The following is a 58,782-nucleotide window of genomic DNA, read 5'->3' on the forward strand; positions in this document are numbered from 1 at the left end:
ATGTTTTAATAGTATAATTACCAGTACATCATGTTTTTAATAGTATAGTACATTTACCATGTTTTTAATAGTATAGTACAATTGCCGTAATGTTTTAATAGTATAATTACCGTGCACTATGAAACTTTAATAGTATAGTACAATTTTATATGTTGAATAGTATAGTACCATAACCTCTGTTTAATGAGTATAGTACAGTACATCTATGTTTTAATAGTATAGTATTTTGTTTTCTGTTTAATAGTATAATTACCGTTACCATGTTTTTAATAATGCTAATAGTACAGTACACACTATGTTTTTAATAGTATAGTACGATACATATGTTGAATCAAATATAGTACATAACACTATATCAAGTATAATTTGATACATCATCTTTATGTATAGTACAATTACATGTTTTAATAGTATAGTACAGTACACCATGTTTTTATAGTATAATTAATTTTTAATAGTATAGTACAGTACACTATGTTTTAATAGTATAGTACAATACCTTATGTTAGATAATTATAGTGCCATAACACTATGTTTTATTATAGTACAGTACACCATATTTGTAATAATTAGTACAATTGCAATTACATCATGTTTAATAGTATAATTGCAATTACCATGTTTTAATAGTATAGTACAGCACATGTGTTTTTAATAGTATAGTAGAAGGTACTTCTATGTTTTATTAATTATAATTACCTGGCATGTCATGTTTTTTAATAGTACTAGTACAGTACACCCATGTTTTTAATAGTACAATTACAGTACACCATATTTTAATAGTATAGTACAGTACACCATGTTTATGGTACAAGTGCAATTACCATGTTTTAATAGTATAGTACAGTACATATATGTTTTATGGTATAGTACAGTACCATGTTTTAATAGTATAGTACAGTACACCATGTTTTTAATAGTATAGTACAGTACACAATGTTTTAATAGTATAGTACAGTACTTCCATGTTTTAATAGCATTATAGTACAGTACACCATGTTTTTAATAATGCATAGTACAGTACACCATGTTGTAATAGTGTATAGTACATTTTGAGTACATCATGTTTTGAATAGTATAGTACAGTACACATATTTTAATAGTATAGTACAATTACTTCACCATGTTTTAATAGTATAGTACAGTACACCATGTTTTAATAGTATAGTATCAACTGCACATTGTTTTAATAGTATATTACAGTACACCATGTTTTAATAGTATAGTACAGTACACCATGTTTTAATAGTATAGTACAATTTTTTATTAAACTTTTAATAGTATAGTATACAGTACACCATCATTTTAATAGTTTAGTACAATTTTTACCATGTTTTATGTGAAGTATAGTATTTTGCAGTATATCATGTTTCAACAAGTATAATAGTACAGTACACCATGTTTTAATAGTACAATATACAGTACATTATAAACATAGTATAGTACAGTGCCATGTTTTAAATAAAGGTATAAAATTTTTTCATTGCCCATGTTTCAATATAATTACAGTACACCATCTATAATAGTATAGTACAATTACACTATATTTTTAATAGTATAGTACAGTACATGTTATAATGGTATAGTACAGTACTAATGTTTTAATAATTATAGTACAGTAACACCATGTTTTTAATGGTATATTTTGATACACCATGTTTTTAATAGTATGTACAGTACACCACGCTGTTTTAATAAACTATTATTGTAAAAAGTACACCATGTTTTATTAATTATAATAATTTACTATATTTTATTAGCATAGTACAGTGCACATATTTTAATAGTATAGTACAGTACACTATGTTTTTAATAGTATAGTACAGTACACCATGTTTTAATAGTATAGTACCAGTACCTATTGTTTAATAGTATAGTGCAGTACATCTATATTTAATAATTGTTACACAGTACATCATGTTTTAATAGTATGGTGCAATTACTGTGTTTTGTGGTATAGTACATTTACCTATGTTTTAACGATATATTACTGATACCTAATGTTATAATGAGTACAGTACAATTACACAATGTCATTTAATAGTATAATTACAGTATGCCATGTTTTATTAATAGTACAGTACAGTGCACCATGTTTTAATAGTATAGTACACCATCTATTATTAAGAGTATAGTACAGTACACCATGTTTTTAATAGTGATATGAGTACAGTACACCATGTTTTATGGTATAGTACAGTACACCATCATTTAATAGTATAGTACAGTACATATGTTTTTAATAGTATAGTACAGTACACCCGTGTTTTGATAATATAGTACAGTACACCATGTTTAATAGTATGTTTTATTTTACACAATGTTTTATGGCCTCCTAAAGGCCGCAGTACACATGTTTTTAATGGTATAATTATAGTACACCATGTTTTAATAGTATAGTACAGTACACCATGTTTTAATAGTATAATACAGTACACAATGTTTTAATAGTATAGTACAGTATACCATGTTTTGATAGTATAGTACAATTACACATGTTTTAATAGTAGCCAGTGCAGTTCACAATGTTTTTATTAATTTTGATGCATTTACATGTATTTTTAATAGTATAGTACAGTAATTCATCATTTTAATAGTATAATTACAGTACACTATGTTTTAATAGTAGTACAGTACACAAAATGTTTTATAGTATAGTACAGTACACACGTGTTTAATAATATAGTACAGTACACCACATTTTTAATAGTATAATTTTGTTACACAATGTTTTTAATAGTATAGTACAGTACACCATGTTTTTAATAGTATAGTACAGTACCATATTTTTAATAGTATAGTACAAAAGTACTTCATGTTTTTAACCAAAGTATAGTGCAATTACACCATGTTTTAATAATCAGTAGTAATTCATGTTTAATAGTATAATTACAGTACACTGTATTTAATAGTATAGTACAATTACGTGTTTTAATAGTATAGTACAATTTTACGTGTTTTTAATAGTATAATTACAGTACACCACATTTTAATAGTATAATTTACACAATGTTTTAATAGTATAGTACAGTACACCATGTTTTAAATAGTATAGTACAGTACACCATGTTTAATAGTATAGTACAGTACACCGTGTTTAATAATAGTACAGTACACACCACATTTTAATAGTATGGTACAGTACACAATGTTTTAATAGTATAAAGTACAGTACACCATGTTTTTAATAGTATAGTACAGTACACCATGTTTTTAATAGTATAATTACAGTATCATGTTTTAATAGTATAGTACAGTACACCATGTTTAATAGTATAGTACAGTACACCATGTTTTTAATAGTATAGTACAGTACACCATGTTTTAATGGTATAGTACAGTACACCATGTTTTAATAGTATAGTACAGTACACCGCTTCTTTATCAAAGGTATAGTACAGTGCTCCATGTTTAATAGTATAATTGCAGTACACCACATTTTTTAATAGTGCTGTATAATACATTACACCATGTTTTCCCAATAGTATAATTACAGAGTACACCATGTTTTGATAGTATTATGGTGCAGTACACCACATTTTTGATAGTATAGTACAGTACACTATGTTTTGATAGTATAGCTACAGTACATGCTTTGATAGTATAATTACATTTTAATGTTTTTAATAAAACTAGTTCAATTACATCATGTTTTAATAGTATAGTACAGTACACCATGCATTTTAATAGTATAGTACAGTACACCATGTTTTTAATAGTATAGTACAGTACACTATGTTTAATAGTATAGTACAGTACACAATGTTTTAATAGTATAGTGCAATTATACATGTTTTGATAGTATAGTACATTTTTATGTTTTAATAGTATGGTACAGTACAATGTTTTATTAGTACGAAGTACAGTACACCATGTTTTAATAGTATAGTACAGTACACCGTGTTTAATGGTATAGTACAAGTACACCACATTTTTAATAGTATGGTGCAGTACACAATGTTTTAATAGTATAGTACAATTACACCATATTTTATGTACAGTACACCATGTTTTAGTATAGTACAGTACCATGTTTTAGTATAGTACACCATCTTTTGATAGTATGTACAGTACACCATGTTTTAATAGTATAGTACAGTACACCATGTTTTTAATAGTATAATTGCAATTACTCCCATGTTTTTAATAGTATAGTACAGTACATTTTAATAGTACTGTATAGTACAGTACCTGCATGTTTAATAGTATAGTACAGTACACATGTTTTGATAGTATAATTGCAATTACACATTTTGGTAGCCTCGTGCAATTACACCATGTTTTAATAGTATATAATTACAGTACACCATGTTTTAATAGTATAATTACAGTACACCATGTTTTAATAGTATAGTACAATTACTCCATGTTTTAATAGTATAATTACAGTACACACATTTTAATAATTACTGTATAGTACAGTACACCATGTTTTAATAGTATAGTACAGTACACCATGTTTTTGATGGCTATAGTACAGTACACCACATTTTGATAGTATAGTACAGTACACCATGTTTTAATAGTATAATTACAGTACACCATTTTAATAGTATAGTACACCATCTTTTGATAGTATCAAGTACAGTACACCATGTTTTTAATAGTATATTTGTTACCATGTTTTCCATCAAATATATTACAGTACACCATGTTTTAATAAGTATAGTACAGTACACCATGTTTTAATAGTATAGTACCCAGTACTCCATATTTTAATAGTATAGTACAGTACTACATTTATTTTAATAGTACTGTATAGTACAGTACACCATATTTCATAGTATAGTACATTACACCATGTTTTGATAGTATAGTACAGTACACCATTGTTTTTTGATAGTATAATTTTTAATTTTATGTTTTTAATAGTATAGTACAGTACATCATGTTTTAATAATTATAGTACAGTACACCATCTTTTAATAGTATAGTACAGTACACCATGTTTTAATAGTACCAATTACACTATGTTTTAATAGTATGGTACAGTACACATGTTTTCGATAGTATAGTACCAGACACCATGTTTTTAATAAGTACAGTGGTACATCATGTTTTTAATAGTATAGTACAGTACACTATGTTTTAATAGTATAGTACAGTACTCCATGTTTTTAATAGTATAGTACAGTACACCATGTTTTAATAGTATAGTACAGTACACCATGTTTTAATAGTACAGTACACATGTTTTGATAGTATAGTACCGAACACCATGTTTTTAATAGTACAGTACAGTACATCATGTTTTAATAGTACTAGTACAATTTTTACCATGTTTTTAATAGTATAGTACAGTACACTATGTTTAATAGTACAGTACATGTTTTTAATAGTATAGTGCAATTTTATCATGTTTTAATAGTATAGTGCAATTACACCATGTTTTATGGTATAGTACATTACACCATGTTTTAATAGTATAGTACAATTTTACCATGTTTTAATAGTATAGTAATTACCATGTTTTAATAGTATAGTACAGTACACCATGTTTTAATAGTATAATTGCAATTACCATGTTTTAATAGTATAGTACAGTACACCATGTTTTTTAATAGTATAGTACAGTACACCATGTTTTAATAGTATAGTACAGTACACCATGTTTTTAATAGTATAGTACAGTACACCATGTTTTAATAGTATAGTACAGTACATCATGTTTTAATAGTATAATGCAGTACACTATATTTTATAGTATAATTTTACTATGTTTAATAGTATAGTACAGTACATCATGTTTTAATAGTATAGTACAGTACACCATGTTTTAATAGTATAGTACAGTACACCATGTTTTAATAGTATAGTACAGTACACCATGTTTTAATAGTATAGTACAGTACACCATGTTTTAATAGTATAGTACAGTACACTATGTTTTAATAGTATAGTACAGTACATCATGTTTTAATAGTATAGTACAGTACATCATGTTTTAATAGTATAGTACAGTACATCATGTTTTAATAGTATAGTACAGTACACCATGTTTTAATAGTATAGTACAGTACACCATGTTTTAATAGTATAGTACAGTACACTATGTTTTAATAGTATAGTACAGTACACTTATGTTGAATAGTATAGTACCATAACACTCTGTTTAATAGTATAGTACAGTACATCATGTTTTAATAGTATAGTACAGTACACCATGTTTTAATAGTATAGTACAGTACACCATGTTTTAATAGTATAGTACAGTACACCATGTTTTAATAGTATAGTACAGTACACTATGTTTTAATAGTATAGTACAGTACACTTATGTTGAATAGTATAGTACCATAACACTATGTTTAATAGTATAGTACAGTACACCATGTTGTAATAGTGTAGTACAGTACAGTACATCATGTTTTAATAGTATAGTACAGTACACCATGTTTTAATAGTATAGTACAGCACATCATGTTTTAATAGTATAGTACAGTACTTCATGTTTTATTAGTATAGTACAGCACATCATGTTTTAATAGTATAGTACAGTACACCATGTTTTAATAGTATAGTACAGTACACCATATTTTAATAGTATAGTACAGTACACCATGTTTTAATAGTACAGTACAGTACACCATGTTTTAATAGTATAGTACAGTACATCATGTTTTAATAGTATAGTACAGTACACCATGTTTTAATAGTATAGTACAGTACACCATGTTTTAATAGTATAGTACAGTACACAATGTTTTAATAGTATAGTACAGTACTTCATGTTTTAATAGTATAGTACAGTACACCATGTTTTAATAGTATAGTACAGTACACCATGTTGTAATAGTGTAGTACAGTACAGTACATCATGTTTGAATAGTATAGTACAGTACACCATGTTTTAATAGTATAGTACAGTACTTCATGTTTTAATAGTATAGTACAGTACACCATGTTTTAATAGTATAGTATCAGCACACATTGTTTTAATAGTATAGTACAGTACACCATGTTTTAATAGTATAGTACAGTACACCATGTTTTAATAGTATAGTACAGTACACAATGTTTTAATAGTATAGTATACAGTACACCATGTTTTAATAGTTTAGTACAGTACACCATGTTTTAATAGTATAGTACAGTACATCATGTTTTAATAGTATAGTACAGTACACCATGTTTTAATAGTATAATACAGTACATTATGTTTTAATAGTATAGTACAGTACTTCATGTTTTAATGGTATAGTACAGTACTTCATGTTTTAATAGTATAGTACAGTACACCATGTTATAATAGTATAGTACAGTACACTATGTTTTAATAGTATAGTACAGTACACCATGTTATAATGGTATAGTACAGTACTTCATGTTTTAATAGTATAGTACAGTAACACCATGTTTTAATGGTATAGTACAGTACACCATGTTTTAATAGTATAGTACAGTACACCATGTTTTAATAGTATTGTAAAGTACACCATGTTTTATTAGTATAGTACACTATGTTTTAATAGCATAGTACAGTACACCATGTTTTAATAGTATAGTACAGTACACTATGTTTTAATAGTATAGTACAGTACACCATGTTTTAATAGTATAGTACAGTACACTATGTTTAATAGTATAGTACAGTACATCATGTTTTAATAGTATAGTACAGTACATCATGTTTTAATAGTATAGTACAGTACACAATGTTTTAATAGTATAGTACATTACACCATGTTTTAACAGTATAGTACAGTACACAATGTTATATTAGTACAGTACAGTACACAATGTTTTAATAGTATAGTACAGTATGCCATGTTTTAATAGTACAGTACAGTGCACCATGTTTTAATAGTATAGTACACCATCTATTGATAGTATAGTACAGTACACCATGTTTTAATAGTATAGTACAGTACACCATGTTTTAATAGTATAGTACAGTACACCATGTTTAATAGTATAGTACAGTACACCATGTTTTAATAGTATAGTACAGTACACCGTGTTTTGATAGTATAGTACAGTACACCATGTTTTAATAGTACAGTACTATGTTTTGATAGTACTTAGTACAAGACTTGCCCATGTTTTAGCCCAGTACAATTTATTTTATCTCATGTTTTTTAATAGTATAAATTTTAATTTTTAATATTTATAAGTATAGTACAGTACATCCATGTTTTTAATAGTATGATACAATTACCTATGTTTTTGACAAAGTATATTACAAATTTTACACATTTAATAAAGTATATTCTAGTACTCCATGTTTTAATAATTATATAATTACAATTACACCATGTTTTTAATAGTATATTTTTAGTACATATGTTTTATAATTATAGTACTAATTTTTTATGGCATTTTAAATAATATAGTGGGACACCATACTTTATAGTATAGTACAATTACCATGTTTTTAATAAATGTAAGTACAATTTCACATTTTAATGGTATAGTACAAGTACTTCATGTTTTAATAATTACCAGTGCAAAATTACACCCATCATTTTTTAATAGTATATTTTGAAATTTTCATTTTAATAATTATAGTACAGTACACATTTTAATAGTATAGTACCAGTACACCATGTTTTTAATAATTCAGTACAGTACACCCATGTTTTAATAGTATAGTACAGTACACCATGTATGGTATATTTGCGTATGTTTCATGTTTTAATAGTACAGTACAGTACACCATGTTTTAATAGTATAGTACAGTACACCAATAACAATAGTGCAATACTTTAATAGTATAATTGCAGTACTCCATGTTTTAATAGTATAGTACAGTACACATATTTTAATATTATATTTCAATTTTCACATGTTTTAATAAATCTATTTTAATTTTACCATGTTTTCAATATAATTAGTGCCCATGTTTTAATAATTTTGGTGCAGGCGTGCACCATGTTTTAATAGTATAGTACGAAATTACACATTTTAATATAATATAGTACATTACACATTTAATAGTATAGTACAGTATATGTTTTACTAATAGTATAATTACCATTTGCACCATGTTTTTAATAGTATAATGCAATTTTACATATTTTAATAAATGTATTACATTTCCACATGTTTTTAATGATATACATTACCGATACACCATGTTTTATCGTATGATACAGTACCATCTGTTTTAATAATTTTATGTTTTAATAATTTAGTACAGTACTTCCTTATTTAATAGTGAGTGCAATTGCCATGTTTAATGGTATAGTGCAATTTACCACATTTTAATAGTACCAATTTGATATTTTAATGTTTAATAATTATGGTACCAGTACACCACATTTGGCAGGATGAGTACAACAGTGCTTCATGTTTTAATGTATTATAGTACAGTACCACATTTAATAAAGTATAATTACAGTACTTCATGTTATCAGTATAATTACAGTACACCATGTTTTAATGGCTGAAATTTGGTATTTACCATTTTAATAGTACTGTATAATACAAGGCACACATGTTTTAATAGTATAATTGCATTTTATGTTTGATAGTATAGTACAGTACACACATTTGATAGTATAATTGAGCCACTATGTTTTTCAGTATATTCACAGTACACCAATGTACACGATAGTACAGTACAGTACACAATGTTTTGTCGTACTTAGTTCGTTACATCATGTTTTATTAATTGTGCAGTACCATGTTTTTAATAATTATAGTACGCAGTACCATGTTTAATGGTATAGTACATTTTATATCGAACTAATAGTGCAAAATTGCAATGTTTTTAATAAATTAATATAGTATAAATTTTGGGTACTATATTTTTAAATAGTATTAATTTTAGTAATTTAATAAAATTAGTGCAGTGCATCATTTTTTAATAGTATAGTACAGTATAAATGTTTAATAGTATAGTACAGTACTACCCACATTTACTAAATAATTATTTTGATACGTGTTTTTTAATAGTATAAATTACAATTACTATATTTGTAAGTATATTTTCAATAATTATAGTACAGTACACCATGTTTTTAATGTGTATATATCTTTGGTATAGTACAGTACACCATGTTTTAATAAGTATAGTGCAATTTTTATGTTTTCAATAGTATAAGTACAGTGCTCCATGTTTAATAATTGTAGTACAAATTTTACCACATTTTAATAGTGCTATATGGTTTATTATACCATGTTTTAATAAGTATAGTACATTACACCATGTTTTTGATGGTATAATTACAGTGCTTTTATTTGATAGTATATAATTACATTTTACCATGTTTTAATAGTATAATTTTACCATGTTTGTCAATCCATATTCACAGTACATAATAACATCTAGTATATTTTCAAGTATCCATAATAATTATGATACAATTACATTTAATATAATTTTCATATAGTGCAATTACCACCATCATTTTAATAGTATAGTACAGTACCATGTTTTTGATAGTATATTACAGTACACCACATTTTGATAGTATAGTGCATTACACCATGTTTTATCAGTATATTGCAATTACATATGTTTTTAATAGTATAGTACACCATCTTTTTGGTAGTATAATTTAAATACACATGTTTCAACAGTAGTACAGTACACATGTTTTAATAGTATATTACCGTACACATATTTTAATAGTATAATTTTAAGTACGCATGTTTTAATAAGTATGTAGTACAGTACTCCATGTTTTCATGTGTAGTACAGTACACCACATTTTCATTTTAACATATTTTAAATTCACCATCTTTTCGTAGTATAATTGCAGGCACACACCATCTCTTTGATAAGTACAATTTTTTATGTTGTTTTGATAAATAGTACAGTACAATATTTTATCAATATACAGTACATCTGTTTTAATAATCATAAGTGAAATTTACCATCTTTTCAATAGTATAGTACAAATTTATATTTTTTATTAGTACACTATGTTTTTTATTAGTATAGTACAATCCTACCATGTTTCAATGGTAGTACAAAACTACCATGTTTTAATAGTACAGTACAGTACATCATGTTTTTAATAGTATAGTACAGTACACTATGTTTTTTAATAATGTAGTACAAGTACTCCATGTTTTGTAGTATAGTACAGTACACCATGTTTAATATAATATAATTAAGTACATGTTTTAATAATTACAGTACACCATGTTTGATAGTATAGTACAGAACACCATGTTTTAATAGTACAGTACCAATACATCATCTGTTTTAATAGTATAATTTTAAATTTTCCATGTTTTAATAATTACTAGTACACTATGTTTTTGTGCAACACACATGTTTTTGTGTATAGTATTACATCATGTTTAATAGTATAGTACAGTACACCATGTTTAATATAGTAGTACAGTACACCATGTTTTTAATAATCTTAGTACAGTACATCTTTTATCATTATGGTACCAGTACACCATGTTTTTAATAATTACCAGTACACCCATGTTTAATAGTATAATTACAGTACATAATTTGTGGTATGGTACATTTTCTATGTTTTAATAGTAGTACAGTACATGTTTTAATAGTATGGTACAGTACCATGTTTAATAATATTTTTAATTATATTTTCAGTACATATGTTTAATAGTGTAGTACAGTAATGTTTTTAATAATAGTACAATTACATATAATTTTAAATAGTATAGTACAGTACTATACTAATAGTACAGTACACCATGTTTTTGATAGTATAGTACAGGACACATATTTTAATAGTACGTGCAGTACATCATGTTTTAATAGTATAGTACAATTTTACCATATATATAATTATATTCAAATTATGTATTTTTAATAGTATAGTACCAGTACACCATGTTTAATAATTGTTGAAATTTTTATTTATATAATATCAGTACAGTACTCATGTTTTTATCGTATAGTACAGTACACCATGTTTAATGAAGTGGTACAATAGTATAGTACAGGTACTATGTTTAATGGTATAGTACAATTACCATGTTTTAATAGTATAATTACAGTACACCGCTTAAATTTTAATAGCTCATTTTATTTTCCACATTTTAAATAAGTATAATGCAGTACTTCACATGTTTTTAATAATTACAGTACAGTACACCATGTTTTAATAGTATAGTACAATTACACCATGTTTTAATAGTATAATTACAGTACACCACATTTTAATAGTATAATGCAATTACCACCATGTTTTAATAGTACAGTACAGTACACCATGTTTTAATAGTATGATACAATTTTTATCATTTTAATAGTATAGTACAGTACACCACATTTTAATAGTATAGTACAGTACTCCATGTTTTAATAGTATGAGTACAGTACACTATGCTAATAGTATAGTACAGTACACCATGTTTTAATAGTATAGTACAGTACACACCACATTTTAATAGTATAATTACAGGTACTCCATGTTTCTAATAGTATAGTACAGTACACCATGTTTTAATAGTATAGTACAGTACACCCATGTTTAATAGTATAGTACAATGCATATGTTTTTAATAGTATAGTACAGTACACCATGACATAGTATAGTACAGTACACATGTTTTAATAGTATAGTACAGTACACCATATTTTAATAGTATAGTACAGTACTTCATGTTTTAATAGTACAGTACAGTACACCATGTTTTAATAGTATAGTACAGTACCCACATTTTAATAGTATAGTACAGTACTTCTGTTTTTAATAGTATAGTACAGGTACCATTTTACAATAGTATAGTACAGTACTTCTTCATGTTTTAATAGTATAGTACAGTACCACATTTTGTAATAGTATAGTACAATTACTTCATGTTTTAATAGTATAAGTACAGTACACCATGTTTTTTAATAGTATAATTACCCATTTTTATTTTTAATAATGCTAGTACAGTACACCATGTTTTTAATAGTATATTGGTACACCACATTTTAACAATCTATTTTAATTACTTCATGTTTAATAATAGTACAGTACAGTACACCATGTTTAATAGTATAATGCAATTTTACCACATTTAATAGTATAATTACAGTACTCCATGTTTTTAATAGTATAGTACAGTACACATTTAATAGTATAGTACAGTACTTCTATATTTTAATAGTACAGTACAGTACACCATGTTTTTAATAGTATAATACATTTTACCATGTTTAATATAAATTTATTATATTTAGTACAATTTTGTTTTTAATAGTATAGTACAGTACACCACCATTTTAATAGTATAAATGCAGTACTATGTTTTTATATTTGATACAGTACCATGTTTTAATAGTATAGTACAGTACATCATGTTTTAATAGTATAGTACAGTACACCATCTTTTAATAGTATAGTACAGTACACCATGTTTTAATAGTACAGTACACTATGTTTTAATAGTATAGTACAGTACACCATGTTTTGATAGTATAGTACAGAACACCATGTTTTAATAGTACAGTACAGTACATCATGTTTTAATAGTATAGTACAGTACACTATGTTTTAATAGTATAGTACAGTACTCCATGTTTTAATAGTATAGTACAGTACACCATGTTTTAATAGTATAGTACAGTACACCATGTTTTAATAGTACAGTACACCATGTACAGTAATAGTATAGTACATGTTTTAATAGTATAGTACAGTACACCATGTTTTAATAGTATAGTACAGTACACTATGTTTTAATAGTACAGTACACCATGTTTTAATAGTATAGTACAGTACACATGTTTTAATAGTATAGTACAGTACACCATGTTTTAATAGTATAGTACAGTACACCATGTTTTAATAGTATAGTACAGTACACCATGTTTTAATAGTATAGTACAGTACACTATGTTTTAATAGTATAGTACAGTACACCATGTTTTAATAGTATAGTACAGTACACCATGTTTTGATAGTATAGTACAGTACACTATGTTTTAATAGTATAGTACAGTACACCATGTTTTAATAGTATAGTACAGTACACCATGTTTTAATAGTATAGTACATTACACTATGTTTTAATAGTATAGTACTCCACATTCTATTAGTACAGTTCAGTACATCACATTTTAATAGTACTGTATAGTACAATACAGTACAGTTTGTTTTACTGGCATTGATGACTTCAGCTATGGTACAGTGTAACTTCATTCACTCTTTATCCTTGCTGTAATTTTTTTGTCGAATAATTTCTTTACTGTCTTTTGTCTTGTCTTCCAGAAAGAATGGCTGAAGAAAAGATAACAATCTGTGGAGACCAAAGTGAACTGGGAGTTAAGAAAGAGGTGAAGATAACTCCTTGTGGAGACCAAAGTGAACTAAGAGTTAAGGAAGAGGTGAAAATAATTTCAATTGAGGAGAAAGGATCTAGAAAAAAGAGGCGGCAAAATCGCAAGAGAAGAAAGAAGGTAACTGAGGGTGAGGCAGACACTCGTAAAACAGAGGAAGGTATCACCCCAGAACCTCCTACACTGGCAAGTAATACACAGAAATCTGACTCACCCGAAGAAAATCGAGCTCGTAAGAGAAAGAGAACACGTAGAAAAAATCGGAACAAGAAAACACAAGAAGTTATCGAGGGTGAACTGACTGGTGACAAGGAGACAACATGTTGTCCCTCATTACATGCTGAGACACAAATGAATTCTGTAAAGAGTGAACTGAATTCTGAGAAGGAGACATCACTGTGTCCTTCACTACATGATGAGACACAACCGAATTCTGTAAAGTCTAGCACAACAGCGAGCAGAAAAAGGGCAAACAGACGTAAGAAAAACAAATGGAAGACTGCTGAAGCAGACCGGGTGGCTCAGCTGCAGAGTTCAGATTTGATTAATGCCGTTGACATCAAGGTAGAAGTTGCCAAGAGTGGTGAAGGATGTTTGAATGTGACCAATGTGGAGGAGAGGAAGGCACAAGAGAATGGTGAGGTGCAGAGGAGGAGAAAGAGACCTCGTAATAGAAGAAAAGCAACTGTCTCTGAGGATCATGGCAAGTTCCTTCAACCATGTGGGACTGTGGCTAATACTTTACTTACTGGCGAGAATGGCCAGCCTGCAGTGGTAAGTGGCCAACCTGCAGTGGTAAGTGGCCAACTTGCAGTGGTAAGTGGCCAACCTGCAGTGGTAAGTGGCCAACCTGCAGTGGTAAGTGGCCAACTTGCAGTGGTAAGTGGCCAACCTGCAGTGGTAAGTGGCCAGGCTACAGTGACAAATAAAAAGAAAAGAAGAAATCGGAAAAGGAAAAGAAGCCAGAGTGTGCCTGGAGACTCAACCATGAATACAAGTCTTACCAAGAAGTTGACTCTGGTAGTGAAAGAAGACAAAGTGAGAGAAGACGGTGAGTCTGTGCCACACCAAAACACAGAGACAGAGAGCTCAACAAACCAGAAGAAGAAGAAGAAAAGGCAAAGGAATAAAAGGAGAAAACAACAAGATAAAGATGAAGACAAAAATGAAATAAAAATTGGTATTGATCTGATTGATGATTCACATGAGAGTGGAGTTGAAATCATTAATGGAACTGATAACACGAACAACAGGAAAAGAAACTTGGCTGTGGATGCTGAGAACCTGGACAACAAGAAAATGAAACTGGGAGACATTGAAGAAATGGGAACTAATTCTGTAGTTTTGTCTTCAGTCCAGCCTCAGCAGCAGGGAAATAAAGAGCCAGGAAAGAAGAAAAGAAGAAGGAAAAGGAAGAAAAAGCATATTGAGAGTGTGGGAGGAAGTTGTCAGGATTTATCTAGCATAATGGCAGTCACTGATGAGAACAAAGATGGTGTATCAAGTTCTCCAGGTGATGGTGAATCTCAGTCAGTTAGCAAACAGTCTAACAGTCCACCTTATAAGAAATTGACAAAAGAAAAAACTGTTTTGAAAAGTTGGAGCAGCGATGTATCAGTGTGTGTATGTGCAGAAATAAACCCCTTATATAATGAGGAGAGCACCAGAGAGAAGATAAACAAACATTGGAGTGACGGTGAAGGACATCTGTGTAAAGGTAAGCATCTCACAATATTTCTGTATGTAAACTTAAAACATCATAATGCTGTTACCGTACAAAATGGTACTCTTGGAATGTATGTAGCAGTGATTGGTGAGTGAGGAAGGCGGGCGGGCAAATCTAGAAGTAAAAGTCTTTTGGGAAGTTCTCAAAAAGGTTTGTTAGCCAGAAATCATAACAGAGTCTAGGGAAAGATATTTTGGACTCAGGTTGTAAAGGCCTGGCCTGTAGGATATAAATCCCTTGCCAGCCTATTCAGAATCTTATAAAAGGAAAGTCAAGAACCATGGGTTTCCAAGGGGTAATAAACAACCGTTAGAGATTGACATCTCTTTACTACGAAAATAATCACAATAATTTAACTGACACCACTCACACAAATATTAAATAAACAACACTGGAGTCAAACAATTACTTGAAACAAAACAATCAATACAACAAAGTACTGTACAGGTATTTCCTATGGCTGCAGATGAATACTCCTACCCAGCAAGGTGGAATGTTTTGGTAACGCGGTGATCTGCTCTCAGGGGGAAGGTCCAGGGCAGCTTCCTCACTTGGAGCCGGCATTGGTGGGCGATGTCTTGCCACACAGGAGAGACGCCAGGGCACGGACGGTGGATAGGGCGTGGAGGAAGTGGCGATGACGTAGCAGCCGCGGTAGTAACTGGAGTAGGTGTCCGGAGATTGACAGCCGAATCGTGAAGGACTGGGGAATCAGCCCACGAGCCTCAGATGAGTACACAACCAGAGTTGGAATCGAACAGCGGGGTGCGAGTACAGCTGAGGTGACGACTGGGTAGTGTCTGGTGTGCGACGAGGCAGCAGCGACCTTCTCACCTCTGTCTAGCCCCCTAGTGGGGCCACGAACAAGCAAACGAGCGGCGGACAACCATCCTGCTCGTTACAGCCCTTACACAGGTGATCTATGTCAGATTCCAGGAAATAGGTGACTTGATAACGAATATCTTGTTTGTTTTTTTATCTCGCACAACCACATACAGCTCAGAGCAGCTAATGAACTACAACAATCCTGACTGCTGTGAGAAATTTCCTCATGGATGGGTAGGGAGGTGCTGGTGAAGAATGTTTCTGAAAAACAGTTTCTGGTCACTAAGTCAACCAGCTGTGTTGAAACAGAAATTGTACATGATAATCAGACCTTTCTTGCCTCAGCTGCCTCACTTCTCTTGTCTCAGCACTGTGTTGAACATTCATATTGTTGCCTCACTGTTGTGTTGTGTAGTGTTGTGTTATGATGTGTAGTGTTGTGTTGTGTTGTGTTTTACTTTTATCCTCTTCACCACTGATTGGCTCTTTAGCCGCTCGGGTGATCGGTCACGTCTCTGTTACACACTGTTGGCAAGTACTGGACATGCACCGGTTCCTGAATGTACCTGAACCTGCTCTGGTCTTGAAAGAGCACACACTCGGTACTGTCACAACACTTTCTGGCAGATTGTTCCAAGAGTTCACAATTCTCACTCCGATAAAGTTTGCCCTCACAGTTTTCTGGACCTGCGGTTTCTTCAATCTTGAGCTGTGATCCTTTGTGGGGTGAGCGTCCGTCAGCTCCAAGTAAGGACACTTGACTGAGTAGTGCCCCTTGAGATGCTTATACACCTCAATTAGGTCGCCCCTTGCCTGTCTGTAGTATAAGCTAGGCAAGTTCAGGCGCTCCAATCTTTCAGGGTAGTTGAGGTGCCGAAGTGCAGGCACCAGTCTGGTGGCCCTCCTCTGAACATTTTCAACCAATTGACAGTCCCTAGCATATCTCGGGGACCAGACGGGGTGACAGTACTCCAGATGGGGAAGCACTTCACTCTTGAAGATCGTTACAAGGGTTGGACCGTCTAGATAGCTGAACGACCTTCTTATAAGACCTAATAATTTCTTTGCCTGACTTACCTTCTTCTCGCAATGGCCTGAGAACTTCAGCTCATTGTCAACATACATACCTAGGTCCTCACATTCATTCTCAAATAGTGCAGTTTCTTCATCCCGTTGGGACATATGATACGCCTCTTCGACCATTCTTGGAGCTCACGGAGATCCTTCTGCAGCTCTTCACAGTCCTCTTGGTTCTTGATTTCCCGAAATATCTTGGTGTCATTCGCAAAAATTTGTATGGTGGAGTGTACAACGTCAGGCATATCATTTATGAAACGAACAATCAATAGCGGAACCAATACACTGCCCTGTGTGGTACCCCGCTTGTGACAGATACAGATGATGATTTTGTGCCATTAATCACCACACACACACACACACACTGCTTGGGGTCATGCAGAAAGTCTTCTATCCACGCTAGGACATTTTCCCAAATTCCGTACCCTTCCAGCTTGATTTTCAGCCTTTCATGGGGTACACTGTTCAAAGCCTTGGCAAAATATAGGTACAGTCTCTCCTCGACTTACGACATATTCGACTTACGACAACCCGGACATACGACATACCTGTATTCGACTTACGATATCCCGGACATACGACGGCCATGGTCGTATAAAATATTTTTCACATTACGTATTTTCGAGTCCTGACGTTTGGTAGTAATGTGACGCCGTGCGATAGCTTGGGCGGGGCCGCCTCACTGTGTACAGCATTTACGTCGTAGCCCGATCAGTTGGTGTTTGGCCGTCGTTGTTGTTAGTGATCAGGCTGTGTACTGACTAAATTTTCGTTTGTAATTCCCTTTAAAATGACTGGCAAGCATAAAAGTGAGAGTTCTCGTGGTGCTGAAAAGAAAAAGAGACAGTCAATTACTTTGGAGATGAAAATGAAAATAATAATGCAATATGAAAATGGAAAAACGGTAGCAACCATTTCATGCGACCTTGGCTTCTCTCACCTGACGATATCAACAATTTTGAAGGACAAGGAACGAATTCGTGAGGTAGTGAAAGGATCAGCACCTATAAAGGGAACAATAATATAAAAAAAAAGACAAGGTCCTCTTCATGAGATGGAGAAATTACTTGTGATGTGGATGGAAGATCAAATGCAAAAGCGTGTACGGTACCCTTAAGCCTTCTAACCATACACGCTAAAGCAAAAAGCCTTTTTGAAAGCCTGAAAGAGTAGGCAGGAGATGAGTGCGACCAAACCTTCACAGCAAGTCATGGGTGGTTCCAAAGGTTTAAGAACGTTACACTTTGCACAGTGTAAAGGTGAGTGGAGAGGCAGCAAGTGCTGATGTGGGTGCTGCTGAAGCTTTTAAGGAGGAGCTAGATCGTGTCATCGTGGAGGAAAATTATTTGCCTGAGCAAATATTTAATGTGAATGAAACTGGCTTATTCTGGAAGCACATGCCAGAACGGACATACATCCACGAAGAGGCGAAAACCATGCTGGGATTCAAGGCACTCAAGGACCGAATCACACTTCTATTGGGGGGGAATGTAGCTGGTTTCAAGGTAAAACCCTTCATGATTTACCATTCAGAGAACCCAAGGGCTTTTAAAAATGTCAGCAAGCACACACTGCCAGTGTTTTATCGCAGTAATAAGAAAGCACGGATGACCCTAGCACTGTTTGAGGATTGGTTCCTGAGTTGTTTCATTCCACGAGCCAAGGAGTATTGTCTGCAACAAAGGGTTGCCTTCAAGATTTTATTAATTTTAGATAATGCTCCGGGACACCCACCACACCTGGACCACCTGCACCCTGATGTTAAGGTAGTCTACCGTCCACCTAACACTACCTCTATCATCCAACCCATGGATCAAGGTGCTATTGCTGCTTTTAAAGTGTATTATTTACGTACGACCTTCGCTCAGGCTGTTGCTGCTACTGAAGGTGAGAAAACGCTCAGAGAGTTTTGGAAGGACTACTACAACATTTTGCAATGTACAAAGAACATAGCTGCAGCATGGGATGAGGCTACAGGTCAGTGCATGAATGGAATATGGAAGAAGGTCCTGAAAAGATATGTTAACAGTTTCAAAGGATTTAATGAAGATGAAACAATTTCTGAGATTAGTAACAAGATAGTGGAGTTGGGTAAACATCTGGAGTTAGAAATTGATAATAAAGATGTTGAGCAGTTGGTTGAAAGTGTAGCAGAAGAGCTAAGTAACGAGGATCTTATTGAACTGGATGCTCAGAAAATTGCAGAGGAAGAAGAGAAACAAAATGTAAAGGAAGAACCTGCACCCCCAAAAAGTTTTCAGTGAAACAAGTGGCAAAGGCCTTTGCTACTATTAATAAGGGGATGCAAATGTTTGAAGAAATTGATCAAAATGTTGAGTGTTTTGCAAAGGTTGACAGACTGATCCAAGATGCACTAGCTTGCTACAGGGAGATTTACAATGAAAATAAAAGGCAAACTGTCCTGTCTAAATTGGACATATATTTTAAGAAGTCCCCCACTGCTGTCTCCTCACGCCCCGCCACTGCTGCCTCTTCACTCTCTAAAGATGATCCAATACCTTCAACAAGCAAGTATGTTAGCCTGTCTGAAGAAAGCGAATTTGATGACCCACCCAGCCCTGTCTCTCTTTTCCCTGTGCTTCATCCAATTAATGTAGTCTACATGCTTTATTAAAAAAATTATTGAGGCCACTTTTGCATTCAGCCGACTACATTAAAGGTAAGTGCACAGTAACACTTTATTCATTTTTCATTATTGATTACTTTTACTGTACTGTATTTCATTTTAGAATTTCTATGTATTATTTTCGCCTTTTCGACTTACGACCAAATCAACTTACGACCTGGTTGTAGGGACGGAACCCTGTCGTAAGTCAAGGAGAGACTGTATATATTCTCGATATTACCACCCTGTTCCAGAATATGGGTCCAAATATCCAATACCTTGAGCAATTGTGTTAAGCAGGAGCGCCCCGACATAAAACTGTTTCGGCAATCCTTTACAAGATTGTTTCGTAATAGATGTTCCATCGCGGCATCTCCGATAATACTCTCAAGTACTTTACTTATTATGTTGGTCAGGCTCACCGATCTATAGTTGTTCGTGGAGTGACGATCACCCTTCTTCAAGATAGGACTCGCATAAGCCATTTTCTAATCACTGGAGACCTTTTGTTCATCCAGGCATGTACAGAACAGGATCTTCAGGGGCCCGGCAAGCTCGTTGCACAACTCTCTTAGCACTCTATGATGCACCATGTCAGGGCTGGGACTCTTATGGACCTTTAGCCTGGACAGTTTATTTCTAATACCCTCTTCTGTGAACACAATGTGGGTCAGTGCTGTGTCTAACTGTCTGTCCTCAAACGCAGGAAGGTTAATCGCATCCTCTCTTGTGAACACCAAGGAAAAGAAGCTGTTCAATGCCTCAGCTTTATCCTGGTCAGAATCTGCGTAACTACCATCTTCAAGCCTCTGGTCTGATACTCCTACTCGCGTTTTTAATTTCGACTTTGCATAGCGGTAAAACGCCTTTGGGTTTGACTTGACCTCAGTTGCAACCAGCCTCTGGAACTCCTTTTCAGCCCTTCTACACTCTGCCTTTGCTTGGTTTCTGGCTCTTGCATACATCCTCCTGTCCTGCTCATTGTTTGACCCAACCCACGTCTTGAATTTCTGGTTTTTCTTCTAAACTTTGTCGACCGCCGCATGGTTAATGTGCAGGGAACACCTCGTATTCCAAGAGGCACTGGGTTTGGTCTTGGGTATATATTTATCGATCAAATGGGTCACATTACTAGTTATGATATTCAGCATAGTGTGTGCGCTCTTGTGCCTTAATGAGTCAGGCCAGTGGATACCCCTCGTCTCTTCCCTCATCCAGTTGTAATTTCCCTTGTAATATTTGCACCTTTGTCTGGCTTTATTATGAACTAGGTAACAGTTAAATCTGAATGACAACACTATATGGTGACTGGTGCCAACTGGGGCAAGTTGTTCCAATTTGGCCACCATACCCTCCTCGTTTGTTATGATGAGGTCTAGTGGCTTGGGTGTTTGCTCCCTTCTGTAATGTGTCGGGTCTCTAACATGTTGGAACAGAAAATTATCTCTCAGAGTTTCTATAAAAAGAGTAGCAGGGTTATTCAAGTCATTTGGGGTGAACTCGTTTCTCCATTCGATGTCGCCATAGTTAAAGTCCCCCATGATAAGAAGGTGGCTAGGGTTGAGAACTGCTGCATTGTCTATTAAGGCTCTTAAGTTCCTTTAGTTTAATTTTACACCACTTGGACTCTCCAAAAACATCCTCTCCCTGTACCCTCTCCTGGCTGGCTCTAAGGTCTTGCCTAGCATAGATAACCACACCCCTCTTGCAAGTTTCTTGAGAAAGGTTTGTAAATGAGTCATATCTAGCGATACTGAACTCACATTCCTCTGGGTCGATTCTCCTGTTCTTGTACAACAGTTCTACAACTCCTACAATATCTGGTTGGTGTACCTTCAGTAGTGTTTCAAACTCCTCTCTCTTATCAAGGAACGTGTCAGTATTAGCGCACATGACATTCAAGCCAGAATTTATTCTCGGTAACGTCTCTGCTCTTAGTAGTAACTCAGGCCCTCCTCCTTTCTCAGAAGCTGCAGCATTTGTTAAGTACTCTATATTTTGCAGGGTGTGGTTAGAAATGGCATTGTTTACACGGTGCTCGCCTCCTCCTGTCTGCTAGGCGGAGCTGGTGCCACCTCCCAGGTGGGGTTAGAGTGGGTGGAGGGTGCGCTGCTGCCCCCTGGTCCTGTGTTGGCACACTTGCTTCCACTACCCTCCCCCTGAGTATAACCCATGCACACCCGTCCCCGTTCCTCCTTGACTCCTCCCTCTTCTGCTTCAAGTCCTGCAGGAGCTTCTTGTGCTGTTTCCTCTGCATTACCGTACGATCTGGGTGGATGAATACATTCCGAGATTCCTCGCTCCTTGCTAAGTTTTTGCCTGCCGAATAACCTCCCATTTCTCCTCCTCACTCACTAGTGTGACCCTGAGGGGGCGAGGCTTGTCCCCCTGCTTTTGTCCCAGCCTCCTCACATCCTGAGGGGTCGATGGCATATTCAGAACCTCTGTACAAATAATCTTAAACTGCATCTTATCGTGTGTTATCTTACTCTCAGTTCCCTCCGCCTGCCTCTCAGGATTCCAAAATCTATTACATTGTTCCTGCGCTGGAAACGTTCCCGTTGTTACTCCTCTCCCCTAACAGTATGTCCGCTAATTGCCATTTCTTCAATACACTTCTTCAGAGTCCCTAGCTGCTGTAGAACCTTTTCTGATCCTGCATTACTCTCTGCCACCTCCATTCTATCGGCTACTTCCTCAGTCTTAGCAAGGATTTCTTCCCCAACTTGTTCTAGTTAGGCAACCAGCAAGGATCCAGCTTCATTTATTTTCGTCCCTAGGGAACTTGTTCCCCTATGGCTTGCAACCGCCTCTTTCATCTTCACTATGCAGTCAGGGCAATACCAGCATCAGCCGTCATGCTTTACGACAACTTGTATCGTCCTAAACTCTGTATTGGTCAGGTCTGTGCCATCTACATCCTTCGTCACCTGCAGTAATCACCTGTCAACAGATTTCCTGGTGCCGCTTCAGCCCCTGGTTTCATACCCCTCATGGTTGTTCCTGTTGGGGGAGGGGGGGGTTATACTGCATACAGATCTACACCTATTGAAAAAGCATTACTGAGCTGCCTTTTGCTGGTTTTAACCTCCCCAGTGTTGCCCTCCAAGTCAGTTTGAGTTATCTTCTGTTTTTCCCTTTTTTTTCAGTTTTCTTCAACTAGTTGTTGGTATCTACTGTATGTGTTATCCCCATGTACACTGTATCTTGCTATTAATGACTGATCATATGCCCACTCAGCCCTTTAGATAAACAGCACAAAAAGGGGGGGGGGGTAATAAAATGACTTTCGATGTGTAGTGTTGTGTTATGATGTGTTGTGTTGTGTAGTGTTATGATGTTTGTGTTATGATGTGTTGTGTTGTGTTATGATGTGTTGTGTGTGTGTTGTGTTATGATGTGTGTTGTGTTATGATGTGTTGTGTTGCTAGTGTGTAGTGTTGTGTTATGATGTGTTGTGATGTGTAGTGTTATGATGTGTTGTGTTATGATGTGTTGTGTTATGATGTGTAGTGTTGTGTTATGATGTGTTGTGATGTGGAGTGTTATGATGTGTTGTGTTATGATGTGTTGTGTTATGATGTGTAGTGTTGTGTTATGATGTGTTGTGTTATGATGTGTTGTGTTATGATGTGTTTTTTTATGATGTGTTGTGTTGTGTTATGATGTGTTGTGTTATGATGTGTTGTGTTATGATGTGTAGTGTTATGTTATGATGTGTTGTGATGTGTAGTGTTATGATGTGTTGTGTTATGATGTGTTGTGTTATGATGTGTTGTGTTGTGTTATGATGTGTTGTGTTATGATTGTGTTGTGTTGTGTTGTGATGTGTGTGTTATGATGTGTTGTGTTGTGTTATGATGTGTTGTGTTGTGATGTGTAGTGTTATGATGTGTTGTGTTATGATGTGTAGTGTTGTGTTATGATGTGTTGTGTTGTGATGTGTAGTGTTATGATGTGTTGTGTTATGATGTGTTGTGTTGTGTTATGATGTGTTGTGTTATGATGTGTTGTGTTATGATGTGTTGTGTTATGATGTGTTGTGTTGTGTTATGATGTGTAGTGTTATGATGTGTTGTGTTATGATGTGTTGTGTTATGATGTGTTGTGTTATGATGTGTTGTGTTGTGTTATGATGTGTTGTGTTATGATGTGTTGTGTTGTGTTATGATGTGTAGTGTTATGATGTGTTGTGTTGTGTTATGATGTGTTGTGTTATGATGTGTTGTGTTATGATGTGTTGTGTTATGATGTGGTGTTATGATGTGTTGTGTTATGATGTGTTGTGTTATGATGTGTTGTATTATGATGTGTTGTGTTATGTGTTGTGTTATGTGTTGTATTATGATGTGTTGTGTTATGATGTGTTGTGTTGTATTATGATGTGTTGTGTTATGATGTGTTGTGTTATGATGTGTTGTGTTATGATGTGTAGTGTTATGATGTGTTGTGTTATGATGTGTTGTGTTATGATGTGTTGTGTTGTGTTATGTTGTGTTGTATTATGATGTGTTGTGTTATGATGTGTTGTGTTATGTTGTGTTGTGTTATGATGTGTTGTGTTGTGTTATGATGTGTTGTGTTATGATGTGTTGTGTTAGGATGTGTTGTGTTATGATGTGTTGTATTATGATGTGTTGTGTTATGTGTTGTGTTATGATGTGTTGTGTTATGTTGTGTTGTATTATGATGTGTTGTGTTATGATGTGTTGTGTTATGATGTGTTGTGTTGTGTTATGATGTGTTGTGTTATGATGTGTTGTGTTATGTTGTGTTGTGTTATGATGTGTTGTATTATGATGTGTTATGATGTGTTGTGTTATGATGTGTTGTGTTGTGTTGTATTATGATGTGTTGTATTATGATGTGTTGTGTTATGTTGTGTTGTATTATGATGTGTTGTGTTATGATGTGTTGTGTTATGATGTTGTTGTGTTGTTTGTATTATGATGTGTTGTGTTATGTTGTGTTGTGTTGTGTTATGATGTTGTATTATGATGTGTTGTATTATGATGTGTTGTGTTATGTTGTGTTGTGTTATGATGTGTTGTGTTGTGTTATGATGTGTTGTGTTGTGTTATGATATGTTGTATTATGATGTGTTGTATTATGTGTGTTGTGTTGTGTTATGATGTGTTGTGTTATGTTGTGATGTTTTGTGTTATGATGTGTTATGATGTGTTGTGTTATGATGTGTTGTGTTATGATGTGTTGTGTTGTATTATGATGTGTTGTGTTATGTTGTGATGTGTTGTGTTATGATGTGTTGTGTTATGATGTGTTGTGTTATGATGTGTTATAATGTGTTGTGTTATGATGTGTTGTGTTATGATGTGTTGTGTTGTGTTATGATGTGTTGTGTTATGTTGTGATGTGTTGTGTTATGATGTGTTGTGTTATGATGTGTAGTGTTATGATGTGATGTGTTATGATGTGTTGTGTTATGATGTGTTGTGTTATGATGTGTTGTGTTATGATGTGTTGTGTTATGAAGTGTTGTTTTATGATGTGTTGTGTAATGATGTGTTGTGTGTTGTTTATGATGTGTTGTTTTATGATGTGTTGTGTAATGATGTGTTGTGTTATGATGTGTTATGATGTGTTGTGTTATGATGTGTTGTGTTATGATGTGTTGTGTTATGATGTGTTGTGTTATGATGTGTAATGATGTGTTGTGTTATGATGTGTTGTGTTATGATGTGTTGTGTTATGATGTGTTGTGTTGTGTTATGATGTGTTGTGTTGTGTTATGATGTGTTGTGTTGTGTTATGATGTGTTGTGTTATGATGTGTTGTATTATGATGTGTTGTGTTATAGGGGCAGGGAAAAAACACTTTTATTTGAGTTGCAGGCTGCACTTTTCAGGCATCGTTTGTATGGCTGTAACAAACACCTGTGCAAAATTTTGCCATTTCATGCATACTTATCCTGCCGCGTCATGAAACGACTTTGTCAACTTTTAGTGTATACCAAAAATTAGGTGTCATTTAATGTTTTCCAGGATAATGATAAATTTTACATGGGTGACATCGATTTAATTCACATGTTATTTTACAGGTACACGTATAGAAAATCATTACAAGTTCAAATTAAATTCTTTTTTGTGCGGAACCTTGGCATCATTTTCCTAGACAATAATCTTTGCCTAATATATCCATCTCTCGATTGTATCCCGTCACTTCAGTGCAAGTTTCAGTCATCACTTTTATGCCTCTCGACCGCCTGAGTGCTGTTTGGCCACTTGGGCACCACTAATGGTGTCTCAGAATGTCATTAACCTGTAGATTTGACAGAAGCAATGTAAGGAGGCTCAGTCTTGAGTTCATTCCTCCAGTTAATCATGGAATGATAGTTTTTTGCTTGCCACTTTAGTTTGAGTCACCACCTTTCTCATGTTGATTACAGGAGGCACATCCTCATTCCCATCTCCATCTTTACCCTCCTCATCAGTATAGTTTAACAAATTCTCGTCAACAGCAGCATCAGAATCTTCCTCCTCCTCTTCAGATCTGCCAGTGCATTCTTCCTTTTGCTGATTCTCTCTCTAATTTTTCTTATCATTGAGACAGCTTTTTCTCTAACAGTCATATCCTCATCTGCACACCGAAGAAGTTGATCTGTGTTGGGTGAAGTATGCATTTCTCTGGACAGCCTTCTTCACTATCGTCTCCTCCTCACTATTCAGGTGTTTCATATATAGCAGGGACTGGAATCGTTCCTTGAGCCGTGTGTTACGTGGGGTATCTTGATGTAAAACCACATTGGAGCACTGAACTTTATTATTGTAATGACAATTCTTTTCAACTCATGGCTGGGTCTTGATGTTGCTACATACAGCCTGAGGATTCTACTCCATAAGGTGTTCCACCTTGACACACAGGGAGGACCTGGCTCAATAGCAGCCAAGTCATCTTCAACAACACCTGTGATAACTCTTTTACAAATCCTATACAGGTATTTCTGATCCCAGGACAGATCTTTCTCCACTTCATCATTAAACACAGGGAAATCAGGGAAACTGACTGGCTGGAAGGCGACAACTGGAAGCTCAGACAAAGACTCCTTGATCTGCTTTCCAATGGGACCACGCCAATGCTCAGGACCACTTGGTTTACCATCATAGTGATAAAAAACTGCGCGGAAAGGCAGCTCATTTCCGTGAAGCTGACATATGAAATAATGGAGCGGGTGACCAAGTAACATTTCAAGATGATGAATGACTCCATTTTCTGATCCTACATTTACATTGGTTCCATCACAACCAACACACACAATGGGCTGCTGGGTTAGATTTTTCTCCACCAGAAACTCGTGAATAGTTTTGGCAATCTGCTTTCCGTGTCCAGTCTTGGGAGTCACATGTGTGAGATATTCATTGCCAGGTGCAACCATGATGACATAATGATCTTTCACCATCATCCTCGAACTCCATTTCTCGGTCTTCTCATTCTTTATCATCACACGAGTGGCGGTCTTCTTACCATCAAAATAGAGTGACGTCAAATTATCTAAACTAACTATCTTCCAGTTTTCTGGTGCTACACCTGTTTTTGATGACATGTTAAACAACTTTGCTAAGGGCATACTAAGCTCTTCCTTACATTCCTTTAATACTCTGGCAATTATCTCATCGGGACCAGGTGACTTATTAGGCTTCAGTTTGTCTATTTGCTTATTAACATCGTTACTAGTCACTACTATCTCGCTTAATTTGTTTTCTTCACTGAATAGAATCGGTGCCTCGGGTATCATGTTTAAATTTTCGGTGGTGAAAACTGTTGAAAAATATTTATTCAGATTATTGCTCATTTCTCCGTCGTTATCAGTTAGCTCGCCGGTATCTGAACGTATTGGTCCAATCTTATCTCGTGTTTTAGTTTGATACATTTGGTAGAATCCTTTGGGGTTTGTCTTTGCCTCCCCTGCTGTCTTCAGTTCATAATTCCTCTTCGCTTTTCTTATCTCGGCCTTAACCCTACCGGCCAGTACCTTACAATACTCCCGGAGGTAAATTTCGCCACGATTTATCCTTCTACCTATAGCCTTCCTTTGGCCGATAATGTTCTTTAAATAATTATTTACCCATTTAGGGTCATTGTTGTCTGATCTGAGTTTTCTGTATGGTATGTTCCGCCTTTGTGCATTAAGTAACTCATTATTTAAATTGTCGTGGAACTCGGCAATCTCAGATCTCGTTATCAGGTCGGTGTCATCTGTCAGGTTCACACCCAAGCGCGACACCCCCTCTCTCAGCTGCCTCTTTAAACTATCAAAGTCTGCCCTTCTGAAATCTGGGACTTTAATGGAATTCCCTTTACATCTGACCTGAAAATCTAACTGGAATCTAATTTCTTTGTGATCGCTGTTTGCAAGTTCGTTCCCTACCTCGACATTGCTAATGAGGTTTTATCTGTTCGACAGAACTAAATCGAGTATATTATTACCCCGGGTGGGTTCGGTTATATGTTGACTTAGGAAACAATCCTGGATCGTTTCGAGGAATTCCATCCGATACTGAGTTACCCATAAGGTCAGTCCAATCTATTTGGCCAAGGTTAAAATCGCCTACTATACATATTTTGTTGTGTATGGAAGCCCTGCGCATTTTGTCCCCGATAAGTCGCTCATTGACTCTATCAAGATTGGGAGGTTTATATATTACTCCTATGATTAATTTTTCCCTACCGTCGATTAATTCTATCCAAATTGTTTCTGTATTCCGCTCAGTTTTCATTTCCTTATTTATTTCGCACTTCAGATTATCCCTGACATAGATGGCGACTCCGCCTCCTTTCCTGGACGGCCTATCGGTATGGAACAATTTGTAACTGCTAATTTGTTATTCGATAGGTAACTCACGGAGTCTAGGTTGATCCATGTTTCAGTGAATTATTATATCGATTTTTCAGTACACATACCAAGGTCTCTAATATCATCCATTTTATTTCAAGCATTTCACTGTTCGCTTAGGTACCAAGATATCTCGGTTTATAAGGCGTCAGTATTGGACCTGCCCCAAATTTCCATTTAAAAAGTAGCTTTTGAGCTCTATTCGCTGTATAAGACCAGTACCCCAAATGTGACACTTACCCATTGACTCAGTAGTCCTCTACCAACCATCCTTGGTTTTTTTAAATAAGGCCAATTCACTTCAAGTAATGTCATCAAATGTTACCCGCTGGTGTAGTGTAAACACTAGTGACGTCACTGAAGCGTCTGTTATTTACCGGTAACTGGAACCAATGTCGGTGTCGAGTAAAATTTTTCCATTTACTTGAAATGGATTTACCGATTTATTTGTTTATTTATTTATTTATAATATACTGTAACATATTAAACACACTGCAAGTATTTTCTTTAATTTATATGCTTGCTTCACACGAGACGATCGGTGGTGGGAGTGTTACCTCGTCTCGGTGGTGGGACTGTGTTCCCACTGTTTACCGTACTTTTTTTTAGTAAGTTCATTTTTGTTAGATTTTTTACTAATAGTGTTATTTTATGTGGATAAAAATGTTACAATGGACTTAAAACTATAAAAAATCATCTAAGCATGCTTGAAAACATACATATCGACACCAAGATCACCCAGATTGACCAACTACATCAATTTCTCTAAGAAAAATCAACTTTTGAAGGTCAATATGGCGGTCACCTTGAAAAATGGTCGCCATCTTGAATTTTTAAATGGCCAATCAGGCAGACTTGACTAGTAACCATTAGAGAATTACCATGCCAAATTTGGTGCTTGTACCACCATTTTCATGATTCTCTTGAAAAATTGCATTTAGCTGCCCCACTAATGTCACCACTCCCATCTCAACATGACACTCGTATACTGAAATATTGTATTTCATACTACATATGACTTTACAAAAAGAAATGTCCACGTCTGGTTAAATAACTCTTGTAGATATAATACCAGTTGAATAAACGAAACTAAAAAACTGGAGATTGTAATTACAGTGAAGCCTTGACAACTCCATTATGAAGTTAGGGATTAGATGACGCCAAATACAATCACCTTAATGCACTTTAAGAGAGAGGAGTCACCGTGCCAGGGCTTAATATTATCCTGGACCCTAGAGGTTGATGACGTATTCAGTGTCGGGCAGAAATACATCGATGTACACAGCACATGATCCCAATCAACTCCAGTATAGGTGTTAATAATGTAGAGGTGACCAGGTGTGTTGCACGTTGGTAGTGTTGGATGGTGATGCAGGAAAGAGGTAGTGTGTTGAGGGTGGTGTGTGGTTATGACTCACTCCCACAACCCCCCCACACCACTCACACATCCTCACAACTGTACCACAAAGCCCCCACACTACTCATACAGCATCCTCACAACACTACCACAACCCCCCCACACCACTCACACATCCTCACAACTGTACCACAAAGCCCCCACACTACTCATACAGCATCCTCACAACACTACCACAACCCCCCCACACCACTCACACATCCTCACAACTGTACCACAAAGCCCCCACACTACTCATACAGCATCCTCACAACACTACCACAACCCCCCCACACCACTCACACATCCTCACAACACTACCACAACCCCCACACCACTCACACATCCTCACAACTGTTACAAAGCCCCCACACTACTCATACCGCATCCTCCTAACACTACCACTGCACAACCCCCCCACACCACTCACACATCCTCACAACTGAACCACAAAGCCCCCACACTACTCATACCGCATCCTCCTAACACTACCACTGCACAACCCCCCCACACCACTCACACATCCTCACAACTGAACCACAAAGTCCCCACACTACTCATACCGCATCCTCCTAACACTACCACTGCACAACCCCCCCACACCACTCACACATCCTCACAACTGAACCACAGCCCACACTACCATACTGCATCCTAACACTACCACTGCACAACCCCACACCACTTACTCACACTGCCACAACCCCCCCACACCACTCACACATCCTCACAACTGAACCACAAAGCCCCCACACTACTCATACAGCATCCTCATAACACTACCACAACCCCCCCTACACCACTCACACATCCTCACACTACCACAACCTCCCACACCACTTACACATCCTCACAACTGTACCACAAAGCCCCCACACTACTCTTACAGCATCCTCACAACACTACCACAACCCCCCACACCACATACACATCCTCACAACACTACCACAACCCCCCACACCACTCACACATCCTCACAACACTACCATAATAAAATTAATTATTTCTAGTGTGGTCGACTTCCTACACAAAGACAGGCTATAAATAGCCATCTTATCTCAACCTCCTTCCTTCCCCCTACATCCCTCTGTTCTCAGAGAGGTCTTGGTAAATAACTTTTGTTTGTTTATTTTCATTGTTTGTCTAATTTATCATGTTGTATCAAAGTAATATTACTAAAAGTTTTAGGCAGCTACCAAATGGGGAGATTCTACTGCCTGGGAAGATATTGGAAGCACAATGTACAGTATTGTCTAATGGTAGACCCTACTTCCATATGGCATCACGAAAATTGTGACCAAGTCTTAGGTTGCTGATTTATCTTTCTGTCTCATTTACACACAATTGCAGAGTTTCAATTGTTTCTCTTCCTTTGACAACACAACATACATACAATATAATGTTTCTCACCTTTGATCTTTTTTCCATTTATTTATTGTTGGTTATTTAAAATAATGCCAATTCACTTCAAGTATTGGCATCAAATTATACCGGCTGGTGTACACTAGTGACTCACTTAAGCGGCAGTTATTTAATTGGAACTAATGTTGGTGTGAGTAAAATATTTCCATTTACTTAAAATAGATTTGCCGATTTATTTGTTTATTTATTTATTTATAATATACTGTAATACATTAAACACACTGCAAGTATTTTCTTTAATTTATATACTTGTTTCGCGAAAAAGGGAGGCTAGCATTATAACTGGTAGGTGATCATTAAGGACCAAACTCCGAATCCATGACTCCATGAAGTGACTTCTGTTCATCATTTATATCCTAAATTTACCACTGTCGGTAGTTTCAAGAATTAACGCAGTCATTTACTGAATATTCTTTGTAAAAAAATTAATTTTAAATTAATTATTTATAGGAGATAAGTATTATGATCAGTAAATATACAGATATGCATTACTGACCACCTCCGAACACAAGGACGGCTAAAAATAGCTACAGGCGGTCACAGTCAAGGTCACTTTCCCTGGTAGGACTTTGTGAGTGGTTTACCATGTTTCCATCACCACTCTTGACACGCAATATTTAAGAGGTAAGAATTTTATACTTGGTGATTAAGACGACCCCCTAACTTTGGGCAGATTTTTTTAATGTTCAAATTCCGTCTTATAAGCCGAGATGTAGACATTTAAGGTAGTCGTGTTCTGAGTCCTCCCTTTACCGCGTTTAGGTTTAAACTCCCTGTCTAATTTAGTTTTGTCATCATTCCTAACACTATTTCCCTGTAATCTTTTTCTTTGTTTACCCGCTCCCACTGCAGTCTCCTCCACCCCCGTGCCCATATGTTCCCCGAGCAGTTTAAAGACTTCGATATCTTTTGAACTGCCCCCTCTAGAGACCCCGCCAGGGTTGCCACCCCATCCCGAGACAGGTGTCACCCATCCCTAGCATAAAGGTCCCTTCTGCCGTAGAAGTTGTCCCAGTTGAATGTGTTGTGTTGTATTATGATGTGTTGTGTTATGATGTGTTGTGTTGTATTACGATGTGTTGTGTTATGATGCATTGTGTTGTGATGTGTTGTATTATGATGTGTTGTGTTATGATGTGTTGTGTTATGATGCATTGTGTTATGATGTGTTGTGTTATGATGTTTTGTATAGTGTTGTGTTATGATGTGTTGTGCTACAATGTGTTGTGTTATGATGTGCTGTATAGTGGTGCGATGTGTTGTGTTATGATGTGTTGTGTAGTGTTGTGTTATGTTTTGTTATGATGTGTTGTATTCTGATGTGTTGTGTTATGATGTGTTGTGTAGTGTTGTGTTATGTTTTGTTATGATGTGTTGTATTCTGATGTGTTATGTTACGATGTATTGTGTTGTGTTATGATGTGTAATGCGTCATGTTATGTTGTCAGGGGTGGATTATCCTTCAGGCTGGTGAGGTCATTGTCGAATAAGAATTCAACAATCACATTATTTTAACTGAGAATACCATTTTATAGCTTAAACTGCCTACTGGGTTATGTCTTTCATATCATTTCTCAAGAGCTATAAACTTGCACCCGATCAACCACCAACTACGTACCACGACAATCACAGAGAAGAGGTGACATCAATAACATGTAGAGTACAGTACAGGATGGGTCTAACTAGAGGGAAAATATGGTGTAGAGTACAGTACATGAGTCTAACTAGAGGGAAAATGTGGTGTAGAGTACAGTACATGAGGGGTCTAACTAGAGGGAAAATGTGGTGTCGAGTACAGTACATGAGGGGTCTAACTAGAGGAAAAATATGGTGTAGAGTACAGTACACCAGGGGTCTAACTAGAGGGAAAATATGGTGTAGAGTACAGTACATGGGTCTAACTAGAGGAAAATATGGTGTAGAGCAGCGCTTCTCAAACTATCTGATGTGGCGGACTGGCATGGTTTTTTGTCAATGTGCCACGGACCGGCGAGCGAAGCGAGCCAATCCCGGGGCCTATAGGGCCCCCCCCCCCCCAGGAAAATCTTTTGAGATATGTCCTATTTCAGGGGCATTTTGAGACTATCTGTACTAAACATGAAGACATGATGTCTTATTCATTCTAAGGCCAATCATCATTGACGTAACAAGTCTTCCCAGTGTGCCAGGGACCAGTACCATATTTGTGCCATACAATTAATTGTTTACGATCAGAGAAAATATTATTTGAACATTCGTAGTAATATTATTTTATACAGGAAAAATATAATGAATATAAAAGTGGATTGGGATGGGGTCCCAAATGACAAACACGCAGATACCCGTATGATGCTCTGTTCCACTTCTTGATGGTAACTAACCACTGACCTGTGACCTGACATCACAGACTGCTGATCCACACGTGTGGAATAGCAGGGTTGCCAGCTGTGTGACACCCTTCACGGCTGGCACGCATAGTAAAAAATCGGCCATTTCTTTTAATGGGATGCATACATTTATTTTTTCCGAAATTAAATAACTACCATACTTAAAATAAAAAGATTTATGTTTTGGGTGGATATGACGTAACTGGTGGCCGAGAAACGTGGCAATTCTGGCAACACAAGGTGATGCGCTCTATTGATATCCCCAGGTGTGGTTCCCACAGAGTCAAACGCCACATCATCATGAAGGTGTTGTTATACGTATTTCAGTGCGCTGTTTTGCTGTTCATTATATCGCATTCGTTAGTTGCACAGCAATGACTTTTAACATGAGTGAGTAAATGAAAAATATAGCCATAATAAATATAAAAACGACAAAGAAAATGTAAAAAAAAAAAAGACCGAGTCAGATGTCCCGGCAGTGTCACGTGGTGTGGAACGTGACTATCGTTTCTTTCTTTTCTGAAAACTCTCCGCGTACCGGCAGACGATGGCTCACGGACCGGCACCGGTCCGCGGACCACACTTTGAGTAGCACTGGTGTAGAGTACAGTATACCAGGGATCTAACTAGAGGGAAAATATGGTGTAGAGTACAGTACATGAGGGGTCTAACTAGAGGGAAAATATGGTGTCGAGTACAGTACATGAGGGGTCTAACTAGAGGGAAAATATGGTGTCGAGTACAGTACACGAGGGGTCTAACTAGAGGGAAAATATGGTGTCGAGTACAGTACATGAGGGGTCTAACTAGAGGGAAAATATGGTGTCGAGTACAGTACATGAGGGGTCTAACTAGAGGGAAAATATGGTGTAGAGTACAGTACATGAGGGGTCTAACTAGAGGGAAAATATGGTGTAAAGTACAGTACATGAGGGTCTAACTAGAGGAAAATATGGTGTAGAGTACAGTACATGAGGGGTCTAACTAGAGAGGGAAGATATGGTGTCGAGTACAGTACATGAGGGGTCTAACTAGAGGAAAAATATGGTGTCAGTACAGTACATGAGGGTCTAACTAGAGGAATATGGTGTCGAGTACAGTACATGAGGGGTCTAACTAGAGAATTGTATGCAGTGCAGTACATGAGGGGTCTAACTAGAGGAAAATATGGTGTAGAATACAGTACACCAGGGTCTAACTAGAGGAAAATATGGTGTAGAGTACAGTACATGAGGGGTCTAACTAGAGGAAATATGGTGTAGAGTACAGTACATGAGGGGTCTAACTAGAGGAAAAATATGGTGTAGGTACAGTACATGAGGGGTCTAACAGGGAAAATATGGTGTAGTACAGTACACCAGGAGGCTGACTAGGGGAGATAGGTGTGTACAGTACACCAGGGTCTAACTAGAGGAAAATATAGTGTAGAGACAGTACATGAGGGTCTAACTAGAGAAAATATGGTGACAGTACATGAGGTCTAACTAGAGGAAAATATGGTGTAGAGTACAGTACACCAGGGGTCTAAATACAGTACACCAGGGGTCTAACTAGAGGAAAATATGGTGTAGAGTACAGTACACCAGGGTCTAACTAGAGGAAAATATGATGTAGAGTACAGTACATGAGGGGTCTAACTAGAGGAAAATATTGTCTAAGTACAGTACAGGGGGTCTAACTAGAGGAAAATATGATGTATACAGTACATGAGGAGGTCTAACTAGAGGAAAATATTGTCTAGAGTACATCACCAGGGGTCTAACTAGAGGAAAAATATTGTGTAGTGTACAGTACAGTCATTGAGGGCCCTAAGGGGTCCTAACTAGAGAAAATATGGTGTAGAGTACAGCACACCAGGGGCTGACTGGGAAGATATGGTGTAGAGAACAGTACACCAAGGGGTCTAACTAGAGGAGATATGGTGTAGAGTACAGTACACCAGGGGTCACTAGAGGAAGATATGGTGTAGAGTACAGTACACAGAGGGTCTAACTAGAGGGAAGATATATTGTGAAAGTACAGTACACCAGGGGTCTAACTAGAGGGAAGATATGGTGTAAGTACAGTACAGACAGGGGGTCTAACTAGAAGGAAATATGGTGTAAGTACAGTACACCAGGGGTCTAACTAGAGGGAAGATATGGTGTAGAGTACAGTACACCAGGGGGTCTAACTAGAGGGAAGATATGGTGTAGAGTACAGTACAGTACACCAGGGGGTCTAACTAGAAGGAAGATATGGTGTAGAGTACAGTACAGTACACCAGGGGGTCTAACTAGAGGGAAGATATGGTGTAGAGTACAGTACACCAGGGTCTAACTAGAGGGAAGATATGGTGTAGAGCAGGGGTTCTCAACCAGGAATTCCCCAGGAATTCAGGTTTTCAGAAACTGATTCAGGAGCAAGAGATATGTTCAATGAGAAATCAATCACAGAATTTTGGCCCTTGATGTGCGATTCCTACCCAAAAGTGGCAGAAAGAGCTATCCGTGCATTGCTTCCGTTTGTGTCGACATAGCTTTGTGAGTCAGGCTTTTCAACTCAGTTGCAAATTAAAACGAAGCAACGTAGTAGATTAGAGGTAGAAAATGATCTGCGTTGTGCCCTTTCAAGCACTCCTCCGCGTATCCCAGAATTGGCGAAGAAAAAACAATCACAGGTTTCTCATTGACTGTAATCTTCATCTGAATAAAATTAATTACAAATTTACAATATCCTGGTATTCTATTGAACTTTTTGTTTCTTGCATTATGCTTCAGTTTGGTCTGTTAAGTAATTCATTATAAATATAAAAAAACTATTTTCTTTTATTCAAGTTTTATAAATCCATCAACATTTTCAATTGGCATTTAATTTGTAAAACTCCACTATGAAAATAATCCATGTAAAATTGTAAATGTATATGTACTAATATGGAAAAAATAAAGGATTTTCAGTATTATATGCATATTATTTGGAATGCACTTTTTGAGGCAGACAATCTTGGAAAGGAGGGGGGAATGACATTCTGACATATGGTGAAAGGGGTGCATGGGGCAAACAAGGTTGAGAACCACTGGTGTAGAGTACAGTACACCAGGGGGCTGACTAAAGGGAAAAAATGTGATAAGTGTGATAAATTAAATATTAATAGTATATCATTAATAGTTTTAGCTGTGATAAATAATGAAATCCATTTTGTCACCCCAGGTTCAGGACTGGAGGTTATACAGGACCCGTTCACTTGCTGTTTTCTTCCAAACTTCTTGAAAGAGGCCGACTTTCTGGAAGGAGTCAGGGACGAGCTGCAGGACATAGAGCTTGTGATGAATAATAATGATTTATATAAGGTAATGTTGAGGACGTGTGAGGGAGGCACTTTTATTGCTGCCTACTATCTAGGGAACCCATGGTGGCTACTGTCTAGGGAACCCATGGTGGTCACTATCTAGGGAGCCCATGGTGGCCACTGTCTAGGGAACCCATGGTGGTCACTATCTAGGTAGCCGATGGTGGTCACTATCTAGGTAGCCCATGGTGGTCACTATCTAGGTAGCCCATGGTGGCCACTGTCTAGGTAGCCCATGGTGGCCACTATCTACATAACCCATGGTGGCCACTGTCTAGGTAACCCATGGTGGCCACTATCTACATAACCCATGGTGGCCACTGTCTAGGTAACCCATGGTGGCCACTGTCTACAAAACCCATGGTGGCCACTATCTACATAACCCATGGTGGCCACTGTCTAGGTAACCCATGGTGGCCACTATCTAGGTAACCCATGGTGGACACTATCTAGGTAGCCCATGGTGGCCACTATCTACATAACCCATGGTGGCCACTGTCTAGGGAACCCATGGTGGCCACTATCTAGGTAGCCCATGGTGGCCACTATCTACATAACCCATGGTGGCCACTGTCTAGGTAACCCATGGTGGCCACTGTCTAGGGAACCCATGGTGGCCACTATCTAGGTAGCCCATGGTGGCCACTATCTACATAACCCATGGTGGCCACTGTCTAGGTAACCCATGGTGGCCACAGCTTGCAAACCATGGTGACACTATTTTTTGTGCAGCCCATGGTGGCCACTGTCTAGGGAACCCATGGCTCATTCGGGTAAACCATGGTGCCACTATTCAGGTAGCTCACAGGCCACTATCTACGCAGGCAGAACCCATGGTGGCCACTGTCTAGGTAACCCATGGTGGGCACTGTTCAGATAACCCATGCAGGACACTGTCTAGGTAGTGCACATTCTGCAGGCCACACTATACCAGGTAACCCATGGTACAGTGTCTAGTAACCCACAGGCCACTATCAAGGTAGCCCATGGTAATACTGTTCAGGTAACCCATGGTTGCCACTATCAAGGTAGCCCACAGGCCACTGTCTAGGCAGCCCATGGTGGTCAGCCTCATTCAGGTAGCCCATGCAGGCCACTATACCAGGTGCAACCCATGGTGGCCAGTGTTCGATAACCCATGGTGTCAGTGTCTAGATAACTTATGATGAACACTATTCAAGTAGCTCATGGTGGTCACTATCTATGGGGAAGCCATGGTGTCACTGTCTGGGTGCAACCCATGGTGGGTCACTATCTTGGTAAAGCCCATGGTGGCCACTATGCCTTGTAAAAAACCCATGGTGGTCACTGTCTAGGTAACCCATGGTGGCCACTATCAAGGTAGCCCATGGTGGCCACTGTCTAGGTAACCCATGGTTGCCACTATCAAGGTAGCCCATGGTGGCCACTGTCTAGGTAGCCCATGGTGGTCACTATCTAGGTAGCCCATGGCAGCCACTATACCAGGTAACCCATGGTGGCCAGTGTCTAGATAACCTATGGTGGCCACTATCTAAGTAGCCCATGGTGGCCACTATCTATGTAGCCCATGGTGGCCACTGTCTAGGTAACCCATGGTGGCCACTATCTATGTAGCCCATGGTGGTCACTGTCTAGGTAACCCATGGTGGCCACTATCAAGGTAGCCCATGGTGGCCACTGTCTAGGTAACCCATGGTTGCCACTATCAAGGTAGCCCATGGTGGCCACTGTCTAGGTAGCCCATGGTGGTCACTATCTAGGTAGCCCATGGCAGCCACTATACCAGGTAACCCATGGTGGCCAGTGTCTAGATAACCTATGGTGGCCACTATCTAAGTAGCCCATGGTGGCCACTATCTATGTAGCCCATGGTGGCCACTGTCTAGGTAACCCATGGTGGCCACTATCTATGTAGCCCATGGTGGTCACTGTCTAGGTAACTCATGGTGGCCACTATCTAGGTAGCCCATGGTAGCTACTGTCTAGGTCGCCCATGGTGGCCACTATCTATGTAGCCCATGGTGGCCACTGTCTAGGTAACCCATGGTGGCCACTGTCTAGGTAAGCCATGGTGGCCACTATCTAGGTAACCCATGGTGGCCACTATCTAGGTAACCCATGGTGGCCACTATCTATGTAGCCCATGGTGGCCACTATCTTAGTAGCCCATGGTGGCCACTATCTTAGTAGCCCATGGTGGCCACTATCTAGGTAGCCCATGGTGGCCACTATCTTAGTAGCCCATGGCGAGTGCTGGTTGTAAAGGTGGCAATTATAGTATAAGTTAACAGTTAAGTTAATGCAAAAGATCTTTATGTCAATATGTATATATGACTATAATTATGTTACTGTACTTCATGTTTTACAGTTCCTTAACATGTATATATGACTGTGATTATGTTACTGTGCTTCATGTTTTACAGTTCTTAACATGTATATATGACTGTGATTATGTTACTGTGCTTCATGTTTTACAGTTCTTAACATGTATATATGACTGTGATTATGTTACTGTGCTTCATGTTTTACAGTTCTTAACAGTATATATGACTGTGGATTATGTTACTGTGCCTATATGTTTTACAGTTCTTAACATGCATGACTGTGCTTCATGTTTACAGTTCCTTAACATGTATATATGACTGTGATTATGTTACTGTGCTTCATGTTTTACAGTTCTAACATGCACGTATATGACTGTAGATGTTACTAAAGCCTATGTTTTACAGTTCTTAACATGTATATATGACTGTGATTATGTTACTGTGCTTCATGTTTTACAGTTCTTAACATGTATATATGACTGTGCTTCATGTTTTACAGTTCCTTAACATGTATATATGACTCTGATTATGTTAGTGTGCTTCATGTTTTACAGTTCTTAACATGTATATATGACTGTGATTATGTTACTGTGCTTCATGTTTTACAGTTCTTAACATGTATATATGACTGTGATTATGTTACTGTGTTTGCGTTTACAGTTCTTAACATGTATATATGACTGTGATTATGTTACTGTACTTCATGTTTTACAGTTCCTTAATATGTATATATGACTGTGATTATGTGTTATTGCAGTTTTATGTTTTACAGTTCTTAATATGTATATATATGACTGTGATTATGTTATTGTGCTTCATGTTTTTACAGTTCTTAACATGTATATATGACTGTGTCATGTTTTACAGTTCCTTAACATGTATATATGACTGCATTATGTTACTGTGTTTATGTTTTATACAGTTCTTAACATGTACGAGAGGCGACTGGGTGATTATGTTACTGTGCTTCATGTTTTACAGTTCTTAACATGTATATATGACTGTGATTATGTTACTGTGCTTCATGTTTTACAGTTCTTAACATGTATATATGACTGTGATTATGTTACTGTGCTTCATGTTTTACAGTTCTTAACATGTATATATGACTGTGATTATGTTACTGTGCTTCATGTTTTACAGTTCTTAACATGTATATATGACTGTACTTCATGTTTTACAGTTCCTTAACATGTATATATGACTGTGATTATGTTAGTGTGCTTCATGTTTTACAGTTTCGACAAACCTCCAACCTGAATGACGTAAACAGCCCACACATTGCAGCGCTGAGGAACTTTTTATATGGTGACTTCCGAAGATGGTTGGTGGATGTGACGGGCTTACCTCTCAATGATAATGTCTACATGACCTCTTCTAGATATGAATATACAGGTGTGTGTGTGTAATAATAATTTTAATTAACGGTTTATTGAAAAAGTTCTGCAGCCCGAAGGCTGAAAATATACATTGGACATAAATGACTTATTACATACATTGGTGGTTTAAGGAAAGCCTTCATTAGAGAAAGGTAAAGGAACATACAGTGAACATACAGATTAATGTTTACAGTGGAGGTCACGTAGATCATGTGCACTGAGGTGTTGAACAGCAGACACGTAGTGTAGTAACTCCCTCACAGATGGTGCTAGGAGGGACCTCACATGGTGTAATAGTTCCCTCACTGATGGTGTTATGAGGGGCATCATGTAGTGTAGTAATTCCTTCACAGATGGTGTTATGATGAACCTGATGTGGTGTAGTAATTCCCTCAGATGGTGTTATGAGGGACCTGATGTGGCGTAGTGACTCCCTCACATATGGTGTTATGAGGGACCTCTGTGTATGTGTGTGTGTGTGTCTGTCTGTCTGTCTGTGCACACACAGGGTGGTGAAATGCATCTAGTGGCAGCATTATGTTAGTGTTAATTTGCAAGCACTGCTTGATCCCTCTCGCTTTCAGCTATTGCCACTGGGTAGCCCTCGTGGTGAACAGGGAAGCAACTTGCATAATTCTTCCCTGCCAGTGCACAGCCTCTTCACCATGTGAAGACTCCTGCTGTGCCTCCCCAGCAGGGGATCTCGGAGTATCAGTGGGCCCCAGAGGGTGCATAGGCCCACTGGCATGTGGACACATCCTAGCACCTACCAACCACCACCCCGCTGCCTTGCGGATTAACCTTGTGAGGTATAAGGCTACAGGAGTAAACCCTGAACGAAAAATCTGCACAGAGCTCCAACAAGACCCCAACGGCGGTATAGGCGGGAAAGGTGACCACCTTGGGAACTCAACAACTACACCGTCGGAAGAAGGCAATGCCTGATGGACAGGCTGCTAAGTCAAAACCCAACAAACTGGGCTATCGGCAGTCCATTGTGACTTTCCCTCTTCCCAGTCACTGCAAAACTTGCACCACTGGATCAGGAAAAGGGAGAGCCACGATGTGTAGTTCATCATACCTCTCATCATCATCATCAAAACCTCTACAGTATACCCCCAAAAGTCCTATGGCGAATGATGAGTGGTTCAGGGACAGACAGAGATGACTGCCGGGAGTCTCTATAGTGCATTTTTTTCTCAGCTGAGAAAAGATGCAAACAACTTCATATGTCCCACCTCTGCTGACGGCCGTGTAAATATTTCAATGTGGTTCTAATCTTTTAAAATGTTATTTTTTTGTATAATGTAGTATTACTAATATGTAATTTGTCATCGTATGCCTTATTGTGGGTAAAAATAAGTATATATTAAATGTATCCTCCGAAAGCATGAATTTGCTACCAGAGTTTAACAGTTAATTCATATTTAATACTTCTGATAAACTTCCTATGTGCTTATGTTTGAAATAATAAATGTATGTATCTTTCTATAATTTAGCTAAATATCTTTCTCGTCAGAAACGGTCATCCCAACGATTATGAATAAACTCATTTAGAAATACATCATTACTTCAGGATGAAATTGGAAAGGTTTGAAGCTGCCAATCAGCTGTAATTCTTGAGAAGGGGGTGGGGCATCTTTCCTCAGCTGAGAAAAAATGCTCTATAGTCACAACTCTGCACATGGGAGGCACCGATAAGATGGTCGTTTATGCACTGCGATCTAGGCAGCAGTGCAATCCGGTTCTGTCTGTGCGACTGAGCATCCCTTTCGGGGAGCCACTCTGCTCACCCCATATGGGGAGGGGGCTAGAAAAGGTGCCCTAAACATAGCCTATCTAAAAACCCAATCATCTTTATGCGGTCGAAAACGCAATCAAAATCACAGATCCAAACAAAAGCAAACCATACAACCTCTTATGGTCGCTGCATGGAATGTCAGGACCCTTCTGGATACTGGCACAAATGTGCATCCTGAAAGAAGAACTGCCCTTGTGGCAAAAGATCTGGCTAGGTAGAACATCAACATAGCAGCCATCAGTGAGTCCCGGCTCCCAGATGAGGGCCAACTCACAGAATGGGGGTCTGGGTACACCTTCTTCTGGAAGGGTAAGCCTACTGCGGAGAGAAACCGCATTTATGGAGTTGGTTTTGCCATCCACCAATGCATCCTACACAGGCTAACTGAAATGCCTATTGGGATCAACGAGCGCCTCATGACGTTTCGAGTCCCATTGAATCACTCACGTCATGCCTTCATCATCAGTGCATACACCCCAACACTGGATGTGGAGGATGACCTCAAGGAGGCCTTTTACTCTGACCTTGACAGAGTGCTAACCTCTATCCCCAGAGAAGACAAGGTTGTGCTCCTTGGCTTACTTTGCTAATGCCAGCGCGTATATGTATATATAAGGGTATGTGCAGTGTATGCATATGCAAAAGGCATGCGGCGTGTGTGTGTGTGTGTGTGTGTGTGTGTGTGTGTGTGTGTGTGTGTGTGTGTGTGTGTGTGTGTGTGTGTGTGTGTGTGTGTGTGTTACTCTGACCGTACTGTACTGATGAGTGGACACTTTCATGCCTCTTGGTGTACAGTCTGTGGTGTTAAAGGCTACACAGCCTCACACTTACATTTTTAGAATAATTTCACTCAGTTAAAACTTATAATATTTTCACCAGAAGCTTTATTACTAAACTTAATGCTGAACTAATTGCTGACCATAATGCTGTCCTTAATGCTGACTTTAATGCTTACCTTAATGCTGACCTTATTGCTGACCTTAATGCTGATCTTATTGCTGACCATAATGCTGACTTTAATACTGACCTTATTGCTGACCTTAATGCTGATCTTATTGCTGACCATAATGCTGACTTTAATACTGACCTTATTGCTGACCTTAATGCTGATCTTATTGCTGACCATAATGCTGACTTTAATACTGACCTTATTGCTGACCTTAATGCTGATCTTGTTGCTTACCATAATGCTGATCTTATTGCTGACTTTAATACTGAACTTATTACTGACCTGAATGCTGACCTTGTTGCTGACTTTAATGCCTACCATAATGCTGATCTTAATGCTGACTACTCCAGACTTTTACAAATATAATTAAAGTTTTTTGGATAGTACTGCCTCTCACTCAGTCACTGTTCACTATATGTTGCCTCTCACTCAGTCACTGTTCACTATATGCTGCCTCTCACTCAATCACTGTTCACTGTATGCTGCCTCTCACTCAGTCACTGTTCACTATATGCTGCCTCTCACTTAGTCACTGTTCACACTATGCTGCCTCTCACCCAGTCACTGTTCACTATATGCTGAGGCCGACCATTCAGTAAAAATCCTTGGGCCTACCTGAAGATTAGCTATCCCCCTCAGATTGCTTCAGGCTGGTTAAGGTAAGGGTTAAACTTCAGGTGAGCATTTGGGAGGGAGGGGAGGGAGGTAGCCAAGTATCAGGTGATTCATTCTTGGTGTCAACTGCGCTATTGGTTTGAACCCTCAGGACTTTCATTCATGTCTCACACTTATTCACCATTTGTACACACACCCTACCTGAACTATTCCTCAGCACCTATCATTTGTACACACACCCTACCTGAACTATTCCTCAGCACCTATCATTTGTACACACACCCTATCTGAACTACAGTATTTGAGCTCAATTTGGCTGGTGTTTTGAAGAGGTACATTCTGTCAGTTATGAAGCAACGAAATCAATATTCAGGTTTTGTTTTCCCTATTTCAGACGTTCTTCTGTGTCACGATGATGAGTTAGAGGGACGTAGGATTGCCTTCATACTCTACCTTGTACCACAGTGGCTGGAGGAAGATGGTGGCTCATTAGACCTATTTAGTGTTGATGGTTTGTATTTGTGTGTTTTCTCATTCAGAATTTTATCCACAATTACCAGAATTAGAAGAACTGTACTGTGCAATCTGTATTTAGCGGAGTATATGAAGAGGAAAGTCCATTATATTGAGGGTCCATTAGATGTGAACCTCTATATAATGAACTATATAGAGATGAGAGTCAGGTTATATGAAGGTTTTACAGCACATAAAGATACAGTGTTTTTTGTTTACTTTGTTTTTATCTGACATTTCAAATTAACAAATTAGACAATTTTTTTTTGTGTGTTTTATGACTTTCAAACTGTATTCATGAACAGGATTTTTCAGTGCCTGATAACTGGTGAAGTATTGTGACTGGTGGCATCTTTTCCTTCCTCCCATTGATCTCTCAGTGTCCCTCCCTCTACCAGGCCTATATGGCCGCTGTGCGTCTTATATGGCCACCGTGCGTCTTATATGGCCGCTGTGCATCTTATATGGCCGCCATGTGTCTTATATGGCCACGGTGCATCTTATATGGCCGCCGTGTGTCTTATATGGCCGCCATGTGTCTTATATGGCCACGGTGCATCTTATATGGCTGCCGTGTGTCTTATATGGCCGCCATGTGTCTTATATGGCCACGGTGCATCTTATATGGCTGCCGTGTGTCTTATATGGGCCACCATGCGTCTTATATGGCCGCCTTGCATCTTATATGGCCGCTGTGCATCTTATATGGCCACCATGTGTCTTATATGGCCACGGTGCATCTTATATGGCGTGCATCTTATATGGCCACCATGCGTCTTATATGGCCGCTGTGCATCTTATATGGTGCATCTTATATGGCCGCCATGTGTCTTATATGGCCACGTGCATCTTATATGGCTGCCGGTGTCTTATATGGCCGCCTTGCATCTTATATGGCCGCTGTGCATCTTATATGGCCGCCATGTGTCTGTGCATCTTATATGGCCTGTATGTGTCTTATATGTGCATCTTATATGGCCATGTGTCTATATATGCATCTTATATGGCTGCATCTTATATGGCCGCATGTGTCTTATATGGCCACGGTGCATCTTATATGCGCCTATTGCATCTTATATGGCTGCCGGTGTCTTATATGGCCATGCGTCTTATATGGCCTTGCATCTTGCATCTTATATGGCGCTGTGCATCTTATATGGCCGCATGTGTCTTATATGTGTCTATATATGTGCATCTTATATGCCTTATATGGCTTATATGGCCGCCATGTGTCTTATATGTGCATCTTATATATGGCTGCATCTTATATGGCCGCCATGTGTCTATATGGCCATGTGCATCTTATATGGCCCCTTATATGGCCACGTGCATCTTATATGGCTGCGTGTGTCTTATATGGCCGCCATGCAATCTTATATGGCATGGCCTGCATCTTATAATCTTATATGGCCGCCATGCGTCTTATATGGCCGCCGTGCATCTTATATGGCCACCATGCGTCTTATATGGCCACTGTGCATCTTATATGGCCACCATGCATCTTATATGGCCACGGTGCATCTTATATGGCCGCCATGTGTCTTATATGGCCACTGTGCATCTTATATGGCCACTGTGCATCTTATATGGCCGCCATGCATCTTATATGGCTGCCGTGCGTCTTATATGGCCGCTGTAAAGGCCTGGCCTGTAGGATATAAATCCCTTGCCAGCCTATTCAGAATCTTATAAAAGGAAAGTCAAGAACCATGGGTTTCCAAGGGGTAATAAACAACCGTTAAAGATTGACATCTCTTTACTACGAAAATAATCACAATAATTTAACTGACACCACTCACACAAATATTAAATAAACAACACTGGAGTCAAACAATTACTTGAAACAAAACAATCAATACAACAAAGTACTGTACAGGTATTTCCTATGGCTGCAGATGAATACTCCTACCCAGCAAGGTGGAATGTTCTGGTAATGCGGTGATCTGCTCTCAGGGGGAAGGTCCAGGGCAGCTTCCTCACTTGGAGCCGGCGTTGGTGGGCGATGTCTTGCCACACAAGAGAGACGCCAGGGCACGGACGGTGGATAGGGCGTGGAGGAAGTGGTGATCACGTGGCAGCCGTGGCAGTAACAGGAGCAGGTGACCGGAGTTGACAGTCGAATAGTGAAGGACCGGGGAATCAGCCCAGGAGCCCCAGGAACCTCAGATGAGTACACAACCAGAGTTGGGATAAAACAGCGGGGTGAAGTACAGCTGTGGTGAAGGCTGGATCATGTCTCCCTGGCTACAAGGCAGCAGTGGCCTTCTCACCTCCGTCTCTCCCCCTAGTGGGGCCGCAAACAAGCAAGCGAGCGGCGGACAACCATCCCGCTCGTTACAGTCCTTACAGCCGCGATACGTCTTATATGGCTGCCATGCGTCTTATATGGCCGCCATGCATCTAATATGGCCGCCATGCGTCTTATATGGCCGCCATGCATCTAATATGGCCGCCATGTGTCTTATATGGCCACCATGTGTCTTTTATGCCATAAAATACTGTATCTGGCATTTGCAGTGAGGTAGAAGAGGTTCTCCACTGTACCAGCTAGGAGTGAGGTGCATCATGTGGTGCAGGGGACTGGAGTAGCGACGATGATTTGGACCACAAAATCATTATGGTAAAATCGATGATACAAGACCACCATGATTGAACTCTTTTGTTTCCACCATCACCATATTGATGCCTCATACTCATAAACTTGTTCTCTATGATTACCAGAAGTAATAAAATTACCTGAGGACACCTGTGTGTGGGAAGTGCTAGACAGGGACAGGTACTGATAGTGTTGCAATGACTCAAACCCACATTCCTCATAAAAAAAATTAATATTGATACAGTGATATCTAGTTAGCTGGAACAATTGGTGCAGAGCACTTCCGGGTAATGAGACGACTCTCAAAGCCGGAAAAAATCCCTCATCCCCGGAATTTTCTGGGTATCTGGAAAATTTTCTCAGATTTTCCGGAAATTGTGATGATTATAAGTATAAATGAGCAAAGTTGTATCCCTTCAACATTACGTTACATAACATTTTAAAATATAGAGTGAGAAGCAGAAAGGTGTGGGTCATTAGAGAGATGGAGTGGTAACATGCACCAGTGTTGCCAAGTGCTAAGCTCCTCAACACTGATCTTTTAATTCGCCTCCAAGCAATCACACAACAAGACCCTCACTGGATGCTTGTTGTCTTAATTTGTGTGTGTGTGTGTGTGTGTAATAATAATAATAATTAACGGTTTATTGAAAGAGCTTGGCAGCCAGAAGGCTGAAAATATACAGTTACATATTTGGGGAATGGGTTACGAATTACAAATAATTTACAAGTAACATAAGTGATACAAATAAGATATATAATAACTAGATGGGGAAAAGCTCAAACTACAGTGCATTTCAACATAGTGACAGTGCAAGGAGTAGTATTTACTGGGAGTGAATACACTGGTTTATTGCAAGTTATTGATAATTTTTACAATGGTTGGGACTGGGCCGTTCTTATAGCTATCAGTTCGTGCTCGTATGGGCTGGATGCGGTTGTGGTGTCGAACAGCAATTTTCGGGCTAGGGATCTCAGGTGGTAGTAGGAGCCGGTGTCGAGGATGGTGTAGAAGCTTCTTACCAAATTTGCAGATGAGGTCGTGGTGATGGTCAGTGAGAGTCGAAAGGGTCAGTGTGTTGAGCGCTTCTTGATATGTGGAGTAGGAAGGGGAGAGAATAATCTTTGCGTGTGTGTGTGTGTGTGCGCGTGTGTGCGCGTGTGTGCGCGTGTGTACGTGCGTGCGTGCGTGCGCCAAGCACATTGTAGAAGTTGATAAAGAGTTTGTTCAGGAGTCAGGTGGTGAGGTAACATACCATGACAATTACACATCACACACAATAACAGCACTACTAAACCATTGTCTTATAACATTTTACTTTATAATTTATATTTTAAAATTAATTGATAGATGATGCTCGACAGGGTTACTTTTACACTTAGACAACTGATCAGTGAATAAACCAGGGCATATGGAGACTCATTATACACTAGTGATGTCACGAAGCTTTGAAACTGCAGCCACAACTTCTGAGCAACCACATAAATTATCACAACCTGTACTTGCCAACAGTGCCTAACAGAGATGTAACCGATCGCCCAAGTGGCTAAAGAGCCGGTCAGTAGTGAAGAGGATAAAAATAAAAGTAAGTAAATGTATTCAAATGTACTAAGTTAATTATTATCTTACAAGAACAAGAATTTCAGCAATACAAGTTATATTCCTGTAAATCAAGTCAGTGACATTTTATAAGCGTTATTCTATCCTCCGTGGGGGGGGGGGGTCGTAAAGTGACCACTCCACCCCTCTCCCACAAGAGTCATCTCAATGTCTACCTCATTCATGATACAATATTGTTTATTTGTTTTTCATTAATTAGTAAAGATAAGTTACCGTAATAATCTGTGCTTATTAATACCTGTACCCTTCATATGCAATACAGTATAGTACAGTACAGTTTTACCCCGCTTAACGCGCTTTCACTTAACGCGTTTTCGCATATACGCGGTGCCTTGCCAAAGCTGAACTTTCACTTAACGCGGCATTTTTCATCATATACGCGGTGAGTGTCCGGCTCGAGAGCTATTTTTAGATTCGCACCACCCCCCACCCGCCACCCTGCCTGACTGCCTGTTTTAGCTCATAAAATTCATACAAATTACCCAGCCAGAATATAATTTACATTGCTGGAATTCTTATAATTTGGTGATCATTTTGAATATAAACAACATATATTTTGCATTAAACATACAATTTTTAGATAAAAATTGTTCTCTAGGTAATTATGTTATCTTTTGTCCAAAATATATGACATTTATATTCAAAATATTCCTGGTCTTACAAGGAATCCAGCAATGTCAATTATATTATCCTAACTTTAGTTTGAGGTATTATTTATTAAAATTTAGTGGTTATCCCACACATCTCCTTGGGACGGTTGGTGGGGGGTGGGGGGGAGGGAGGGACCGACCGACCGACCATCTGTTACCCTGTGAAGAATTATTTTTTTTTTTATTAACTGAAGATATTTGTTTTAGCTCATAAAATTCATACAAATTACCCGGTCAGAATATAATTTACATTGCTGGAATTCTTATAATTTGGTGATCATTTTGAATATAAACAACATATATTTTGCATTAAACATACAATTTTTAGATAAAAATTGTTCTCTAGGTAATTATGTTATCTTTTGTGAAAAATATATGACATTTATATTCAAAATATTCCTGGTCTTACAAGGAATCCAGCAATGTCAATTATATTATCCTAACTTTAGTTTGAGGAATTATTTATTACTATACCTGGTTTTCCCCCAAAAATTTCTCAGAGGGAAGAGCCAGTGAGTGTAGTGTGAGAAGAGGGGGAGGGAGTTGAGTCCATTATTTGAATGGACATTAACTTGGCGACTGTATTTCTCTATTTCTCTTAAGTATTAATTGTGTGCATGTACCATCATAAAATTAAGATGTTATTTTTACTACAACATAGTTATTTGTCGTCAAAAAGTGGAGTTTGGGGGTCGGGCTGGGTTCTATTGGAATTAATCCCATATGTTCTGTTATTCACTTAACGCGGTTTTCACTTAACGCAGGACCCTCTGGGTTCAATTGACCGCGTTAAGTGGGGTACCACTGTACTATGTATATACCTCTTAGGTAAAACTTGTCATTCAAGACATCTTCGGGTCATAAGACCCATTAATCCCCCACCTAACAATGGGTGACCTGACATTGCATCAGGTCAGGTTAGTAACATGACCCAATAATCTCCCACCCAACCTTCATCACAAGTGTTAAGACATGATTAGTTATGTATTACAGTCAATTGAATGAAGTGTCTGCCTACTCTAGGCTACAGATGGCAGGATCTGCTGGAGTACAATATATACAGTACACAAGAACACTTGCCAATGATGTGTAACAGATGTGACCGATCGCCCAAGTGACTAACGCTCCGATCAGTGGTGAGGAGGATAAAAGTAACACAGCTCTGTTCACACCCGTATCATATAGAGCTTCTGTTTCATAAAATATATTTATTTAACCAAACTTTCAGATAAAGTATTCAGGATTATTTTGATAAAAATGCTGTGTCTAATGAAATTAGAACTGATTTTACTGACTCCGGTAACAACATTTCTTATGTTATGTTTTTTTTATCAAAGAATGGAATTCCCATCACTTTATCATATAAAAATATTCCATTTAAGAATATCTTATTGGAAATGTTTGGTAGAGAATTTATTAAGGATCATTATGGTATCAAATTCATCTCCCTATCACATTTAGCCACACTTGAGTGAGGGGGGAGGTGGGCTGACCATGTTACCCTCCCCTCACCCCCCATACTCTTCAGCCAAACATTACACACCAACTACTGTAGTACGATCACACACACACACACACACACACCAACAACCAGCCACACACACACCCCAACTTCACACCCTCCCCAACTTCACACCCTCCCCAACTTCACACCCTCCCCACACACACACACACCCACACGCACTCCAACACCACTCACATACCCCTAACAAGAGAATTAAGACAGCAGACATAATGAGTGAGGGTCTTATTGTGTGACAAATTTACATGTGTGTGACTCCGAGTTAAATGTCAGCTGTTGAGGAGCACTTGGCAACACTGGTGCATGTTACCACTCCGTCTCTCTAATGACCCACACCTTTCTGCTTCTCACTCCATATTTTAAAATGTTATGTAACGTAATGTTGAAGGGATACAACTTTGCTCATTTATACTTATACTTTAGGTTTTGTGTTTATTCAAGACATCTTCAGGTACATGAGACCCACTAATCCCCCACAGCTCCATGGAAGTGGAAAATAACAGTCTTTGCTGTAACACACAGCTTCATTCATACCTGTATCATATAGAGTTTTAATTTTCAAGTATATTTATTTAACCAAACTTTTAGATAAACTATTCTGGATTATTGAAGTAAAGAAATGAAGTTTCTAACTTAATTAGAACTGCATTTATGGACTCCGGTAGTTTAGGCTCAAGGAAAACATCTCCAGCACCCAGAAACATTCTGGGGAAGTGGGCTAGTGTGTGTCTGTGTGTGCAGAATTTCTAGTTTAGACGCTTTGAAACTTTTCCCAGTGACCGGAAAAGGTTCCCGGGATAAGGAATTTTTCCGGGTTTGAGAAAGTCGTCTTGTTACCTGGAAATCTCTCAACCCCGGAAGTTCTCTGCACCAATTGTTCCGGCTCAAGGGGATATCACTGTATAAACACAGTACAGTTTTACCCCGCTTAACGCGCTTTCACTTAACGCGGGTTTTTTCCACATATACGCGGTGAGTGTCCGAGACGCTATTTTTAGATTTGCCCCACCCACCACCCTGCCTGACTGCCTGTTTTAGCTCATAAAATTCATACAAATTACCAGGCCAGAATATAATTTACATTGCTGGAATTCTTATAATTTGGTGATCATTTTGAATATAAACATCATATATTTTGCTTTAAACTTACAATTTTTAGATAAAAATTTTTCTCTAGGTAACTATGGTATCTTTTGTCCAAAATATATGACATTTATATTCAAAATATTCCTGGTCTTACAAGGAATCCAGCAATGTCAATTATATTATCCTAACTTTAGTTTGAGGTATTATTTATTAAAATTTAGTGGTTATCCCACACATCTCCTTGGGACGGTTGGTGGGGGGTGGGGGGGAGGGAGGGACCAACCGACCATCTGTTACCGTGTGAAGAATTATTATTTTTTTTTATTAACTGAAGATATTTGTCTTAGCTCATAAAATTCATACAAATTACCCGGTCAGAATATAATTTACATTGCTGGAATTCTTATAATTTGGTGATCATTTTGAATATAAACATCATATATTTTGCTTTAAACTTACAATTTTTAGATAAAAATTTTTCTCTAGGTAACTATGGTATCTTTTGTCCAAAATATATGACATTTATATTCAAAATATTCCTGGTCTTACAAGGAATCCAGCAATGTCAATTATATTATCCTAACTTTAATCTGAGGTATTATTTAATACTAAATGTTAAAAACTCTGGAAGGGAGGATTGGTGGGGGGTGGGGGGGAGGGTTGGGACTGACCGCGCGGTTGGAAGAGGGGGGGAGGCAAGGTGGGGTACTTTGATTGACAGATAGTGTCGTGAAGATTATTTTTTTTTTATTAACTGAAGATATTTGTTTTAGCTCATAAAATTCATACAAATTACCCGGTCAGAATATAATTTACATTGCTGGAATTCTTATAATTTGGTGATCATTTTGAATATAAACATCATATATTTTGCTTTAAACTTACAATTTTTAGATAAAAATTTTTCTCTAGGTAACTATGTTATCTTTTGTCCAAAATATATGACATTTATATTCAAAATATTCCTGGTCTTACAAGGAATCCAGCAATGTCAATTATATTTTCCTAACTTTAGTTTGAGGTTATCCCACACATCTCCTTGGGACGGTTGGTGGGGGGTGGGGGGGGGGGGAGGGACCGACCGACCATCTGTTAGCCGGCTGTGTAGTGTAGTGTGAGAGGGGGAGGGAGTTGAGTCCATTATTTGAATGGACATTAACTTGGCGACTGTATTTCTCTATTTCTCTTAAGTATTAATTGTGTGCATGTACCATCATAAAATTAAGATGTTATTTTTACTACAACATAGGTATGTGCCTTCAAAAAGTGGAGTTTGGGGGTCGGGCCGGTTTCTATTGGAATTAATCCCATATGTTCTGTTGTTCACTTAACGCGGATTTCACTTAACGCGGGACCCTCTGGGTTCAATTGACCGCGTTAAGTGGGGTACAACTGTATAAATGAGTACAGTAGTGTCGGGATATATCGCGAGATAGGGTCCAAGGATGTTCGCTATATCCTAAATCGCGATACAGTATATAATTACAGTAATACCCTGATTTACACGGTTTCACTTTACGCGATTCCACATTTACGCGGTACCTAGCCAGAACCGGAATTTCATTTTACACGGAATTTACTCATATACGCGGGTGAAGTATAATTTTTTATTTAGCTCATAAAATTCATACAAATTACCCGGCCAGAATATAATTTACATTGCTGGAATTCTTACAATATATATATATATATATATATATATATATATATATATATATATATATATATATATATATATATATATATATATATATATATATATATATATATATATATATATATATATATATATATATATATATATATATATATATATATATATATATATATATATATATATATATATATATATATATATATATATATATATATATATATATATATATATATATATATATATATATATATATATATATATATCTTGATAAAATCACACAGGAAAATGGAAACAACGGAGTACCTTAGCTTTCGTCTTTATTCAAGACATCTTCAGAGGCAACTGGATTACATGGACAGAGAGAGGCTTAAATATACAGGGTGACCTAAAAACATGAGGTCAGGTCATAATGATGACATCCACTAATCCCCACACCAACACAACCGTAGAGGAGCTTAAGAGAAGGGTGGTGACGTGACTAGACAGGTCAGGTCAGAAAAAAGGGACCCACAAAATAACTGTCATACATCAAGATCAAAGGTTTTCAAAGCATTTTTAACCTTGGGCCACTGACAAATAAATTTATGTAACATATTATCAGTTTTGAACTGACCATCACTAAGGTTTATTGATTTTAATTCCTTAATCAAACTAGCTTCAACCAGAAGTCTTTCTGTGACACAAGATGATTTGAATACTTCTAAGCTTTTTTCCCAAGCAATGGGGTGATTATTATTCCTAATAATTATTCCATGTAGCAAATGTAATTGTAATTATGTAGGTCAGACAGGAAAAACACTGCAGCTCAGAATCAAACAACATAAGTATAATATCAGAACTGCATCTGAAAGCAGTGCCTTGTTCGTTCATGTTATGTGGTGTCAGTAGCATTTTACCGAATCCAGCTGGTATGAAACGCGAGGTTATATGGACTAAAAATGAAGTATATATATGTACCTCGCGTTTCATACCAGCTGGGTATCATCTACTGACACCTAAGAAACGAGCAGTTCCATTGAGGTTCAGGCCATCAGCTCGATGAACAGGCTTTGTGTGAAATATAACAGAGTCTAGAACTGCTTTTAGTGTCCTTGTGGCCTAGCGATGGCGTTCCTAGTCACCAGTAGGTCGAGGTTGATTCCTTGCTGGTGAGGTCGTTGATTATATGTTCAAAATCGCGTGTTATATGGACTAAAAATGAAATATATATATGTACTCGCGTTTCATACCAGCTGGATTCGGTAAAATGCTACTGACACCACATAAGAGCCTGGGCAGTTTTCCATTGAGGTTCCACGGCGCCATCAGCTCGATGAACAGGCTTTGTGTGAAATATAACAGAGTCTAGAACTGCTTTAGTGTCCTTGGCCGCCTTGCAGATAGCGTTCCTAGTCACACCAGTAGGTCGGGGTTCGATTCCTTGCTGGTGAGGTAGATTGATTATATGTTCAAAGTCGCGTGTTATATGGACTAAAATGAAGTATATATATGTACCTCGCGTTTCATACCAGCTGGATTCGGTAAAATGCTACTGACACCACATAAACGGGCAGTTTCCCATTGAGGTTCCGGCGCCATCAGCTCGATGAACAGGCTTTGTGTGAAATATAACAGAGTCTAGAACTGCTTTTAGTGTCCTTGTGGCCTAGCGATGGCGTTCCTAGTCACACCCAGTAGGTCGGGGTTAGATTCCTTGCTGGTGAGTCGTTGATTATATATATATATATATATATATATATATATATATATATATATATATATATATATATATATATATATATATATATATATATATATATATATATATATATATATATATATATATATATATACATAATATATATACATATACATACAGTTGTACCCCACTTAGCAGGTCAATAAAACCCAGGGGTACCTGTTAAGTGAAAACCGCGTTAAGTGAACAACAGAACATATGGGATTAATTCCAATAGAAACCGGCCCGACCCCCAAACTCCACGTGCAACACATAACTATGTTGTAGTAAAATAACATCGTAATTTTATGATGGTATGCACACACAATTAATAAAACTATATGGTAAAAATATAAGTAGTAATATATTGCCTCTACAAGCCTTAAAATTGTCCATTTGGTTCATAGATAAGGTCTGTAAAATTTATCCATCTTCATTAACATGTAGAGGTCAATCCATTTGCATATTATACTTGTAGTGTAGGACTGAATTTTCTTGTCCGATGATACAGTCTTAATATACACAACACATTATATTGGGTATATTTCAATGTATATAGCCTAGTTGCCTATTTGGAAGAGTCAAGTATTGAGTCATAGGACTGACAATGACAGGTTGAAACAGGAAACACAGACAAGGGTTACCATTAATCAGATGAAGTTACTTATTTCATTTATATCTCATCAGTTCTACAATTATTTCATTATCAATATAAATAGTATAGCAGGTTTCCATCTTGTGTCATGGCATATGAATGGCAGGCAATTATTACCTGTGAGAAATATTAGACTTAGTTACAGATTTTGTAAGGATGTTGGCAACACTGATCTGGTTCCAGTGAGTGCGCAGGTCTGGAGCCACTTTGGCAGCTCCTCAGTTGAGTTACAACCTCTGCAGGAGAAGGTGTGTATTTGCAAAGTCTAACATTATGTTATTGGTTCTTTTTGTTTTCATTTATGGTATATATATATTTGTAAATAATGAGTTTGTAGATTGTCACCAATACTATGTGCTATTGAATATAGGTATTTCTTTTTTATCAATATCATTTTCTTGTTATTGATCTTGTATATTTGTTTAGAAATGTTTGTTTGGTTGCTATGGGTTACAAATGAATCATTTGTGCTGTAAATGAAGCATTCCATAGTAAACATTCCAAAGTTTTAAATTCAAGAAACACTTATTTTACTATCATAAGTGTAAGAAAAACATATCCATATCCTTTTGTTTGTTGCTACAAATTTCTATATAATTTCATATGGTGTCAGTACACTTGAGTGGATGATCATGTTCACAGATGGCAGCTATTGGATTTTCCTGCCAATGATATTAGCCTTGTTTATTTCTTTTGTTTGTGTATTGGTAATGAGTATTTTAAAGCTTTTCATTTGTGCGAGATAATTAATCAGCTAACTCTCTCTTTCTCACTCAGGTACAATGGCTACAACGAGATCACATCCGAGGTTCTGGCTCCTGGGCAATTCATCAGGAAGTTTATCCATGTCAAGGCTGCCCACAAGTAAAGATGCCCTACTAATGGTGCAACATTTTCATATAAATGAGGCACAAACCATTACCGTGAGTTTAAACAAAGCATGTCTGAAAGTTAAGGAAGTTTGGGATCATGCTCATATCCCAACACAACGGTAGATTCTGTGCCCGTAAGCTTTCAAAGTTATATCATCAGTACCAGATGCTCAAAGTTAACCGGAATAGACAGCGTGAGAGTGACATAATGAAAGAACAAGTGTTCCAAGCTGATATTGAGAAGCTATTTGATATTGCCACGAAAGATGCAATGATGACAATGGTTAATTTGAGGACAAGAAATTTCACTATACAGGGAAAGTGTTCAGTCATGTAGCATGGCTAGTATTGATAAAGAATTAGCTTCACTTGAAACCAGGAGGCAACAGAGAAAGGAAAAAGAGTCCATGGCAAAGGCTAGATATGAAGCAAGGGAAGAATTTAATAAAACAGGACAAGCTTTCCACTACGATCCTTCTTCTTCATCATCATCATCAGAAGAAGAGTATCAGCCATCAGCCCTATTCCATCTTCGTAGGATCCCAAAACATGGAAAGACGATGAAGTGTTTATCACAATGAGAGATCGTGCGATAAATATGAAGGTGGTGAATGACAGCGCAGAGAGGGAAATTGCTCATAGAGCGTTATAATGAGTCTATAACGCAAAATGAGGACCAGCAGTACCTTTACAGGTTGTTGCAGCTCATCGCAAGAAGTACAACGGCAAGCAAAGCTGCTATGATGAAGGGATACAAATAAAGAATGTGTATTGGTGTTCTAGAGTTTTTAGTTTGTAATTTGTAAAACTTATAATTGTATTTTGCTGAATAAAGACAATGTGTTTATAATGTGTTTATCTAGCCCGAAAAACTCTTATTACGTACTAAATGGAAAAAAGAGGACATTGGATTGACCTCTAAATATGCTTTAAATGATCCAATTTTTTTTCTGGGATGCATTTTGTACCTAATGGACAAAATAAACTGTGGAGAAAACGTATACAAATATGTGATATTTTGGACCA

General features: G+C 37.4%; 1 protein-coding gene across 1 annotated transcript; it reads left to right on the top strand.

Moving 5' to 3' along the window:
* Positions 1-14,106: 14,106 nt before the first annotated feature.
* Positions 14,107-45,702, top strand: LOC121861115. Its single transcript, XM_042358677.1, has 5 exons — positions 14,107-15,917; positions 37,679-37,818; positions 41,362-41,518; positions 45,262-45,378; positions 45,686-45,702. Exons 1-5 carry the CDS (start codon positions 14,138-14,140, stop codon positions 45,700-45,702), a joined length of 2,211 nt encoding a protein of 736 aa, XP_042214611.1. The 5' UTR covers positions 14,107-14,137.
* The last annotated feature ends 13,080 nt before the right edge of the window (positions 45,703-58,782 follow it).

The sequence above is a fragment of the Homarus americanus genome, unplaced genomic scaffold, assembly GCF_018991925.1.
Source record: "Homarus americanus isolate GMGI-L3 unplaced genomic scaffold, GMGI_Hamer_2.0 scaffold52806, whole genome shotgun sequence".
Classification (NCBI taxonomy): Eukaryota; Metazoa; Arthropoda; class Malacostraca; order Decapoda; family Nephropidae; genus Homarus; species Homarus americanus.

What these genes read in the sequence shown, in the direction of transcription:
- LOC121861115 (XM_042358677.1), top strand. Translation starts at nt 14,138, where the DNA reads ATGGCTGAAGAAAAGATAACAATCTGTGGAGACCAAAGTGAACTGGGA. An exon ending in TGAAGGACATCTGTGTAAAG is followed by an intron (nt 15,918 to 37,678) that starts GTAAGCATCTCA and finishes TTGTCACCCCAG; the next exon opens with GTTCAGGACTGGAGGTTATA. An exon ending in ATAATAATGATTTATATAAG is followed by an intron (nt 37,819 to 41,361) that starts GTAATGTTGAGG and finishes CATGTTTTACAG; the next exon opens with TTTCGACAAACCTCCAACCT.